Consider the following 72,089-nt stretch of genomic DNA (forward strand, 5'->3'; position numbering starts at 1 on the left):
GAGTTGTTTGCTGCATCTCTCCAAATATATTAAAATACTGGGAAGGCAGATGTAGTGGTTTGAGCCTTAACTGGGAGTTAAGAGCTCAGAGGGGGGCAAGGCTGAGAAACTCTCCCCTGCTCCCCGCTTCTCCCTCCCAACAGAGAGGGAAAAAAAATAAAAAAGGAAAGGGAAAGAGCAAATCCACCAAGCAATAATTTGTAGTCGGCCTGAAATTAGAGAGGTAAAGAGTTTTCTTTAAACAATATATATATAACAATAACAGGTAAGGTTCACAAGGGCAAGAAACAAGGATGGATGGGAGGGAAAAAAAACCCCAATAATACAAAACCAGTCTCTCTCTCTGAAGAGGCATAGAGGCAGCAGGGAGAAGGATCAGGCTCAACCATGTGGCAGAAGAGCAGGAAGGCAGCCGCAGTAGCTCTCATCCAGGAGAGGCAGGAGCCGAAAGAGGCCTAATGACTACAATGTCCTGCTTTTTATATCCTAGCTGGGCAGGGAGGGTGAAGTGGAACAGACTCAGTTTCCCAGGGAGGGGAAATGCTCTGCAGGGAGGGCAAAGCATCTGGAAGCTTCCATTCTGTTTTCTTTCTTTTCAGAATGGGTGTTAACCCACCACAGCTTTTGTGTGTCTAGCTCAAGGGTCTGCTGATTGTTTAAGTGCTTGAATGAAAGATGTGAAATGGAATGACATTTTTCAAGTTCAAGTCTTGAGGAAGAAACATCCATCTATTAAACCTCATAGTCATATGCATCACTCTGTGGTGGAGTGAGATAATACACGTTAATTTACACATGTAAACTAACCCCTTAAACTAATCTATTTGTGCTGTTATGGTGCCTGTTCTCTGAATTTCTGTCTCTAGGAGAGGAATCTTTTGTCCTAAGATAAAACTTTCTAGAACACTTCACTTTCGTTATCAGATAACTCACCGTTGCATAAGAGCCTAAATCCCAAAGGCTTAAGCTCTTGAATTGTTTGTGTGATCCTTGGAAATGGATTTGGAAGTCTATTTTTTCCTGGGATCCTTTGGTAAATGTTTTTTCTGACCTCTATCAGGATTGTTCACTTGGAATAATGCATTTTAAAAGTTATTTCTGACATTAAGAGTCTGGCCAAAAAAAAGGATGTGACAGTAGTTGTAACAGTAGTTAATGCAATTTAGCTTAGTGAAAGAGGTACTATGCTTTAAGTGTCTACACTCCATAATGCTTCAGTAACCATGAATCCATATTTAAACTGTACTGTTGATCCAGCTAATCTAAAGAAAGGGTGTTTTTGAGCAGGTTTGCATGCTGGGAAGGTTTACAGCTTGTTTCTTTGCTTGGACCTATTTTTGGTGGAAAGCTGAAGCTGATTCATCATTGCATTAGTCTAATATTATGCTGACATAAACCCATTTTCTGTAATAGAATTTCTCTGATATAAAGCAGTAGTGATACAGTAGTGAAGCAAAGGCTACATTTTTAAACTTGCAGTGTCAAACCCATCAAGCTTGATATGTTTTTCAGTAGCAATTTGTGGCTCAAGAGAAGCTATGTGCCAATATTAATGCTTATATGCTAAGTATTATGCAAGCTGTAGACCTTGTAACTCCCTCTTTCATTTTTAAAAACATATTTCCTTTTGACACAATGGATGCTTCCACCTTCCACCACACCTCTCTTCTTCCTCAGTAGTTTAACTTAGAACTTGGAAAGTGAGGTGACTAAAATTGCTGCTTCCCAGGACCATAATTTAATCCACCAGGTTAGTGCTTAGGAAGTAGGCAACACTATCATGATTTTCAAGGAACTGGTGCAAACCAGGGACACTTCAGATCTGAAATTGTAAATACTAAGAAGTTTTCCATAACCTAGACATGCCTTATGAATTTAAGTGGTTCCTGAAATCGTTGGATCACAACTTTTTATGTGGCAACCTCAAGACAGCCCAAGCTCTTATTTCAGATTCTGGTTCTGGCTATACAACTTCTGTATACTAGCTGGAGGTGGCTAACATCGTAACTGTGAGAAAGCATTTACTGCTTTTAGATGTGTATTTTGTCTATTTGCAGACTTATGGAAAAAAAGGAAAATAGTGAGTTTAACTGAGGCCAAATATTGTCTGAGTTACTTTTAGCAAGTGTAGTAACCAAGGTCTTTTTCATCATGTTTTCAGTCTCTAAAATAGTTAAATGACAAACACAAAGATACCACCTCACAGGACTCAGAGCTCAGGTTATTGATGCTAAGATAGGAACAAATAAAATTTTCATGATTACTGAAAAGTTTATAAAGCTTTGCATCTTGCATCATATGGACTAATTAGAAAATGATACATGCAGGTGCTGTTCAGATTGACTGTCATTCCCTCATTTACATGGAAAGGCAAGTAAAATCTGCTTTTAAGAAAACACAGTGTTTTCCTAGATTCACGTGGCAGCCACTCAACTTATTTCATTTCTTTGCGAAATAGGAACTTCAGCATTTCATTTTTTATCTTTTATCATTAGACTCCTACAGCTTTAAAATGATTTTCCCCCTAGAAAATGCAAATCTATTCCTTTGTAGTGAAAACTGTATTATACATGCAGCATGTAACTTTCAAAACTTTAGTTAGAAGCAGCAAAGCAAGCTGTCAGACATTTCAGTAATTGAATTTCCTTGAGAACTGCCGTGGTTTGTCAGCTCTGACTTTGCTGTCAAAAGAAAAGAAAATAGCCAGGGAATTAATCTAAGATAACACAGGGGGTATTTTGATAATGCCAAGACACAAACATTAAGTATTTTCTCTAGAGATGTTTTGAGGTAGGGTTCTCCACCCCAATCCAGGAAGGTTCATTTTAGCCTAGGGTCATTATTATCTTGTGCAGAGTTCTGAGAATTAACTAATGACCTATCAAACTGCAGTACAAAGGATCCTTTCTTCCTGTATTAAGATGCACAATATCATTGCTTAAAAGGACCAATATACCCTTTGTCAATTACTTCATAAGTGCAATTCATCTTTTACTGCTTCCGCACTTGGATTGCTTGTAAAATGTTTAGTGGTTAGTCAGCCTGGAAGGAAGTCCAGCTTATAAAAACCAAGCAGTGGGAAAAAATAACCATAAAATTAATGGCTTACTCACTGGTCCTTATTTTATAGGAAAATGTTAATCAGACTTTGTTGGAATTTATCTTTGACTAGCACTCAGCCTGCTTTATAATCAGTTTTCGAAATATTCATTTCTGGATTTTCCCCTTTGGACTGTGCTTTCCTCCAAAAGACTTGAATATATCAGGAAGAGATTGACAGCTCTCTTAACGATGGCATCCAGTCCTCTAGCTAAAGGGAAACATAGGGATAGTCATTTGTACTCTGTTTGAACCCACCCGGTATAAAACAGTTATTTAAAAGAATAAAAATTTTAAAAAACTAATAAAATATATACTTGCTTTGGTATCAATTGGAATATAGCTAATTCTCATCTTCTCAGTACCTTGCTTCTTTGTAGACAGAATAGTGCTCTGGTTTGGACTTACTATGAGATTTGGTATGAGAAGAATACTGATAATATGCTGATGCTTTTAGTTGTTGCTAGGAATCAAGGACTTTTTATCTTTCTTGCTAATAAAAGGGGCACAAGAAATTGGGAAGGACCATGGCCAGAGCAATGGATCCAAACTGTCCAATGGAACATTTCATATCATACAATATCATGCTAACTATATAAATGTGAGTTAGCTAAGAGGCTGAGTTTGTAATTTTCTCAGGTCTCTCCCAGGACTGCAGTTTCAGGCTTTTTTCTCCTGGGATCATTAGCTGGGAATGGGCTAGGTCTTGGTTGGTGGACTTTGAGCAATTGCAGTGCACATTGCTCACTTGTATAGTCTTGCTATTCTTATAATTATTATTTTAATGTCAATTTATTTCAATTATTAAATTGTTTTTATTTCAACAAACGAGTCTTCTTGCCCCTGTGTCTCCAATTCTCTAACTTGTTCCTTAGGATGGGGAAAAAATAAGCTAGTGACTGTATGGTGTTTGACTGCTAGCTGGGTTTAAACTATGACAATAGTACCGTAGATAAAAACTGAAAAATATAGAATTGTATAGGGAACAAATTATTGTATTTATAGGTATCTCTTTATACTGGCAAAGGATATTCCAAAATAATCATGCCCCAGGTACAACCTAGGCAAAGAACATATATTCCATTTTAAGTTGGTTATAAGAATGCTTAGGAGAAGCAAGCTTTCTTGCTGTTGAAATGGATAAAATCTTGTTTATGCAAATTCTTTCCATATTTTGGCAATTTGTCTGTTTGCAATTCTTAGACTGAAAGAAAAAATAGCATTTTATTATTTGTTTGGGTTTTTTTTCCCCCTTTTTAACAGGCAATTTGCCCTTCATTTCAGAGCGTATCACATGCAGAGCATCACTTTTTTGTATGTTGGAAACACTGTATGTCATGGCACTGTTGGTTAACCCTGTGCTGGGTCTGACAAAATGCTGTGATTAATTCAATCTAACGTTTTACTGTTGTACCTTCATTTAATCAAAAGATTAATAAAAAAAAAAAATCAGGAAAAAATGCCAGCTATTGTATTATACCTATATAAAGTGTTGGTTTTTTTTTTTCCCGTCCTGAAACCTGGCATGGCAATGTTTTTCCTTTCCGAAAATAAGTGTGATCATATAACTTTCCTCATATAGTTGTGTCATAATCATAATTCTGTGTGTTTTTCCTTGAGCATGTAACAGAAAAATAATTCACTCTGTGAACTGCTTCATCTCATTGGTACAAGTGCTCTTTAGGCTCATGCAACCATACTCCATATGTGTTCACAGGCTTTTCAGTTTCTCTTAGAAAAATACTGCATGTGGCTGAGAATGCCATGAGAATATATTGACTAAATATCCAGTGTTCTGGGTGTGAGTGAATGTCCTTTGAAAAAGAAGTTCCTCTTTAAGGTTTTATTCCTTGTTAGATTTCCTATATAGACATTTTACTCCACCAGCAATACCTTAGGGCATTACCTCTGGCCTCCAACTGCCATTTCAGAAGGACAAGAGTCTCATGTAAGTCCTGTATCATATCCATCACAGGGATCTTGGGTAAACCAGGGAACCTTAGGTGATGCTAGACTAAATATGTAATTGTGACAACAGATGTTATGTGTTAGAGGAGCTCAGCCCAATGATTCAATCTTGAACAGCGCATTCCCCTCCCAATACACAATATAAAAGCTCAGGCAGAATTAATATACCATGCAATTTATCCTATAAATAGTGGTCAGTTAGTTCTTGAAGGATTTCTCATTGGACCTGCAGAAATCGCTTGATGCACTGGCACTATTACCATAATATCACCATAAACATGCACTTATCCTGTTTGTTTCTGTTCCTGTTCCTGAGCCCCACTGTTTCGATGCTTGGTTCTTGCATAACATTTTTCAACTGAAGCAGCATCCCTCCCTTTGCACCCTTCTCGGTCATTTGTCTTTGATAAGTCTATATAGAATGAAAAATTCATATAAGAACTTTTGAGATGACTGCTGTATATGGCCATTGTTTCTCATCTAATGACTCCAACCTCATATTCTTTAGTGGTAGCAGCACCCATAAAATGCCTACTTTATCTATGACAGGATACTTTAGAAAGATACATCCTGACCTCAATTTCTAATACTGCCAGGATTCTTGTTTCTGTGTTTTGTTTCTGTATTTCCATTTACAAAAATGCTGGCAGATACAAAATCATATTCAGCCAATGCTCTCCTGGAATTTAACAGCAATAGAGGTGTATCAGACACATTCTATCCAGCTCTTTCTTGTGGGGACAATACTGTTTTTACATTGTTTCTTTCCAAGCTGTTGAACACAGATTATGGGAACTAGCTCCTCCGTGTCAAAACTATACTTAATTGTAAATGACTTGAAGCTCATATCCTAAGGTAGGTCCTACTGTCATATATTACTCTCTAAATTGTAATTTCTAGTAAAAATAGGATTTATACATCGTCTATATGTTCTTATCTGTTCTCATAAAAACTGCCTGCAGGAAGTGAGTCAAAAGAACTGGAATAGAATGATACTTTGGAAAAAAAAAATCTAAACTGAACTACACATTCACATAGTGCATTTTTGCTGTGATATCAGCAGGAGCCCTTCCTTGATGTGGCCTATATTTTTGAACATGTGACAAGCACTAAAATCTTTTGCTATATCACTGTTCATTCATGGCAACCTAACATGTAAATCAAGCTTACCTTATTTTTTGTACAGTCCCTAAAAGACCTTCAGATCTCTTTTTTTTCCTTCTTAGCTTATCATGCCAGAATGCATGAAGAGACATTGTTCTTTTTCTTTTTTATTTATAGCTGACTTCATACTGAATTTTCCTTGTGTAATCATTAGCAGAGGTGTCAAAGACACCTGTGCTTAATTACCAACTGCAGTGTCTCAATTTAAGCAATAGTTCTGGCAGATACAGATTAAATGTTTTTTTCCCAACTCCAAGCAGAATTATTAGGTTTATTAGGGGTTTCTTGGTTTGTGGAGGGTTTTTTGGTTTGCATATTTGTTTATTTTGTTTTGGTTTGTTTTTTCTCTGTTTGAGGGTGGAGGCTATGGTAATTTTTTAAAGTTGATAGTTATGTTTCAGGATGGACTTAAATTTGCTCTGTTATAGGTATCAGTGTTTGGAAATTTAGTCTTTCAATTTTTGTATCATATGTTTTTAGCTAAAAATTCTCACTTTGCTGTTTCCAAAGTATTTGTCAGGACCTTTTTGAAAATGGCACTAAATGGTTTGCACTCAAGTTATCTATTAGTGATTTATAAATAAAGACATGACTTTTTATTTTTCAAACCTAAAGCATTTGTGTTACATTTACACTGCTAGCATCCTACACTCAAATCCGAGGAGAAACCAATGTGAAATTGTTCTAAGCTGCCCATTGTCAAAACCTGTTTTCTTTCTATGGCCCCTTTCTTTCAGCTGTGCAATAAAATGGTCTTTGAATTTCTATTAGTCGTTTCCCACAATTATGACAGTCCATTCTCTGGGGAAGCTTTCAAATTCTTGGTGGTGGTTTTGTTTTGGTTTGGTTTTGTTTTGTGTTATTTTGTTTTGTTTTCCCTAAGGTGTTACTGTAGAATGCTTCAAGTATAGCAAAAGATTTGACAACAATTCAGGTGGCTGTCCTTAGTCAGCTGGTACTGCAAGCAGGGCAGCTGTCACAGCATGGACCTCATCATGGGCTAGGTGCCAGGATATATGGTATTCAAGCTTCTCGGAATAATCTGAGTTGTATTTAGATTTCAGAGAGCACTATATCACCCCGAGTGAAAATGTCAGCAGACAGCCTCTGTCATAGTTAACAGAAATTCAAATTCCTTAAATAATACTGTTTGACCAGAAGTAAGGAAATTACACCTTGAAGTTTGGGAGTATGCATGAATGAATTTTCAATTAATAAATAGCATTTAATTATTATGTTCATATACAAAACTTCACATGATGTCCTATTGAGTTCCTCTGTGGCTAATTGCAGTATTTTCTTTGAAATGTAAAAACTTGCATATGTACCAGCATATTAATTTTTATTTTCATGATACCCTAAGGAAATGTCTACAATATAGATGTGACAAAGTGACATCATCAACAAGAATTTTACAAGTCCATTTAACAAAAGATACATACAGAAACAATAGATAGGTAGACCTCAGAAGCTGTTTCATACACAAATTAAAGGACACAATAATAATAAAAAAAAAGGTAACACAACAAAACCAACAAACATCTACTTCCTTGCATTTCTAATTGTGATAATTCCTTACTGTATATTTTGCTTGCACCACAACATAATAGGCTATCAGTTAATAATCTCCGTACACTATGAAGCTTGCGTTATTACTGTCAGAATTTTTCTTGGTTGTAATATGCTTGTAATAAAATTCCACATTCTTTCTCAGAACAATCTCTAATAGCAAGGCTTTGTAGGTATAGCCTTTTCTTGAGAATAGTCTCTAAATGTACTGAACAATGTACAGGTATGATATAACTCTGTAATTAAGATGGGTTTCTGTTTTCACATAAAAATCCTGTGAATTTATACTGTCAAACCACTTGTCAGTATAGCTATGTGATGCAGAACACTTTTGCACTATGCTTATATGCTTTTCCTTCATGTTTTCCTGACTGAAAGAGCCTAACAGGAAAGAATGAAAGTTTAATTTACTTTGATAGAGTAACCATTGGCTTTGATGCTAGTTTTTGTTTTCTTCCATTTCTAATTGCAGATTCATAAAATATGGCAATCTGCAATGAAATTCCCAGCAGTACAAATTACAGAGACCTAGAATTGTTCAGACCTGAAAAGAAGTACAATATCTTTTTTCTGGAATTCCTAGGTTCATCCTTAGAGTCTTTCATGATGAAACTAAAAGGATTAAGCTGGTTTTTTGTTTTAATTCTTTCTCAGGATGAGTTTAAGATGTGCGTTTTACTAGGATGGCTACTCCCTACTCTGGCTTTCCCTGAGCTCTCATATGAAGACAGTCTGGCCCTTTTGATTGATTTCAACTGTAATTCTAAAGTTGTTCCATCAACTCCTTTTGATCCCTTTACCTCTGTAGTGTTTTATTCTCATTACCTGTAAAGGCTAATCTAAGGATAGTACCATCCTCTCTGGTACAGACTCATGCCAATAAATCATTTTGCTTTCCCTGCAGACTTTGATCCTGATTGCATCCTGGTGGTCTACAGGATCCACAGTCTTGCTTATGGGATTCTTTTGCTGTATTTGAAGAGTTTTTGGTATGTTTGGTCTGTTCTTAAATCTTCCTTAATTTTTTTAAACTGACATGTCAAAAATGATTGTTCAGAAACATTATAAAAGAAGGGATAAAATACATGGTTATTACTAAGTAATAAAGCAGCTCCTCTCCCCACTTTCACATTTTAGTATTTATTTCAAGTTTTCTCTACTTCTATTTTTTTTCCCTCTTTGTAGCCCTAGGAATAAATGTACATTTATGATTGTTTCAGACAACAGGAGAAATTCTTGTTTCTTTAGTATTGTGGAAAATGTTTTGAAAGAAAGACTTGCCCAAAGAAAACTCTAGAATAATTAGGTAAAACACTGAGTTTTGTGATGGGGCAGTGACTGGTACTGAAATTGCGATAGAAATGCCTGCAGATGAATATAGACTTGCTCTTTCTTAAGTGTATTTTTCTGGGAAAGATACAATATTCTGTTCCAAACCCCAAATCAGGATAAGGCGGGGGAATGAGATGAGAGGGATGGATTTCTCAAAGGATTGTGTATTGCCCTAGCAGGGTAGAGACAGGGAGCAAAAGGGAGACGCTTCATTTTAATCACAGACTACACTGAGGAGCTGAGAAGGCAGAATGCCCTGAATTATGGTTTCCAGGATGGAGTGGAAGAAATCCTGAAATGTGAGAACAGAATAAAATAGCCACTCCATGTTAAAGAAAAGTGAACCTGATGAGGAAATTTTTTGAATCACTCCCCCATTGGCAGGAAATCCACCCAGAAGGTTTGAAGCAAACCCCAGTCTAACCTATGTGTTGATTGGATGGTGTCGAATGGTGGGTCGGACTCAATGATCTTGGGGGTCTTTTCCAACCTGGTTGAGTCCTCTTCTCTTCTCTTCTCTTCTCTTCTCTTCTCTTCTCTTCTCTTCTCTTCTCTTCTCTTCTCTTCTCTTCTCTTCTCTTCTCTTCTCTTCTCTTCTCTTCTCTTCTCTTCTCTTCTCTTCTCTTCTCTTCTCTTCTCTTCTCTTCTCTTCTCTTCTCTTCTCTTCTCTTCTCTTCTCTTCTCTTCTTCTCTTCTCTTCTCTTCTCTTCTCTTCTCTTCTCTTCTCTTCTCAACATGTTAATTGGCTGTTATATAGTAGTAAATCAGGAAAATAACATTTGGTAGGATTTTTTGGTTGGTCTTTGTTTTGTTTGGCTTTTTTTGTTTGATTGTTTTGGTGTTGTTGTTTTTATGGTTGGTGGGTTAATTGGTTGGCTTTTTTTGAGAAAAGCTTAGAAATGAACGAGTATCACCTAGCATAAACATTGAAAACAAAACAGTGCAGGTCTTCATCCTGTAGAAATTTCTTTTCTATTATGACAGCTTTACCAAAGATTTAAGTTTGGAATTGATATAACAGTGTTATTCACATATCTATCAGGAACACAAAATATTCTCAATTTAGAATAGATGTAATTGTATGTGATAAATGAGTCCATGTAATTAGAGCCCAAACCCTTGGAGAATAATTATCTCTTAGTGGCACCTGCAAATGAATTTTAAGCAGCTGAAGAATTTTGAACAAAATTACAGAAAAATAATCAAACCTGAAGGTACATATTAAGAAGGTAGAAGGAACAGAATGACAAGTAGAATGAGTGGAAGAGTTTAAAAATAAAGAAACAAAACCTAAACCTGTAAGACTGTTAAGGTACAGCAAAAGAAGAAATACTGATTTTACTCTGTTGACCTATGAAACCTCAAATGAGGCAAGTTACCATAGTTCAGGTGTTTCCTGTGAAACTATGTTAATTTCTAGCACAAGAAACTTGGTCTCAAAGGCATACAAGAATATATTCTGGAAACATGTGAGTTAAATGAATACTTTAAAGAATGACATCTTTATTTCTGATGGGATTAAGTATTCTCCTCAATTGTTATTTTGTTGAATACTTCATGATAGAGATGACAAAATTTGCAAAATTTTGACAAAATTTAGAGCTGACAAAAAAAGCTTTTTTTTTTTTTTAATAATGCTACACTGCTTTTCAAAATTTAGTATTAATTGTTTTAACTCTTTCTACAGTTCTCAAATAGACAGCTTTATTGTCTCTTCTGACAGAGTAATCAAAGGAAAGCTCTTTTGATTTTGGAAATAACTTTTGGGTTTTTTTTAATCTCCAAAACCACTTTATCTAGAGTTTTCCTTTAGTAAATATTTCACTTCTCTTTTAGGGAAAAAAAGCAAAAAAAAGCCTGGTTTTAAACAAGTGTTTTAATTTGAATTTCCAATAATTTCCAATCAAATATATCTGTTTAACTTTATTTCACTAACAGAAACTACAGTATTTCAAAGAAGTATCATGGCCCTCCCATGGCAGGGGGTTTGGAACTAGATGATCCTTGTGATCCCTTCCTACCCTGACTGATACTACTATGATACTATGAAGTGCTCAAAATATATAATCACATTGAGTAAGCACTACTGTCAGTTTTAAACCTTTAGGTTTTGAGTATCTTTCATACCCTCATGCCAACACTCAGGTTATGCATGTATTGCATGTGTTTACAGAAATGGGGATGAATTATGATATGTTTCTTTTTATTGTGTACCTCATCTGACCTGAGTGACTACATAGCTGAATGTTAGGAAACAGTGGCTGAGTTTTGTAGTTTCAGAAATATGCTTCACAACAACATAAATCCTGTCTTGGGGAATGAGATTAATATATTATGCAGTGAGGTCTCAGCTCATGTGCTGGAAAAGGAATTATCTGGCCACACTGCTTGTTTCCTGTGTCACCCAAAATATGCTTTGAAGACACTGAGGTAATATTATTCTTTTTGTCCAGATTTCTTGATGCCTGCATTTTCTGGGGAGTCATTTGAAACAAAATAACATCTTGACCTCTCCCCAGTAACGTTATACTTCAATGAATTGCACAGCTGATATATGTAGTCAAAAGTCAATTGATTAATGCAGTTCTTCCCACACAAAACAACAAAGATAATCCTGTAAGTGTAAGATTGCATACTCTCTTCAAAAAATTAATCAGATGTAGATTGAAGTATAATATACATTTGCAATAATGGGAAGCAATCTACACATACCAGTAAAGCAGATAACATTACAGTCGTTTGTGTGAGAAGCATTTTGCAGACTGTACTGTTTTAATGTCTCACAGATAATATATAACATAGGAATTGTTAATTTTCCAATCACCTAATAGTAATATCTAGCAATCTTCATGAAATTTCACAGGGACAAAATGTGATACAAATGCACAAGCCCCTGTGTCTGAACCTGCTGGAATGCATTTTGATGCATAATTTCACAAAAAGTACCTGGGTTTATGAAGAGAACGGAAAAAATGGAAATCAAGTGAATGATCAATAAACATGAAAAGGGTTTAGCTGACTCTAAACATTACTTCCACAAACTCTGTACTTTTTCTTTAAAGTCAGCCTAGAATAATAATTCAATAAGTACATTTCCTTTGTCCAGTTAGTTTTTTTTATAACATAGAAATGTATTTTGAAAGCCCTATACAATGATTTCTCAGGACTAATCCCCTTCTGCACAAATTCCAGTAGAGATACTTAAATCATATAGGACCCTAATGAAGTGCAAGTATTCCCTGCTTAACATAGTCTGATATAAAAATTTTCATTTCTCACATTACTGGCAAGAAATCCTCGGCCAAAATACAGGGACTCAAGTGTTACACTCCAAAAAAATCATAATCATAGTCTGTACCTCACAGATAAGGAGAACAATTCCACACACACACAAACCCTTTAATGGAGCTGCATTGGTGCATTGCTTGTCTAGATTTTTCCTTTATATTTGACATAGGCTGGCTGAGTGGACAATGTTGACTATTTCATTCCACTTGATTTGATAATGTCTCTTTGAAAAACTATTTATAAACATGCTTCTGGAACATGTACCTTTGCTTCATTTTTATTTTTTTTTTCTCAAGAAAGCTTTTTGTCTATGGAATGTGAGAATAAGGATGTAGAGAGATATTCTAGAACTATTTATGTGATAAAACATATGTACATCTGTAACTTGCAAACCAAGTAGAAAATAAGTTACCTGGATGGAGATATTCAGGATGCTAAAGCTGAATGTGTCCCATTTGGTCTACTTATTTTTCTTGTTGTGAAGGGTACTATACAGGTTTTTTTGGGGGGCTTTTTTGTGTTGTTTTCATTTTGTTTGTTTGTTTGTTTGTTTTTCCTTCACAGGAAGATAAAGATCCCACCGAGACTAGTAGAAAACTGCATTGTCTTCTATGCATCTTGGATCAGCTCCTAAGTAGGTAGTCCTGATAGTGCCAGAAAGAGGCCTGTTTTCACATGACTTCATGCAACATTCTCAAGCAATGTACAGAAATATATCAGAACAATTCTGCCATTCTCGGCTGACTCCTGAAGAATACTTAGAAATATATTTTGTTGCAAAAGCTTACTGATTCAATGGATTTTTTTTTAAAGTAATTAAAATAATTGCTTTACAGAATAAATAAACTTTCAGGAAGCACTTAACTAGTGAGAAAAATAGGTGAACTAGTACTCTTCACATTAAAAGCATCTTTACGAGTTGCTTTGTGTGAGATTTGGGTGAATAGACTATCAAGACATCGTAAAGGAAAAAAACCTGCAAGTTCAATATAGAAAATACAAGATGATATTTTATTACTTTGGTTAACAGGAAATGAGTCTAAGTGATTTAAATAGCCATATCTACCTTTGCAGTCTATGATTTATATTTCAGCAAAAACATACCCTATTCAAAATGAGATGCTCAGTGGAGCGCATGAGTAAAAATGAGAAAGAAGTTACTAATTTCAAATTAATGGATGTAACCATGATAACCTGCAAGAATTAAATCTTTTTATTCCAGTTTTTGCTGACATAGAACTTGATCTTGTTTCTCATTAGTACTAGGGAGTCAAATGTTTGTGCATCCTTAGCGTTAGTAGGAAAGGTATGTTTTCTTTCCTCTGAATTGCAGTCACATCCTGCACTATAAGGTTCATGAGATTTTCTGTTTATGAATGGCACACTAGTGACGCATTAAGGAGCAGCTGCTGAAGCAAGAGTAGATGTAATATGCCCTTCTGACTGAGGCATGGCTGAGAAAACAGTTGAACCAGTAAATTCTACAGAATTCAAGCACAGAAAAGCGACTATATCAAATTTCCCCTTTTACTATTTTATCTTTTAAATTATATGTGAAAGCAGAGTTTGTCACAGACTGCCAGTCTTTTTCAGAGAACTCATGACTTGAGAACTCAGTGAAATATAAAACAAACAGAGGAAGAATGAATAGAGCCAAGGAAAGCTACAAACAGATAAATGGTTTACTTTTGTTTAATTGGCTATACTTCAAAACATTGCCAGGGAAAGCTGCACTAAGTGATATCCACATCTGCTAGGGCTGTGCTGGAATCAGTCATTACCTTTAAGGACTAAGTCATTTCATTCACTTAGTGACTGCCCAGTCAACCATTTTATGAAAGAACTAGAAGTTTCAAGGACTTTGTAAAAATATCACCTATGCTTTAAAACAGATATCTAATCAAAAAGGCTGAAAAGGGAATCAGGTAAAAGTAGTTTTGCTTTATGTTTTTCCCAAAGATAGCAAGTGTATATTACTTCACCCAAACTGACATGATCAGTGTCATTAGGTAAGATAATTGGAGGATAATACCCATATCAATAAGATCCTTGAAATACATTCTCTATTTGAGTTTTGCTTTGTTATGAAGACAAGGCCTCTTAAAACTAGAAACCAAAGGTGTGGCTGGGGGGGGGACAGAAATATGATTATTCTTCTTAGAGTCAATATTTCATACACTCAGTTCCATATGGATTGCTCTAGAATACTAAAAGCGATGGGTGACATATTAATCATCAAATACATCCAAAAGCTCAGTTCTTGTATTAATCTTCATGGCATAGTTCCAAAAGTGTTTCCATCACACACTCAGAGATAAAGAACCAATAAATTTGGACACATGGTGATCCTGAGTTAAAAGATCTACCAATTGCTGGTGGTTTACCTCTGGGATGAAATGAAAATTTCAGATATCAGGGACAATAGAAAATGCTCCCTGCATGGATAGAAAAATGGTTGGGTTGCAGTTAAGGAAAGGAAAAGAAAAAACAAGCCTATGCTATAGAAATGTGATATAAATGAAAAGGAGACATACAGAAGGCTTTATTTGAAGTAGGTAACAGGAGCTGAATTACTTGTGGCATTTACTATCCAACATAAGCAAAGTCTTAAGCAAAAGAAGATGACGAAAACTGCACACTTAGGCAATTCCATTAAAAGAACAACAAAATCATACTCACATACTCTTGCAGTGTTAACAAAGCTGTAGAAAAAGTACATATGGGCAAGCTTTCATAGGATTAGCATAACTGAAAATGTTATTTCTTCCATCATTTTACATTATAACATACATTCATTTTCATTTAAAAGTCTTTCATCATCTTCACCTGTATTCATGTGTTGCTAACTGTGATAGCCCAATCCTCTACTGTCGTAAAACAATGAATACGGCAGGGCAAGGCCCTTAAATATTCTGTCCTCTCAAACAAGGTGTGACAATACCTGGTCTTCAATAGACAGGGTGGTGGCCTCAACAGCTCTGGAAGAGAGCTGCTGGCTGGACAGATGGCTTGATAATGAAAAGAGATCATTTCTGCAGAATCAGGAGAGCTCTCTTTAAAACCACTGCAACAGTGTCCCTGGAAGGCCAACAGCACCCGACTGTGCAAACCCCACTCATGAATACCTCTGTGACTGGAAGAGACTGCGCCTCTTGCTGAAAGGGAATAAAAGGACCACAACTTTAGGGGCCCACATGTGGCATCTACCACAGAAGACCCTGCCAGAATATACACCCACCATCAAGAATCTGGTCTATTCCTGTGATAATCATCACTGGATCCAAGGAGTGTTGATATCTCTTTCTCTTACTTTGTAACTCTCTATCTATATATTTATTTTATCCTCTTCCCCCATCCCCTCCCCTCCCCATAGGCCTCCCCCCCCCATTTTCCTTCTACTCCAGTTTGTCACTGAGAGTTGTCACAGTTTCTAATAAAGCCAACTCTTCAACCATTTGGCATTGTTTAATTTACTCTAAGGGATTTTTTTTTAATCTGAGCACAACCTCCTTTAGTGCCCAGGGTTGGCTTGGGGTAATGGGTCATGATACTGCCTCTCCTCATAGGGCTTGTGCTCCAAACCCCTCACCAATTTTGTTGCCCTTCTCTGGACACGCTCCAGCAAGTCAACATCCTTCCTAAACTGAGTGGCCCAGAACTGGACACAGTACTCAAGGTGTGGCCTAACCAGTGCAGTGTACAGGGGGAGAATGACCTCCCTTAATTCCAGTTAGATGATTTAAGTAAAAATTCATTCTGCAATTTTAGACATATTAACATTTTTCAGAAGCTACTATACATTACTGAAGAGTGTCTGATAAAATCTATCCTTCACGGACAATATTACCACAGTTATAATAGTCTTCTATCAGTAATGAGAAGCATCTGACTCTTCTGACATTTTGCTTTGTTTTTGACATATTAGAATCATTAGGGTTGGAACAAAATTAGCATATGGAAAATATCAGCTGAAAACTTATTTTTAAATTATAACAAGCTTTTATCTGCAGTATTAAAATTGACTGCTGGACCTCAGTATGCTTTAAAAATGTTTCTTCTTCTTTGACATCTTTCAGTATGTGCACATCAAAAATGTTATACCTTTATCTTGTCTTCCATTTTTAGAAAGGCAGTATAATATGAAGACAATAGTGAAATGATGCACAGTGACTGGTTTCCTAGGGTTACCTCAGACAGATTGCCAACGTAATATAAATGTGAGACCATTTCACATCCTTGACAATGCAAACAGAAACATACCTGACAAACACACCCACTTTCTACATATGACAGAGTTTTACCTCGTCTCCATCCAAAACTCCCACAGCCAAGTTTGCATTTAATTAAGTGTGGATTGTATTTTATGTTTTTTTAACGTACAATCCACATAAGTCGACTCTGTCATTCTTCTGTTCTTGCTTTGGGTGCTATACCAAGGGATTCATTTTACCAAAAAATCTCAAGACATAATATCTTCCTCATAAAAAGGCATCACCTTTATACTTTGCTGCTACAAATTCTCATGGAATTTTGCATCTTTTGATATTAGCTAGATGTATTTAATATGGGATTAGGCTGTATGTAGGGAGTCTAATGGGTTTCTCTTTCTAATTTCCCCTCCTCTCTTTCTGTTTTCCCCTCTCTGATCTTCATTTCTACTAGCTTGGTTGTTTTTCTTTTTTTTCCCCACTCAGAAAATGGGCTTTAAGAAGCAAGGTGATGATGTAAAAATTGCTCATTCATAGCAAAAAAAAGAGACAGGATGAGGCACTTAGTACTATGGTTTAATTGATTACATGGTGTTGGGTGATAGGTTGGACTCAATGAGCTCAAGAGGGGATTGGGTGTGGCACTTGGTGCCATGGTTTAGTCATGAGGTCTCTGGTGATGGGTTGGACTTGATCTTTAAGGTCTCTTCCAACCTTGATAATTCTGTGACTCTGTGATTCTGTAATGGCAAGAGACAAGCTATGATTCAAACTGTTACATCCCTATTTATTTTTCCTTACCTTTCACTTCAAGCCAATATTTTTCATAGTCTTATTGTACATACCCACATGCCCTCTCATCCGTAACACGTATCACGTATATGGTGTGATTTTTTATTATAATTTAGTATAAATTATTAACTGTATTATAGATTCTGGAAATGTTTTGTGTATATCAAATGAATGATGTAACAGATTTCATTCAGAATTCATCAGAGCATTCTCAGTGAATGTTACATATATATAATACACTGCACATGAGTACATTTCAAAGCTTTTCTTCTGGCTGTCAATGGAAATAATGCCAACATTAGAAGTTACTTCAATGCGTTATGGAATACTTGTTTTTGTTGCCTGCAAGAACCAGAGTTGTGTAGCAGTCCTGTTACTGTTAGAAAGCAGATCATAGATCATATTGAGTGCAGCTGGCACTAATTGACAAACTTGGCAGTTTAATCAGAAAGGCTAAAAACTAAGTGGACAAAGGGATTGACCTCCTTTAAGTTAACACTGAAACACTCTGCTAAGCTAGTGCACAGAAATCTGTTGACTCTTTCCTTTGGAGAATTTTCTTTGCTAGGGCTGTCAATCGAGCATGCACTAAAAATACTAATAAATAAAAGTGTGTAGAAATGCATAGCAAAAGACACATTCCCAGAAGTTTCTAGAAGGTTCAATTCTAAATATACATTTGAAATTTATGTAATAGAATATTGTGATATAGTAATATGCTGGATCTGTCATGTATCTTTAGTAGTTTCACCCAGTATAGACTGTTCTGTGAAGACATTCGGGAAGGCAGGGATGGAAATGAGTGAAATTTTTCTTCAAAATTTCCTGTCATTTTGTGAGGGAACATCAGAGAGCATACTAAAAGTTTGAAAATAATGAGTCAATGTCTTGATATTGCTAAGCCTCCTCTAGGCTTTTTAAACATCCACAGGTAAGAAATTGCATTAATACTTTATTACTCCATCTTACTAGGAAAAAGACAGCTTCTGCCTCACAAAAGCCTTCTATCTACAGCAGCCCTTTCCTGGCTCTGGCTCAGACATGTCTCAGCAGAAAAATTTCAAAGATATGTACATGCATTAGATCTTAGTAAGTAAGTTTGCATCTTGTATCTTAGTACCTATTTTTAGGTCTGATATTTTTATTTACTAGTTAGTTTGCATATTTGGTTAGCCTTCAGTATTTCCAGATCACAGTCTTTCTAAGCTGTTATATTTATTCAATGTCTTTACAGTACCTCTGCTGAAAAGATGTAAGTACATTTGTAATACTTCACCTCTGCTTCTTTATTCTCCATAGATATTATTAGCCCTTCAATTGCTATGCTTTGCTGTTTGGGAAATCACCCTGGAAAAGCAAACACTGCTGATGAGTGACAGACTTTTACCACCTTATCCACCTCCTAACCTCTTGCTGGCTGTTTAAGAGACTCCAGAATTTCTGCTTCAATGGATGGCAGATACCTTTGCAGCACTTGAGCTCTGCCCTTGCTTGCACCATTGATTTAGGTGATATTTGAGAATATGTCTGTAATGTATTAACTGTCTTAATGTGTTAATGATGTATCTTTTCTTCCTCTGGTGAATAAAAAGAGGAAAAAAGGAAATTCTGAAAGTCTTTGTTTTGTGGAAGTCAGATCCTAAATCTAAGAAAACGTCCTATGCAAATTGGGGAGATTTAGGTCAAGTCCTTCCTGGCTCTGCAAAGAAAACCAACAAATATTCTTAAATAGCTAGGAGAGAAAAAGATGGATGCAATCCATATGTCTCTTATCAGGCAATGTGCTGTTCACAGCCTTTTGACCAGCCATGATAGGCATTTCTTTTTAAAGTTTATTGATTATTCATTTGTATTTTTCCAGGAAAATATGTTATTCTGGAAATGTAAGTGAGCAATTTTAGTTCATGATTTGCTAATATATTTATTCAGATTTATACACTGACTCTAAGCATTTCATAGGCCTTTGCTTGTGTCTGTGGTTTATGCTAATTCCTATTCTTTTTCATTTACATAATTTTTTCTACTAATGACTTGTAGAGCAAAACACCAAACTGCTTTGCCTCAGTATAAACTGGAATTCTCTTAGATAATAGTAGGTAGAGATCTGGTCCAAGAATTTAATGTCAAATAGTATAATGCATTTGGTTTTGGTGGGACTGCATGGTTTTAGAAGAAAGAGTAGGATTTTCTGCAGTAACTGTCACTATTCATGTTCTACATTCCAATATGTTATTTTGAGTTTCACTAAATGTTAACAGTCCCAGTAAACTTCCAGTCATTGACTTCAAAGACACAAGGCCTTCTATGTACCAACTACCTTTGTTGGGCTGCAAGAAGTCACAAGAATAATGAGAAGGCCATATTTCAAGATATTAGTACAACTTTTCTCTCTTTTAAAAAAATCCCTTGATTTTTCAGAAAACAGGTTGGTCACAACTTCAAGGAGCTGTGTCTGTCCATAGGAAGCATATAATATTGGAACTGTTGTTTTGCCTGTGAAGATGACATTTGGGGGTTTTATTTGCCTCAAGGCATCTGTTGGCCTTTTGCAACATTTTCTTTTTATTGAATCCAAGTGCATACTGAATAGATTGTTTTATTGCATCAACATTGCCTCCTTTATGTAGAGTAGCTAATTTATATATTTAATCTGTCACTCGTCTGTTTTGCTGCTCTGCAGAGCCTCATATTCTGACTTTCTGTATCTCTGCCTATCCATAAAAAACATCTTTGCACATCCTGATGATCATAATACTAAATTTTTTTGATAGTCAATTAATGATCAAGACTGTGATCAGAATTTTGAGGGAAGGGTGGAATTCAGAAAGAATTTGGAAGGAATTCAGGAGGAAGGAATATAGGAATTCAGGAGGAGGGAATGAAGGAATTCAGAAGGAAGGAATTTGGATGGAATGAAGTAAGAAAGAAAGGGAGGGAGGAAGAGAAGAAGGAAGGGAAGGAAGTTTACTCTGAGATACTTCAGATACTTGGAATCCCCCTTTTTTAATTTTTTTTTAAAATTTAATCTCCTGAATTATATTTGTCTGCTTACCTGCTTGCTTATCAAAATTCTTTATTAGAAAATGCAAACAGTTTCAGTTTGTCTTCCTCCATATTTCCCCAAATTCCCCTGAAGATTTTGCTGAGAAGTAATATAACTAGCAATATTTAAAATAATTCTGATGCATATTCCCGCTGATTTTTATTTCGTTACTTGTAAATGCGAAGCATACTTATTGCTGCATTTTTGGGGGTATGGAGTTAAGGAATATATTCTTTAATAGATTAATTTTTTTTAAAAAATTATTTAATTGTTTAGATTACAATTCATACTGAACAAATTAACATGGCTGTATAGGTTGAGCCTCCTGTAAGCTTTAAGTACACTGTTAACTGATGTTACTGAATTAATTACTTGAGAGGGTAGCAGTTTGGCAAGTGGAGTATGAGTAGGAATTCCATCAGGATTTGATCTACAAATCTACAAACTTTATCAGACTGTCACTATTTCTCAAATGTGGCTAGTGGCGTAGCCATGATGTTTGAGAAGTTGTGGCAGTTTGGACAGATTCCCACAGATTGGAAAATGGGAAACATAACATGCCTTTTTAAAAAGAGATGCCCAGGGATGTCATGGATACCTCCTCTCTGGGGATGTTCAAGGTCAAGATGGATGAGGCCTTGAGCATCTGAGTCTAGTTGTGAGGCAACCCTGCTGATGGTGGGAAGGTTGGAGTAAATAATCTCTAAGGTGTCCCCCCCCAACCTAAGCCCCATTCTATGATTCCATGATACATGAGTCAATAAAGTTATTTAAAAATATTTTCCATTATATAGTTATATATACTGTACCATAATACAGTCAACCTAAATTTTCACAAACCAGGTCACTTCTATCCTATAGCAGAATTTAAAATGATAAATAAATATGGTGAACCTAAAGCCTTGTAATCCATCTGTGGGCTGCCTTCATGTGTCTGTCTTGAACTCCTCTGAGTAATGTGATCTTTATGTAGAGTAGTATGGAATTCACAAAAGCAGGTAAGACGAATAAACATTATCACTTCTTTGGATACATACATCTTTTTTTTTTTTTGAGGCAACTTCAAACTAGAACTATTAAGTTTTGCTGTATAGAACATAGCAAAGCAAAACACATTATTTCAGTACTGCTATCAAAATTCTACTCATAAAATACATGAATTGTGTTAAAATAAGCTTTTCCTTGTTTGTTCTTGCTGCATATCTCTTAATGGTTTTGGCTAAATGAAACTGGCAGCAGTCAGGATGTACTTCATATACACCTAAGGAGACTAAGTATTTATTTTCAAGGTGCAGTGTTACAGTATGCCCTAGGAATATAGCAGTGCTCTTGTGGAACTTTGATGAAGGTTAGGCTATTTTCCTCTAAAATTATTTTTATATCTATTTTGAGGAAGTTTTAGGAAAGTCTTACTGAAGCTGATCCTTTGCATTTCTAACAGAATCATGATGATCATTAATAATTTTGCATTGTTTTAAAAATTATTGTCTTTGGTGAAAATGAAAATATATGAAAACAGCAAGGCTTCTAACAAAGCTGAATCTACAAAACACTGACAAGTGAGCTTTGTTAAAACTTCACAACTCCATAATACATGATCCTATAAAATTTTAATGCTCATAGATCTACTTTAGATAGTGATTTAAATGTAATCCAACAAAGAATCTTTAGAACATGCTTATCAGATGTTCAGGAGAATGCAGGAGGCTGCAAATTAGTGACGGTAACTGGATTCAAAGGCATGTGAAGGTAAGTTTTACTTGGTGAGAATGTGTCAATTGAAAAGGGTTTCTCAATGACTTTTTTTAATACTTCAGAACCTAAACATGATGAACACAGTCCAAAGAATCATTTACTCTTATTTAGAAAAATCTGAAATTGCTTGCTTTGTTGCCAGGTTTTTTAAATCAAAGAGAACTAGAAAATTGTTTACAAGTTGAACATAGCAAAATGGTGTTCTTTCATTAAATCTGGAAGTTCTGATAGAGTGTGGTCAGTGTTTTATGGACCAGAGCTGTACCCTGCCTTGTCCAAGAGGATGAACAGTTTAAAATATACATATACTTTCCTAGCCTAGCAAACACTTCCTTATACATTGGTCTAGTACTGATAACACAGGAACACAGAACTGAAAGGTATCATTTTGGCCAACTAATTTAGTCCTTGTTACTACAGTAACTATGTCTTCTCATCCCATTACAGACTAAGAAAGGTCTATCAGTTGAATTTTCCATTCAAGAAGTTCACGTGCTGCTTCAGAAATCCTGTTGTGATTTTAGCGAACTGTCCTTAATGCACTGAGGAAATGTATTCAGAATCCGTTCATAGTAATTCACCGACCATAGCACTTCATTTAAAAAATTTGGTTTCTTCTCTCTCATGTATTTCTATTATCTTCCTTTCTTTGCCTTTCTTTCTGTCTTCATCTTTATGTCTCTGTGACAGAGTTAAGAGTTACTTCTCTCTTTTATTTATATAACATTGGATCTCTTTTTCTTGGGCTAGTACCTCATGCCTCTACTCTTGCCATTAACGTCAGACCTTTTCTGTCTTTTTTTGTGGTATTGTTAATTACCTTGTTCTTTGCTCTCAAGCCCTACATGTCATCTATTTCTTTCTGTATTCTTTTATGCATCAACAAGATTTCTTAAATTTGGTCATCAGGGTTATTCTATTTTCTGTGTCAGTGTTTCCAAGGGAAATAAGATCTCCCAGATGACCTTTCAAAAAATCTGCTATTGCTCTTTCTTCAGTTTTACATTTTCCCTAAGAACAATACACATTTTCTTGAATTCCATTGTTAATTATTACCTTCCTTAACTGTAACTAATTCACTGGGGTTAGAGAAGGGCAATGAGGCTGGTGAGAGGCCTCGAGCACAAGCCCTATGAGGAGAGGCTGAGGGACATGGGATTGTTTAGCCTGGAGAAGAGGAGGTTCAGGGGAGACCTTATTGCTCTCTACAACTACCTGAAGGGAGGTTGTCGCCAGGAGGGGGCTGGTCTCTTTTCTCAGGCAATCAGCACCAGAACAAGAGGAGACAGTCTCAAGCTGCACCAGGGGAAGTTTAGGCTTGAGATGAGGAGAAAGTTCTTCACAGAGAGAGTTGTTAGCCATTGGAATGTGCTGCCCAGGGAGGTGGTGGAGTCACCATCCCTGGAAGTGTTCAAGAGGGCATTTGATCTGGCACTTGGCACCATGGTTTAGTAGTCATGAGGTGCTGGGTGACAGGTTGGACTTGATGATCTTTGAGGTCTCTTCCAACCTTATTGATTCTATGATTCTATGATTCTATATGTATGTAAAGTCCAGGCAGCCAAAGGCTTTTAATTAACCCACTGAATTCTATACATTTACTAAATAGTACTATATTTTTAAAAAAAAATCAGTAATTTGTAGTTTTCTTAATTTGATTGGTGTTTTTGTTTTGTTTTGTAAGTTTTTTTGCTGTTTTGGTTTTGGTTTTGTGGTTTTCTTTGGGAGAGTGTGTTTGTTTGGTTTGGTCAGGGTGTTTTTATTTGTTTTTGTTTTTTTTTTCTTTTACATCTGTGCTTAGATGAAGCACATCTTTAAAACAAGGTAGATAAATTCCTTCCCTGATATTAGAACCTTGTGGCTTATATTATTTTCAATTACAGGGGCTAGAGATCTGGGCTCAAATTATGAATTTATTGCAATCAATATCAACATTTCCAGTAATGTCAGTAGGTGAAGATTTTTCTTATTTTTCCTTATTTTTAATTTATTTCAGATGAAAACTGATTTTTGAAATATTTTATTAGGAACAAATGGATCAGTTGTTTTCTATACCATATTCTAGGAAGTTCCTGAGGGATTGATAGCATATAGGACATTAACATCGCTGTGGATCTGTATATTTTCCCAAGTTTAAAGTTTATTGATTCAAAATACCCAAGGCCAGAAGGCATCATTACATCATCTAATCCATTGTATTATTTACCACAGGTCATTACATTTCAGATAACCTTCACTGATCTTGATAATCTGCATTTGAGTAAGTAACATTGGCTAATGCTTGCTTTCCAGGAAATATAATCTTCACTACATGATAACCAAAGACAGACAATCTATAACTTTGTTGGGTTTTACCAAGGTTAGTAATCTCACTAATAAAATAAATTGTGCTTTAGTTTTAATTTGAATTTCTCTGACTTCAGCATTTGGGCATTGATTTTTGTAACACCTTTCTGTTCTAGGTTAAAGAGCCCTAAAATGGATGTATTTTTCCTCATGAAAATCAGGAACTCACATTTTCTTCATGATGAAGTCAAACTGAATACATCTGCCAAAATTAGATCAAAATACTGTTGTACTAAACTACTTTTCTCAGAAGAGATTTCATTTAAGTTGGATCTCTGAAAGGTCTGTAACTATTTTTTATGCTTTTTATGCTGTATGCTAGTTTCTAATAGGATGATGATAAAGCCATCTGATCTTATTCGCTCAATAATTTGGTGTGTTAACTACTCATTATGCCATCCCATTGCCGTGTTGTTGCAGAGCTGCTGTCCCAGAATCCTATAAATGTCCTTTACAAAGATTACAGCAGAATGATTGTTTGGTAGGAACATGACTTGATTTTGAAAGTGAATAGGGTATATTATAATAGAATTAACCAGGTTGGAAAAGACCTTCGAGATCATCATGTCCAACCATCTAATCAACTAAATCACGGCACTAAGTACCTCATACAGTAACCTCTTAATCACTGCCAGTGATGGTGACTCCACTGCCTCCCTGGCCAGCACATTCCAATGGCCAATCACTCCTTCTGTGAAAAACTTCCTCCTAATATCCAGCCCAAACCTCCCCTGGCACAACTTGAGACTGTGTCCTTTTGTTCTGTCACTGGTTGCCTGGGAGAAAAGACCAACTCCCACCTGGTTACAACCTCCTTTCATGTAGGTGTAGACAGCAATATGGTCTCCTCTGAGCCTCCTCTTCTCCAGGCTAAGCAACCCCAGCTCCCTCAGCCTCTCCTCATAGGGCTTGTGCTCCAAACCCCTCACCAGCTTTGTTGCTCTTCTCTGGACACATTCCAGCAAGTCAACATTTTTCCTAAACTGAGGGGCCCAGAACTGGACACAGTATTCAAAGTGTGGCCTAATCAGTGATGAGTACAGGGGCAGAATGTCTTCCCTGCTCTTGCTGGCCACACTATTCCTGATCCAGGCCAGTATGCCTTTTGCCTTCTTGGTCACCTGGGCACACTGCTGGCTCATATTCAGACTACTATCAACCAGTACCCCCAGGTCCCTTATTATTAAAGTCTCTTGAAGCCAGTAATGTTAGTGCCTTGAAATAACCAATAGAAATCTAGAATCAAAGAAGGAATGTACAGGCTTCTTCAGCAGGTACTTACACAAGAATAAATTGTTGAAAATGGTGGTCTGAAAGTCTGTTATATCAATTTTAGAGGTAGGAAGCTAAGTTCCACAACACATCTCCAATACTTCACTGTACAGACAGATGCATAAATCTGGGTGGGGGAACTATCCCTACCCATCAACTGCTATTCATATAGAACATTTGTTACAATTTTACTCAATCTGTTGCATTTTATGTGATTTTCATTTTTTGCGATATCTGCTAACATCAGAATCTTAAGAGTCAAAACAAAAATTAGAACTTCTAGGAAACTTATCTGCGCTCCAATATTTTTCTATTCTGTTGTATTTATCTGCATCTGTATTGCCATATTAATTAAGACCCACATGACAGGTCAGGTCTGAGGCCCATGCACAATACATTGTCTTCTAGACTGGCTTCTCAGCCAGAGCATTTTCTGTGCTGGAGTGAGCCAGCTGGTTGTCTGCACAGCAAACTTCATGTTCACACTCGGCATCTACAGATTGGCTAAACGAAGCTGCCCAGCTTTTACATCTTGAGGATGAACTCAAACATCTCTCTTCCCAAGGGCAGTGAAGATGTAAAAGACAAAAAAAGAAACAGAACTGCTGAGATTTTGGGACTAGTAGTTGCTCTCATGCCTGAATAAAGTATTTGAACCTAGGAGCATGGAATGTTGGATATATTTTATTTGGAAGATTTAACATTTATTTAAAATTTTACCTTAAATAACAAGCCAATGAATTCTAAAAGTCAATTGATGGCTAAAAATTTTACACACGTCTGCATGCTCAGATATTATGGGAACTTCAGATGCTGCAAGTCTGGAAATACCAGCAGAATATATTTGTCCCTTATAAATTAATTATAAGAACTTAATTATTACCAATCCAACAAAAATTATTTGAAGAAAGAAGAAATAAAACCAGAGTGAAATTCATTATCTGATAGTGACTGTTCAATTACCTTGATTCAGAATCAATGTGCTGTAATAGGTTAAGTTATCAGTACATTGTGGAACTGTTTAACAATTACAGTTCTGTATAGTCAATTTTTAAGAATCCAAATCTAATGTTGGGCCACACTGCTGATGAGGTTGTATAGAGTTTTTCTCTGTCATTGTTTTTTACAGTCTATTTGCCTACACACAGATGAAGTAGTTATTACTTCAAGTCCACGTCCTTTGGAAAGAATTTGTAAATTGCAGGATATGAAGACAAAGACACCTTGTGTGTGCTAACTTTCTCAAGATACATCCTGACATTTTCTCACCAACCTCAGCAACTTATTTTAGCAAAAATTGTCAATATTTCCCAGGCTAAATCATATGAGATAATTTTATGAGGTTAGATTTTTTTTCAGTTTCTTTTTTCATTATGAATGCATTATCTGAATGTGATGACTGAACCAATTCCTCACACTGAGAAGTCTAGCAGAAAAATATATTTAATGCTTTGAATGATAACATAGCAGTTATGTGGAAAACTAGCTTGATGTGACAGTCTGAGACACCATGACCCTTAGACAAGCATTGTTTGATTTATCATTAGCAAAAATGGTGAGATGGCAACAAAGCAATGGGGGAGAGATTTACCTTACAGATCCAACATCATATTCTGAATTTTAGAGATAGGGTAGTAGTCCCTTTGCTCTAACTTGTATTTCTGTACTGGAGGTAAGGCTTCTCATTATTTTGATATTTCTAGAGTAGAATAACAATTGTTTGTGTTCTAAGTGAGCTGATATTCTATGAAAAGCATACACATTCAATTAGAAAAGTAAATAATTCAATTAAGTAGGGCTTTAAGATGTAAAAGATAACATAAATGCCAGAAAAACATTTAAGCTATTCCTTCTGTTGTTTAGTAGTAGCACTGAACTGCTGTAAATTACTATAAATAAAATTATAGCATATAGAACAAATAAATATAATGAAGAATGTTAAAATATAAAAGAAATTCCAAACCAAAGTACTGCACAGAATACTTGAACTTTTAATGGCAAGCTTAATTTATAAAATGCTGGCATCTCAAGTTTTTCTCAGTTGACAATCTCACATTTACTAGCAGTGTACTGTAAAAACACTTCCCAATGGGAAGTATTCTGACAAATAGTTTGGGGCACCTTTTTTCCTACAATCTGTTATACTCAATTATAGATTCATGATTTAAATTGGACCGTAAACTTTTCATTGCAGAGACTGTCTACTAGTCTGTGCAAAACACTTCTGAGGTTCCCTCCTAATTGGAATCACTGGCAAGGCTGTGTCATATCGATATTGGTAACATCAACTTTACACAGCTCACATGTAGTTCATAGCTTTTTATAACTTGACTCTGTAAGATTACAATTGAAATGTTACTGTTATTTTAACAAAGACTGAAATTAAAGGATGCTACTCACTGGAAAAAAGCCCACTTGTTCCAAGTGCCAGTGTCTCTCATTTAGCATGGAATTTTCTCTCTGAGAATTTACATGATAAAAGCAAATGATGAATGGATATGGGACTGAGATGTTTGGGACAGGAGTCTGTGACAGTTTCTTTGAAGCTATAAGAGTTTATTACGTAAATATGTATTTTGGGGGATTATTAATATTCACATATTTTATTCCAAAGGCTTTCTGTAAGGTCAGCTGTTAAGCAGCTGAAGTATGTGGAAAGAATTGTAAAATGTATGTGTGAATATGTTCAAAGCCTTTAGAGCATCTGTGCTGCAGAATATTTTTATTTCTTTTTAATATTATATACTATACATCAAACTAATGTATATAGTTAGTCATTGCATCATTTAAATATAACACAGGCCTTGGGAGTTCTGGAATTTAAGGAATTCCGCACATGTATGTTAAAGTCCTTTTGTTTCCAGAATACCACAGGAAAAAAAATAAATAGGTGGGACTAAGAAAAAGATCTTTCAAATTAGCTTTAAAACCAAGCAAGGCACTATTTTGTTATGGTCACCAACAATAGTAACTTATTTCTCTAAAGTCTAGCCAAAAGGTCGGTGACTGAACTAGGATATTGACTCCAATGCAAATTGAAGTGCTAAACTAATACTGAAATAAAGACTACTTCATGAAACTCTTATTTAAAGCCTAACTGAAAATCAGTCTACTTCTTCACATGTCCAAATGCATTTTAGATCTCTTGAAGCACATATTTTTAAAGTCACAAGCTGAGGCAAATGAACAGTGGAACTCTAATTTCCACTTAAATTATTAATACTATGATATAAAAGCTTCACTACGTGTAATAGCTCTGTGAGGCTTACTGACTTTTTAATTTGTTGCATATATTATTAAATATATTGAAAAAAGCCTCTTGTTTTTTCTCAGCTAAGTACAAGTGATGTGGAAAATCTAAGCATTATATTTGAAGTAGAAATTAATTATGCCCATCATTTTTAATTTTTTTTTCCATACACCTGTGTTGACCTGAATTTTCATTTCACAGCAAGTAAGTACAGCTATTCAAAATACTTGGCAGATGTACTGGATTCCAGCTCTTCCTGCATCACTGCATTTTCATGAATGATGATGTAACCATTGCTTACATTATTATAACTTCAATCAGAATTTTCACTACCTGACAAGTATGGACGTCAACCCTAACTGATTAATTTGGTGGTATTATGTCCATTCATATATAACTGAATTACTCATACAGTATGCTGAAGCTACAGAAGCTGTCAAAAGGTGCTTGTCATCTGTAATCATAATTTGTTATTTCCCCTAGAAACCTATTCAATTACACCTGTCAAGAATAAATCAAGAATAACTTCTGAAAATGACTATTCCTTTGTTTCACTCGCTGTGCCTTGAGGAATCTTTATCTCTTTTTTTGTCTATATTTCTACAATTTACTTCATAAGGAGGAAATGACAAAGGGCATAGCAGGAAAGAAGGAAAAAAAAATGTTGGATAGCACTCCTTGAGAGAAGTCAGTTCAAAAAGCTGAATTATTCATACACCAATAAAGTCACACCTAGGGAAGTTCAAAGTTGCTTATCACAAGGAGAATGAAGGAAATAATTCGATCTGTTTACTAACATCTATAATGCAGCCATTCACTTAATTCTGCAAACATTTTCTTATCAAATTGCTTCTTGGAAAATGAGAAATAAATTGCTTGACTGTATTTATACATTGCTTATATTGCAATTTTCCTTAGTGTTTGTCAAACACTCCAAACAGCCATAAGTGCACTCTATCTGTCTCGGTTTTGAAGAAACAACAGCACCACAGTGATGCTGAATTCACATGGTTCCTCAGAGTTTTTAAACAATAAGGTTAGATATACAAGTCTTCATTTTTGTGCTAATCTGCTGTGTAGTCTCACCCAATTAAAATACAGTCTTGGAGATATGAAGAAAATTCTGAATTCAAAATGCCAATATTGTAATACAAAAACCCACCCAACCACCACCAACAAAACCAAACCAAACACCCCCCGCCCCCCCAAACCTATTGACATAGAAAAAAAAAATCAGTTTTAATTATCTAAAAACATAATCTCTCCAGGAAGCTGAAATTAGAAATTACTCTTGACCTACTATTTCTAAGACTCTTCTACCTTACTCATGAACCTCATGGTGACCACATCAGTGTTTATAAATATGTAAAGGGTGAGTCCCAAGAGGACGGAATCAGGCTTTTCTAGGTGCCCTAGAAGGGCACAAGGGGCAATGAGTGGAAGCTGAGGCATAGGAAGCTTCATGTAAATATGAGGGGAAAAAAATTTCACTGTGAGGGTGACAGAACAGGAATCAATATGGAACAGGCTGCCCGGGGTGGTTATGGAGTCTCCCTGCCTGGAAAAATTCAAAACTTGCCTGGATGCATTCCTGTGTAATCTGGTGTAGGTGATCCTGCTGTGGTGGGGGGGGTGAGGGGGTGTGGAGTAGATGATCTTTAGAGGTCCCTTCTTGCCCCTGAAATTCTGTGGTTCTGTGATTCTGTGAACTTTTATTTGAAAATACAAGGATATGAATAACTTTGTATAGTACACCTCATTTAAGCAAAAATGCTACAGTCAAGATATACAATTTTCTTCCGCTAAAGACATGGTTTTTTTCCAGATACTTAGAAAATATGCTGTTAGCAAAAGTGGAAAAAACACACCTTGAGTTCAAAGGATAGAACATCAGTCATATATGTTACTAAGAGCCGTCCATTCAAGGAGTTAATAATTGAATGTAGATTGTTATGATTGCACCATAGAAATATTTATACACAATTTTATACCAGTGCTCATTTCAACTAAGAAAAACTAGTGTTTCTTCTGTTTTTGAAAGTGCTTGAAATGATTTTAAATGAAGGAAAAAATATAACATAAAAAACCGAGGAACCCTCCTGCTTCTGGCTGAATGATTGAGTGTCATTCCAGTTGTCATTGCTTTACAGTAAAAAGCATAGATTTCCCAAAAACTCTGAGGAAGAGATAGCTTTGAGCTTCTCAGATGTCACTGGAAACCTGTCTTCAGGCAACCAAACAAAACAAGCCTCCATTTCTTATGATAGCTGAAACATCTTTGCACTGTTCTACAGGGGCTTGACTGGGTTGCCTCTACCCATGTGGATCATGATATTTGAGAAACATTATGAGATCGTGAATCTCCTGTAAATACCATGCCAGACCTGTGTGGCTGTCTTGGATACTCCGGCGTGTCTTAGGGAGCACTGACATCAGGCTGTGGGGCCATTTTGGGCAGTACACAACTATATGTTTAATATATATAGAATCTATAGATAAACTACTTACATAGATAAATATAAAAAAAGGAAGCCATAAATATAAATTAGGAGACCAGTGCCAAATGATGCTTCCCAGTGGCCGGTATTTGGATTGGTGCTGTTTAATATCTGTCAGTGACAGGATGGTGGGATCAAGTGCACCCTCAGCAAATTTGCCAATAACACCAAGTTGTGTGATGCAGTAGACACACTGAAGGGAAGGGATGCCATTCAGAGGGACTGAGATGTGGGCCTGTGAAAACTTCCTGAAGTTCAACAAAAGCCAAGTGCAAGTTCCTGCACCAGAGTTGAGGCAATCTCAAGCATGAATACATGCTAGGCAATGAGTGGATGAAGAGCAGCCCACTTGAGTGGGTCCAGAGGAGGGCCATGAAGATGATCAGGGTGCTGGAGCACCTTCCCTAGGAGGATGGGCTGAGAGAACAGGAGTTGGTCAGCCTGGAGAATGGAAAGCTTTAGGAGACCTTGTAGCAGCTGTCCAGTAGTCAAAGGGGCCATACAGTAAAGATGAGGAGGCACTATATCAGGGAGTGTAGTGATAATAAAAGGGGTAATAAAAAGGGTGAAACAGGGCAAGTTTAGATTAGATATTAGGAAGATATACTTCATTGGGAAAGTGTAGAGGCACTGGAGCAGGTTCCCCAGAGAAGTTGTGGATGCTCACTCCCTGGAACTGTTCAAGGTCAGATTGGACGTAGCTTTGAGCAGCCTGGTCTGGTAGAAGGTGTCTCTGCCCATGACAGAGGTGTTTGACCTAAATGATCTTTAAGGTGCCTTCCAATCCAAATCATTCTATGATATTTTTCTTGACATTAAATCTAGAACCCTAATTACAATCATGAAGGTTGAGGTTAATCCTTAAGTCAGCTATGTAGCACTTAGAAAGCAAAACACAAAGGACAGTATTTTTTAAAAACTATCCTATTACAACTCAGAATAACAATCTTAATTCAATCAGTTAATTTTCAAACTTAGAATTGACATAGATCACCAATTTGTTCTGGTGAAGAATTTGACTCACTCTGTCACCGCTAATTTACAGCACTTAGGGGAAAACCTTATCTTATGAAAGAGACATTTAATGCAGCTTTCAAATACTGGGCATAGCTCAGGGTTCAAACTAAATCATAAACTGAAACTGGAAAAATTATAACTGATAACTTCCTTAGAAATTGTTTGATTTGATACTGGGAAAATGTATTAGATCTCATCTTTGTATGATCATAAATCACAGAATATTTGAGGTTGGAAGGGACCTCTGAAGATCATCTTGTCTAACAACCTTGCTTAAGAAGAACTAAAACTGATTGCTCAAGTACATGTCCAGATGTTTTTTTGATATCTTCAGTGATAGAGACTCCACAAAACCTCTGAACAACCTGGTACCAGTGTTCAGTAATCCCTCAGTAAAAAAAGTATTTCCTGATGTCCACAGGGAACCTCTCATGTTTCAGTTCATGCTTGTTAACTCTTGCCCTGATAGTAGGCATGACTATCTACCTGGCTCTGACCTCTGCACCTTCCCTTCAGATATTTCTATACATTGATGAGATCCTCCCTGAGCCTTCTCCTCAGTCGCAGTCTGAACCTTTCCTCATAGGAGAAATGCTGCAGTCCCTTAACCATCTTTTTGGCCCTTCACCAGACTCTCTCTCTAGTATGACCATGTCACTCTAGCACTGGGGAACCCCAAACTAGACAGTAGAGGAGTAGGATCACCTCCCTTTACCTGCTGGCAACACACCATGCTGAATCCCACCATTTATTGTTAGCCACCTTTGCTGCAAGGACATGTTATCAGCTCATGTTAAGAATGAGTGGTGAAACTGGTCACAAACTACTAATAGTAATATTTGAAATGTAGTGGTCACTATGTAAATTATTATTTTCTTACTAAGCAGTAATGAAGTAATCTTCAATCTAACAATACCTGTATATTTGTACTTTAAAATTATTTGAAGAGCAGAAAGCAACGAGCAGAATGTAGAGGCCATGATATTTTTTTTACAGAAACAAATTAATAATACAGCAGTTGTTAAACTTGTTGAAAACATTATGGCACATGAAAACAATCATAATGTCTAAGCAAGAAATGCTCTGTTGCATTAAAAAATTTGCTCTAATTTGAGTTAAAGAGGAAATGAAATAATTAAGACAATAGTAAATTACAAATCAAAGAATACAGATCTACAATTAGGAATTTCAGAAAACTAATCAGAAAAACAGAAGTTCACATGGAGAAATTTAGCCAAGCTAAGCTTAAAAGCAGCATGTTGTGTCTATATCAGGAACAAAAGAAAGTCTAAGAGTAAATTTTATCCACTGATGATAACATTTTCATGTCTTTGTTCTATATTTCTGAAAACATTGCATGGTCTATTAAGATTATTTGAAGAACAAGAAATTCTTTCCTCCTTGAGGACTGGATTAATGTTGCCTGGCATACGTTAAAGTTTGGCATTTTTTAAACTAAGGATCTACTTAATTTGTTACAAAGTATCTGGCCAATGAGTATTCTGCAACATTAACACTGATTTTCTGTAAGTCTTGGGACACTGGGGCAGCTCTCAAGAGACTGAAAGAAAGATGATGTTGTGATAGTATTCAAGAAGGGTGAATTGGTTGACATGGGTGATGTGAGGCCTGTCAGTTGGACCTTGATCCTAGGCAAAGTAATGGAAAGAGGTTGATAGAACACTTGATTAATAAAGAAATAAAGGAGGCAAATATAATTAGTGCAAGTCAAAATTGCCTTATGGACAATAAATCTCATCACACTGACTCCATAACTTTTTCAACAACATTAACAGTTTGTTTGGAAATTAAAACAGGCTTGATGAAATACACCCTTTGCATGGGAAGATTTTGTCTTGATATTGTACCACACAATGTCTAATCAGGAAGGAAGATACAAAATCAGTGTCACACACAATAAATAGATGAAAAGTTGTCTAAGTGGAAGGTTACAAAATTTGGATTTCCTAGTTTTTGCATTTCACTGTTTGTTATCTGTGTCTGGTAAGAAAGCATTACTCGTCATTGAATATGCTGATATGAGAATGGCTGAAGTAATTGAATAAGACCATTTACTGATATTATGAAGTTTGCATTTTTAAAAATTAAATTGATTCAACTTAATAAAAAGTGTTAAATACATCTAGATATAAGGTCACAAATTTATGAATGAAAAATTGAGTTGTATTTGTAGTAGGGTGGAGAGAATCATATCTTGGAATAAATTGGATTCATTCAGAATCAACTTTTGCTATGAGGCTGTAACTCACTGGAATACTACAATCTGTGGACACATAATTGAAACAATTATTATCTGAAGTATTTGCAAAATCTCCACACTTTCTTAGCTCGGTTCTTAAACTGGTGTAATTTTAAGCCAGTATTGCCTAGTTTTGGAGTTCACATCAGATGTGGCTTAAATAGAACAGGTTAAAAGAACAGCATAAACATAGAGAAAAAACTAAAGAACTTTTCTGATACAGACAGAAATAATCTAAGAATCCTCCCAAAAGGTTAAGATATATTGTTAGTAGCTAAGTTTATAATTAAAGAGGACAGATTATTGGTAAGATGAGTTTCTTCAGTCTATCAGATAAAATACATAACAAAAGTACCTGATGGCTTGTAGATGAAGATAGATGTATTCAGATTATAAATAAGATAATGTTAAGAGGAGCATGAGATCCATTTTGAAGACATTATCAGCATCTGCTTTTCTAAAGTTCTTAAATGCTGTTCTCACTCAGGAAGAAATTAGTTTGAAGTCTTACATTATACACACACACACTGCCCCCAATGTTGGATGATTGAATGGCCTTTTCTGGCTTCAGCCCATGAGTCTTTAACAACAGGGAGAGGCAACTCCTTTGCTCTACTTGCCAATAAATGGAATTAAGTCCAATCTGTTTAGATAATGTTCACTAGCAGAATAATAATGTGATTTTTTATTAAATAATTATGCTAGTGTAAATTCAGCTGTATGCAGGGCAACTTAGTATGATTTCTAAACCAAATAAACACTGTTTTATACTTGAATTACTGGACTTTCAGTTAGACTTAAAGCGAGCTTAAAGTGAAAGAACTTTTACATTTACTCTGTGCTTTAAATTTATAAAAAATGATGCCTGACTTAAACATGATGAGTGGTTTTGATCAAATTCATGTGTTGACCAAGCTGAGAAACAATATTTTGACAAGTGTTATCAGAAAATATTCTATGCCAGGTTGTTCCTTTTACCCAAACCATCCTGTGTATCCGTGTATTAAGAGTGTAATAAAATGTAGTTTACATGGGAATGCTGTGGTAGTGGGAGGGCAACAGATGTGGACTCTGTGAGAAGTTGCAAGAATCTTCCCCTGTATCCAATAGAGCCAATGTCAGCTGGCTCTAAGAAAGCCCCATCACTGGCCAAAGGCAAGCCCATTGGTGATGGCGGTAACTTCTCTGTGATAACATATTATATTAAGAGGTAGTAAAAGACCCCAACAACCAAACACTGTGCAACAGTAGCCAGAGAATGGAGTGAGAAGGTGTGATAAAAACAACTCTGCAGACACATCAAGGTCACTGAAGAAGGAGGGGCAGGAGGTGTTCCAGGCACGAGAGCAAAGATTCCCCTGCAGACCATGAAGAAGATTGTAGTAAGGCAGGCTATGCCCCTGCAGCCTATGGAGGTCCACAGTGGAGCAGATATCCACCTATTGTCAAAAAAAGAATATATAATATTTCCTTTATTTGTAAATGATACAGCGATATTAATAAAAATATTAATAAACGTCATTAATATGAAAATTGCCAAAACATATCAAAAGGTTCAAGTACAGTTAGAATATATCTATAACGGGATGTACAATAATTGGGCAACTATAATAATTTAACTATTTTATGCAAACTGGAAGGAATATAACAGAAAGAGAATACCCTGGAAGCGAAATGGCACTCGACCACAGTGTGCGGGGGACTCAACAAGGACAGTTATGCCAAAGAGGCAGTTAGTTAATTTCTCACAGCTGTTTGTACCCAGGCAGGGAGTGCTGCTGCTGTGTATTAGAGGCTTTGGGGTGCTCTCATAAGCCAGGCACTTGGATTGCCAGCAGAGATGCCACGCGGTCTGTGATGGCTGTCTGGCTTCAGCAGATGGCAGGCTGTTAACAATGCTTCTCGCGACGGGCACTTGCTTTGTCCTGGGTGAATTGAGGCACAGCACAATCCTTGGTCACAAGAGGAGGCAGGCTTGGCTCCTAAGCTCTTGGCTCCTCTCATAATGTGCAGTATGTATGCTCGTAGCTATATCCCAGGTGCTGCACTGGGCAACTCGAACCTGTGTAACCTGAGGCAGTTTCAAGCCAGACAAAGTCCAATCAGGTTCAAGCATGCAAGGCTTGAGCAAGGCAAAGGCACAGCAAAAGCAAGGCTAAGCATGGCACAGGCAACTAGAAATCAGTCTGTATATAAATCTTGCCCAAGACTGGTAGGACCAATAGGGCATGAGTCCAGCACATAGTTACCCAATGGGAAGTAGTTCTGCCAGGCTGTAGCCAGAACGCATGCCCTTGCCATAGATACAGGGTTGTTTACCAGACATGCATGGCCCTGTCCCCTTTGTTCCTCTTCCCGCATTACCCTGGCTTTCTGCAGGAAGAATGAGGGAGAAGGGGACCATGTAGGGTGTGTGTCTTAGTGTGTGTCTGGGTTTGTGCTGGGGCCGTTTGGCCCTACCATGACACCTACAGGCCATGGAGAGCTGCATGCTAGTGGAGGTAGATGCCCAAAGGAGGCTGTGACCCAGTGGAGAACCTTCACTGGAGCACGCTTCTAGAAGGAATGGTGATCTTGTGAGATACTAACACAGGAGCAATATGTTCCTGAAGGACTGCTCCATGGAAAGGACCCATGCTGCAGCAGTTCATGAGGAACCATAGCCTGCAGGAAGGACTCACTTTGGAGAAGTTTATAGAGAACTGTCTCCCATGAGAGGGAGCAGAGGAACAGTTGTGAGGAGGAAGGAGTGGCAGAGACATGCGATAAATTGACCACAAACCCCATTCCTCCCATCCTATGGCAGGAGCCATCCAAGTGACAGAAATTGCCATCTTAAGATAAAGAACACGATAAATAAAAGGGACTGCAGGTAAGTAGAACATCCTGCCAAATATCCAGGAAGGATGACCATCAAAACCAAGATAAGAAGCATCTAAAGTAACATCTTAGATTCTGTATGGGTCAAGGCAGCAAGAGGCATAAAGTATCAATGATGAACATGAAAAAGAAGACAAGCTTACTCTAGTTCACATATTTGTCATCATAGAGCTCTCAAGCTGGTCTCCTATGGAGATCCAGGAGTGGAAGAGGCCCCACACTAAGTACCAAAACAGGACTGTCATAGTTCAATCCCAGCCAGCAACTAAACACCACACAGCTGTTCACTCATTTCCCTCCAGTAGGATCCTCCAGTGGGCTGGGGGAAGAACTGGAAAAGTGAGGAAACCTGTGACTTGAGCTAAAGACAGTTTAATAAGTCAAGCAAAACCCATACAAGCAAGCAAAATAAAACAAGCAATTGATTCACCACTTCCTATCAGTAAGCAGGTGCAGGAAAGCATGGCTGCGGCACATGTAGTGGTTACTTGGGAAGACAAATGCTATAGCTCCAAGTATAATGCCCTTTCTTCTTCTAACCCCAGCTTTATAAGCTGAATGGTGAGTTAGTGTCAGCTGTCCCAAGTGTGTCTCCTCCCAACATCTTGTGCATCCCAACATCTTGTACATCCAGATCCTACTTGCTGGTGGGGTGGTGTGAGAAGCAGAAAAGGCCTTGACTTTGTAAGCACTGCTTAGCAGTAACTGATACATTCTTGCATTATCAGCACTCTTTCCAGTACAAATCCAAAACATATCTCCATACTTGCTGCTCTGAAAAAAAAAATTATCTCTATCACAGCGAAAACCAGTGCATATATCTTACCCAGAAAGGCCCCTAGAAACATAACAGGGTAAACTGGACTAGAAAGAGCTTTGTCTTTCGTATATGAAACAAGTTGTGAAAATGTTTGTCTGAATCTGGTGACAGAAGCTGTAAGACAAGCAAGTAAGGAAATTATATAGATAATATACACCAGAGGAGTATCTGTATCATGAAATGTAGTCTGCATACACACACACACACATTTGCACATACTTAACTATGCACATATACTTATATAGAAGAGTGTGGAGTAGGAAATTCCCATTTGTATTTCTCCACTTAGGTCTGAAAAAAGATAAGAAACAATAATATAGCTTTAACATGTGAAGCAAATCTGGAGTGCATTAATGGTCTAGATGATACACACAAGCAGACATGATCTTTCCTTTCTTTCAGATTTGTTTCAAATAAAATTATGAAGCAAGCATTTTAGCACACAAACAAAGCATCAACTTTGACAAGAGACCCATAATTCAGGATATTACTCAGTAGCAAAAGTTCAGGAGACAGAAAAGATGTTAAACATGCTTCTCTGTTACATATCTCATAGTACTTATTTGAGGCATTTTATTCCACGCATACAGGGTGATGTGAATGCTATTTTGAGAATTTTACTTTTGTTCATTCATTAAAGAGGGAATTCAGACATTCATTCTAATAAGTCAAGTCTTACATGCAGACCTGATTATAATGCAAGTTAACTGCCTGTATTAGTTCAATATTATTTTTATTTGCTTGTTTGTTAATGGGCAATATGGATTTCTGTTTGTGGTTTTTTAGGGAGTTTTGGTGTTTGTTTGTTTTGTTGTTTGCTTGTTTGTTTTGGTTTGGTTTTAGTTTAGTTTAAAAACCTGATTTTGATTCAAAACTGATCCTAATATTAGAAAGAGATGCAGCAGGAAAAGAATTTCTGACTGAATCCCAGACACTAAGAACTTCTCCTAAATTCATCACTTTAGGAATCGGATATAGTACTGGTAGGTGCTATCTGCATGGAAACCTGGTAGAATAGTAGCATAATGCTCTGAAAGTCAATAGTTACTTCAGAAAAAAACCCACCACCAACAACAACAAAAAGCTGCAAACAAACTACATATATAATAAACATTTTGCATTGTAATAAAAGGTCTGGAAACTGAAGTGATTCACTGGTAGATATTTTTTTAGTCTTTTATTCTATCCAGAAGATTCAGAGGTACTAATTAATGAAAAGATTGCTGGTTCATTTTTTTCAGACTATATATAGCTACAGGTAGAGAGAGACAGAAGGGCCAGATAGAAAAGAAATGACATCCTGGAAAAAGAGCATACACTGAACAGTGTATCAACAGAGAAATGGAGCAGAGGATTCTGCCACTCCCCAGGAGACAGGCTCATAATTTTAAGGGACTGAAAACATGCAAGTTATTCTGAGATTGCTCTGCATGAATTTGCCTGGTAAAAAGTGTGGCTACCCAAATGGAATTTGGCAGACTCAGCTGAACTACTGTGTCATGCTAACTGTGATAGGTCAGTTTTGGTCATACAGGTAGATATTTGTGTTAGAAATACACTCTAACATTGGCCCTGTTGACATTATAAATTGGTTTAAGTAAGGCAGCTGTTATCAGTATTTCTTTTATAGACATTATTTTTTTCTAAGCCAAGTACAGTCCTGCAATCACTTTGAATATTTAGATCTGGAATCTAAATTGCCAAAATCTACAAAGAGCTGGGTAGGCTGTGGTGCCACACACAAGCATAGGTTAACCTTCTATTCTCCTTTCCCGTGGAATGGAATCAGAGGAAGTAGAGAGGAAAAAAACGAAGGAAAGTAAGAGATGGTTATACTACCAAAACCTCAGGAGGGAGAATGGGCAGTCAGATTTTTTTCCAGGTAAATCCAAACTTCTCAGCATGTAACTCTGATTTCTTGATATGATAAATGAAGATCTCTTTTCTATAGCTGTGCCTGCCCTTTTTATTCTGTTATTAATGAAATACTGATCCCTGTCAGAAAAATGAACCTGCAGGGGATCATAAGAAAAAAATACTAAAGGTATATAAAATCTGCTGTGAGGCAAAAATAAAATGATTGTAATGTTTAGCTAGACCCTATATAAGTAATAAAAACTGTAGGCATTCAATAAGGTCTAAGAAAGATTTTTGGTACTACTTAACCTCTCCTTATGGCTTTTCAAACAGAAAGGAAATAAAGTTTAAACAGTATACAACCCTTTTTAACAACACAACAAAAATCCTTGCAACTCATTGCTGTACATATAGCTAAGATATACTTTCTAAATCATGAAATCATTTGGAAAATGAGAACATATAATTCCTTGGCGACTGAATATCCGTATCTTATGGAAAGATGCATGCACATTTTTAATGAAACTCACAGTAATACCCAGAAGTTGGGAATGCTATTCTTTCTAATACATCAAACTGATCTGTAAGAGTGGGAGCTGGTAAGAGAAAACCTTAGCAGTGTCAGAAGTAATTTCCTAGGTGCACATGGTATGATGAATGCTTTGCATGAAACCTTAACTGTTCTTTTGTGAAACATTTACAGGGTAAAAATAAAATCCAAGGAAACAACAGTATTTAATTTGGACTGTTCATATGGCATTGCTTTCCTTTTCTTATGACAAATTAAATAAAGAAGGTTTTGGTGGCAGGTGAAATCTTAAATTAATTTTTTGCTGATTCTTTTCATTTTGAATTATTTCTCTCTAGAATATGATGCCCTCAGTTTTCTTTGAGATGCTTGTTTTTCTAAATATTAAACCTAAGCTATTTATTCACTACTGGCACCTTTAGGACTTTTAATGAAAAATGTCTGTGAAAAACACCATGTAATTGGTGCATAATTCTTTGGCAAATATATTTCTGTAGCTACAGATATATAAACCTATATTGTATATAATTATTGTCTGACTTCATATGTTTATTGGATAACATCCACAAAAGATAGTAAAGCTGCTGATAGGTAAGTTTAAAACCCAATGATAACTCAGAATACACATCTTAAAAATCAGTGAGCTTCAAAGACTGAAACTGAAATTTGGATTATCTGAGTACATTAGTTATGTATTACTGAAATTGATCCATTTTGAAAAGATAGTCAAGCAAAAAGCATACAACACAAATCTGCAGATTTTGTCATGCAAGGATGGAAATTCAGGAGCTTAACAGTACTAATTAAATATATGTTGGCTTCAATTGAAAACTATAATTTGTGTGAAATATCATTTGTGTGTGATTACATGCACAGTAGTGATAAAGGTATAAATTAGAACTCGCCCAGTTTATATCAAAATATATAAATTTCAGTTGTTTCTATTAGATGTTTCAAACTGATATAGCTTCTTCAAATCTAGCTGTTTGGTTTAATCATAGCCACATTTCCCTTTGAGATGTATTTTGAAAGTGATTATTGCATCTTGAAACACCCAAAGATCCCCATGTGTGCTGATGTTGATAAATATGCTTGACTTTAAGTTTGTGTTCTCTGAGCCAAAGTTTTTCAGTAGGAGTTCTGCTCCTCATTGCAATGTACATATGCTGACTCCACATCTTAGCAGGAAAGAGCTTGGACTTACCTAGCAGCCAAAAATCCCTTGCTTCTCACACTTACTAGTATGTGTGCTTGACCTTACTTATTAAGCCTGCCAGATATATGTGAAGCATGTTATATGGAAAGAGAAGTATTTTCTTTTGAGGATCCACACAGAAATGATGTCTGCTGTAGTTGTTGGAGAGGTGGATCAGTCCCCTTTTCAGTTAATTCAAGAAGTGGTCTCTGACTCCCTTCCCTGACCTATCTCACCCAACTACAGCCTGCAGGCAAACAGCCATGCAATGTCATAAATTCTGCAATTCAGGTTATTAACCAGTCTTCTTTGTCTGCTTCTCAAAAGAATGTTTCACACTTGAAAGAGCCTTCCCATGTGCTGTTTCTCCTCCTTGGCACAGAAGATGTCCTTCGTATCCTGGAATGCCACTTGCATTGCTTATAAAATCTCTCCATTCCTCTTCCTCTTGCAAGAAGCCACAGTAAACTGTCAGCTCTCATGAAAACATAAAGGCTCTTAGAAATGTCTAAATAGTACAAGATTTTCAAAAGGTGAGACACATCTAGTTTTTCATCAGCATTTGAATGTATGTCTGCTATTAAGCAATAAGGAAACATTCCACCAAATGCATTACATGCCAGAATGGAACTGAAAAAGCAGCAATATAAAGCTACTTTGAGGGTTACCGAAATAAGTGTTCTGGAGTCACTTTCATGCTAACATGTGGTCTTCTGTAGTCAAACAATTCAATGCTGTTTATCTAATTGAGAGGAACCATTCAACCTTTGAAAAGATTACACTTCAATAATATATAAGCAAGGATTTGAAACAGACGGCTTAAAAAATTAAGTTTCTCTTTGCCTTTCTGGATGAAGTGTTGTGACTAAAGTCTAAATAAACCGAAGAAGTAATATCCTCATCTGCATTCAGTACATTCATTAAAAAATATTGGTGTGGAGACTAGTGACATTAGTCAACCTATTTACACATCTGTCTGCAAACTCATCCCCAGCAGATGTGTTCCTTTGCCTTTTTGGCTTTCCCTACCTTCCTGAAATACTTCAGGTAAGTCAGCAGTAGAAGTTCATTTCTATATTCTGACCCTACCTTAAGGCTTGATTTTGTCTCTAGTTGCTTCTCTGGAAAAGCAGGGAAGAAATTCAGAAGAAATATGTCTACCTGAGACATCAGTAACAGGAATAAGTTTGATAAGTGATGGTTGTTGCTTATCCATTGATTTGGGCCTAGGGCTGGGAATCTCTCACAGGACTTATATGTCTGGCTTGATGTTCTCCTTCAGATGTGTCAGCAGAAAAAAAAAAAGAAAAGAAAGGAAGATGTATTAGTATCTCCTGGAATCTAAAGATATAAAATATGATTCACTTTTAGCCAGCTACAACATGCTGACACCCTAACTCATGGCCATATTTGTAATTCACGATCTGTATCCTTTGGTAGATTCATAACTCTGCAGATTTTTTTTCCCCCCTCAGGAAGACTGGTGAACAACCCTGGACTTAATGGCAAAGCACTCTAGCACAAATGCTAAGAGCATTCCTAGATATCCCTTGAAGATGCTAAAGATTAGCATTGTGTCTCTTCACAGATTTCAACATGGTCCAGATCCCTGTGTTCATAATGGGTCATAAGACAGGAACATAACCTTGCAAAACAGTGTATGATGGAAGTAATATGTTTTCATGTGAATTAAAAAATACCTTCCCACTCCGTTTTTACACAGAAATAACATTTAACTCTTAAATGTCTTGTTTGTCACTAGATTCAATTTTAGATTACACATTTGAATGTACTGTAATTGCATTTCAAGGCTATGGTCAGTCTCTGAGATCTTTCTAAGCAGAAGATTTTGAAAGAATGTCTACGTATCACCAAAATGTATGGCAGAACAAATGCATATTACCTTTAAGAACATTTTTAAGAGGTAGAACTTTCACAAAGTTTTATTTTGTTGTATAAAGCCTATTTGTTGTAGACAATTATGAATTTCCTGAGCAGTAGTTAAATAGGAAAGATCGAAATTTGTAAATGAATGTGAAATAAACACCTGAGGTATTTCTGATATTATTTTAAGAAGTCTTTTTTGTAATTACACAGTGATTAACAACTGTGTGTGTATTTTCTTATCTTGGTGTCATAAACATCCCCCTTTTCAGAGCTGGAATTAATAGGAGCTTTGAAACAGAACACTGATAGCTCTTTTGAATGTTGAACAGTATTTTCTTTGAGGATTATGCAAATTAGTTTTAAAGTCTCATTAAATGATAATTTTTAAACCAACTCTAAAACAAAACTGTACAGATTATTAGCTAAAATTCATATCGTTGGATCATGGAGTTGGTAGGTAACACCTTGCTAGATATGTTGCTCATACTGCTATATTCTGTAAATATTTTGCTTGCATTTGGTATTTTCAATGTACTAATTGTCTAATGCACCCTTAATTTCATAATATATTTGTGGACCAAATTAAATATTCCCAATACTAAATACAATTTTAACTTCTTTTAGGCAAATTAGACCATTCTCTAATAGGACCTTCAGTCTGAGAGCCAGATACTGACAGGAATATAAGTAATTGGTTTTTAAGATAGTGTAGTTGTGTTTAAAAGATAATTAACTATAAATTGGATTCTTTAATCATCTAATCACTGCTTGCAATCCTAGTCCTGCAATAACACTATGTTTTTCATACAAAGCAAAGTTTAAGCAGTTCATAAGCTTCTTTTCTTATCATGAGATGTGTTAAACACATGTGACAATTGAGTATGTTAAATTGTGTGTCAAATTAGACAGCCACTAAACAGATTTATTGTAAAACCATTTAAATTATCTTTTAAAGGAGCCAGGAGGGAACTGTGGAAATCCTTGATAAATCATAGTAATATTAAAGAATGTCAGAAGTAAGCTTCTGGGGATTGGAGCTTGGGTGTCTACTCACTTATTATCAAAACACATGAAATTTCCTGCCACATCTGAGAGGGAGAGAAATTGCACTAGTCAATGCATGTATTAAAGGAAATAAGAAAGCAGCAACCCCCGAAAGGCAAATAAAGCTGAGAAAGAAGTTGGGAGATGAAGATAACACACTATTCCCAGATGAATCTTGCAATATTTGTTTTCCATTCATTTGTATTTACTGAGAATTGGGTTCCTTCATAAATATAAAGACAAAATGACAAATAAATGAAGGAAAGAATAAAAAAAAAAGATAAATAACCTTGGACACTTTGTAGATTGTTTACAACAATCTGTTTCAACTGAGTGGTAAATCAAAAGCTGCTTTGTTTAATGTCAACAGATTTCAGGTTCTGAACTTGTGCTTCAGCCTAGAATTTATTAACTGTGTACATATAACTAATTGTAAATGTATTATTAACTAGAAACAATAAATAAAGCTTCCTATGTTCATATTGTATTCTTCTGTGAAGATCTTGATATTGTTTGTCAGGAACTACTTTTCTTCATCGCAACATTTCAATGATGAGCGACCCTTTCAAAGAGAACACCAGTGCTTTGATTTATTTTGAAGGCATTCTCATTAAACTGTGTACTTCTATACTGAAATACATGATTACTCTAAAAGTGCTGACACAACTATTTTTTCATATTACTCTTTTAAGTTGGTTGATTTTCTGTGAATGTTAAATCAAGGACATGAACATAAACTTTGTCATCTGCATAGGCATGAAGGTGCTTCGTATATTCATTATTTCTTCCTCTGTCATGAATTTTAGGCATTTTGAAGAAAATACATTAAGCAAGTGTTTAATAAAACTATCAGTTTTAAAACTCCTGCGGCAGTGTAATTTTTTTAAAAGTACAATTATAGGAATAAACATATCAGTAATAACTGTACCAATACACACTTCTATAAATATTTCAGCACAATTGAACAAACTAATATAAATATTTATTTGTTTGCATTTTTATAGCCTTGTTGTGGCTAAATTGTAGTTACAGTTGAGGAGCTGTTCTAATTTAACATCTGCTTAACACATTAATAATTTTCTATGAAATGTTTTGAACAAAGATTTTTAGTTTTTTTCTCAATACAAATGACTAACCTTTTTTTCCTACCAATGGTGTACTATTGCTTGTCAGAATTGTCTGACCTTTACAAAGGACTTTCTCTATTTTGGACATTGACTGGAAATGAGTTTAGAGCATGTTCAAAGCATGAAGATTGATTTTAACAGAGGTTTGTCTCTTACTGTTTCTGAATCCAAGTAGTTTATGTGCTTGTGGTTTGCATATCTGATTGCACTTAGATCTGATAGCATTTACTAAATAACATTTGTTTAACTGAAATACCTCATTCTGAGTATATGAATGAAATTGAACTTTATGATGAATAGTCTGTCAATGGGCTTGTTTCTAAACATTTGCCTGTTCACAAACTATAGAAAGAAAAGGGTGACTATTTCCACATATGATTATTTAACACTCTTTTTCTTTTAATATGTAACTTAAAAAAATATTGGTAAACATGGGTTTCAAAAAATTAAATATCCCATAGGAATCACATTTAGTATTATGATTTCTCCAGTATCCTGGGACTTGTTCGCATGCTGCAGAATATATAAGCTGAGAATTTGTTCAAAATATTCTTTGGTTTTGACATCTGAGTCATCCTTGGAGTCAGAGTGTCATGAAAATTTAGGTATTGTTTCAGATCCTCTAAATTTTTTTAGTCATCCATATCATAAGAGTAATTATCCAATTGCTTGTTAGCAGTTATTTAAAATAGTTTGGTGATGTTTTTTTCAAGTAAACTTACTTGCATTTCTTTCTTCAGCTGTCTTTACTGCTTGAAGCTCATCTGACATGCTGGGAGGAAAATTAGCATAGACCTCTGAATTATCAATGAAGAGAGTGTTAAAGAGCACTGAATTTGCTTTCTTATTAATTGGTATCGTGTTAATTATACATGCTCAATAACATCTTTTTTTATATTGAAAAGAAAACATTATTCTATTCATCTTCTAAGGACAACTCAGTCCTTTTCTAGCCACAACAATCCAGAAGATTTCATAGTACCACTGATGACTATTTCCAGCACATGTACCCACGTATAAGACTAATCTTCCTTCCAACTGTCTTCTACCATTGTGGCAGTTTTAGGCTATACTTTTAAAAATTAGCTGCAGATTTTGAGCAGAAAAGTAGAAAAATATAAATAATTCAGTATTGGGTGTAAAAAGGAAAACAAAATATTATTCTAAACGAATTTCATTGGTCAGAATGTCTGGCATAGAAGCAGTTCTATAAACATCTTGCCCATTTCACTTCCATTTTCTAACTGTAAATACCTGTATAATATTGTAAATACTGTATATTATAACTTGGCCGAATAATTTAGGAAATAAGTGACAATAACAGTATAAACTGCCAAGTCTGTACCTTAGAATTCTTTAAATTAATTGAAGATTTTTCTTGATTATTTTCTGTGCATCAATCTGAATCTTTACTACTTGAATAATAGAGCTTTGGAGAAAGAAATAATTTATACTTCAGCAAAGGAAGGCTCAGAAGTTCTACAGCTACAAGCACTAATAAATACTTCACTCACTATCTGCATATAATTCATCATGCCATCCACATGAACCTTTTTAGATACTATATTTGGAGGCTAGTAAAGCAGAAATTTGTAGATTACCACAAGGAAAAAAAAGTTGGGGGAACAATTAAGGAGAAAAGACAAGTGAGAACAGCTGTAAACAAACAAAGAAAAATAAAAAGGGAAAAGAAGCAGAGACAGAATTAGTGGAGAACTTGAGTTGTCACTTTGATTGGTCTATTCTCCCAGGTAGCCAGCGCCAGAACAAGAGAACACAGTCTTAAGCTGCACCAGGGGAGGTTTAGGCTGGATGCTAGGAAGAAGTTCTTCATAGAAAGAGTGATTAGCCATTGGAATGTGCTGCTCAGGGAGGTGGTGGAGTCACCATCACTGGAGGAGTTTAGGAAGAGACTTGATGGGGTGCTTGGTGCCACGGTTTGGTTGATTAGATAGTGCTGTATGATAGGTTGGACTTGATGATCTCAAAGGTCTTTTCCAACCTGGTCTATTCTATTCTATTCTATTCTATTCTATTAGAAAGAAGAAAGGTAATACCAGACACAGAAAGGGGGACATACAAGCAGTATATGCAACACAGGGTTATCTTTGAATGCAGTGTAGAACAAAAGTGTCCAATTTATCAAGTGGAATATCTTTTTTTTTAAAAACACAGAAAATACCTGGTTACTCCAAGTCTCTTTACTGATTATTGATTGAACCTTGTGGTATTGTTTCTGACCCCTAATCCTCAAGTCATATGGCTTCTATGTGAGTGAGACTCTTAGCATAACACTGCTAGAGCTTTTATGTATTTAACAACATTCAAGGCAATTAATTTCATATTGGAATGTGAACAAAACATTTATGAGTTTGAGAATCAGATTCAAGTCAGTCCTTCTGGTCAGAAGCAATCTGGCAAAATGTCAAAAATCTTGTTACAGAAATCTTCATAAAAATCAATAGATCACTGCAGAATGTCTTCACTGAGAAAAAACCTATTTTGACAGATTACATGTCATCAAAAATATTTTGACCATTTGAACCTGTCAGTCTAACATTTTCTGTGGGGTTGTGCAACTCACTCCTCCCTTTGTACTGTACTATAACATACCACACCTGTTCTTCATTATTATAGAACAAGATGGAGTTTCTGAGGGAAAGTGTTGGGGAAAAAAAAAAAGGTCTAGTTTCTGAATCCTAACTATGTTGGTACATGAGTTGGTTTAACTCTTAAAAATTTCAATGTGAGGAGATAATCAGAGCTCTAAAATCCTAAATTAAAGATTAAATGTCAAATCAAATGAACTAGTTTGATGTACACAATTTTAAAGCCTCCAGAAGGAAATCACCTGTAAGAACTTGTGACTGAAAGTGAAAATTCAGTTTTAAAAAACAAATATTTAAATTTCATTTTTTTGTAACCTGGAGAGGTCTTAGACAATAGGTTTTTGTGACTGAAACCTGAAGAAGAAATTATAGGAAAAGAATTGTGAAGTTATAGCAAAAGAAACAGAAATATTTGGGAAAAAAAATCCATTAATGAAATAGTGCTGTGAAAGATTTACAGAGTTTTCATAAAGTAATTATGTTTTAGCTTACTTCATCCAAATACAAGGGAATAAAATTTAGACCATAGGTATCTTTTAACCTAATACATAAGAATAATGAGTCTTTACCTTGCCTAAAATCTTTATGGAAAGAGAGGTAAGATGCACAGATATGCACACACATACACACACTCACATATTTTTTGTATATGCACACATATATATGTTTGTGTGTGTTCTTTTTATTATTTTCAGTGAATTTTTTTTATATCAAACTGTAGAGCTACTAATAATATATTGACGTTAGAATAGAATAGAATAGAATAGAATAGAATAGAATAGAATAGAATAGAATAGACCAGGTTGGAAAAGACCTTTGAGATCATTAAGTCTAACCTATCACCCAACACCATCTAATCAAATAAACTATGGCACTAAGTGCCTTATCCAGTCCCCTCTTAAACACTTCCAGTGATGGTGACTCCACTACCCCCCTGGGCAGCCCATATCAATGGCCAATCACTCTTTCCATGAAGAACTTCTAACATCCAGCCCATACCTCCCCTGGTGCAGCTTTAGACTGTGTCCTTTTGTTTGTCACAGGTTGCCTGGGAGAAGAGACCAACCCCACCTGGCTCCAACCTCTCTTCAGGTAGCTGTAGACAGCAATAAGGTCACCCCTGAGTGTCCTCCTCTCCAGGCTAAGCAACCCCAGCTCCCTCGACCTCTCCTCATAGGGCTTGTGCTCCAAACCCCTCACCAGCTTTGTTGCTCTTCTCTGGACACATTCCAGCAACTCAACATCTTTCTTAAACTGAGGAGCCCAGAACTGGACACAGGACTCAAGGTGTGGCCTAACCAGTGCTGAGTATAGGGGCAGAATAACTTCCCTGCTCTTGCTGGCCACACGATTCCTGATCCAGGCCAGTATGCCTTTTGCCTTCTTGGTCACCTGGGCAGACTGCTGGCTCATATTCAGACTACTATCAACCAGTACCCCCAGGTCCCTTATTATTAAAGTCTCTTGAAGCCAGTAATGTTACTTGCAGACATCATAGAAGCTTCCTTGAAGAGCATCAGTCTATCTATTTTAACTGGCAGATAATCACAGAATCACAGAATCCACTAGTTGGAGGGGACATCCAGAGGTTGTCTGGTACAACCCCCACAATATTGTGAAACTGTTTTGGAAAAGCCCTCAAATCATAAAAAACATGGGAGGAAAATATTGCAGAATCACAGAATCCCAGCATGGAAGTATCATAGTATCATAGTATCAGTCAGGGTTGGACGGGACCACAAGGGTCACCTAGTTCCAACCCCCAAGTTGGAACCCCCTCTGAAGTGACCTTCAGAGACCATCCAGCAGGGTCACCCACAGCAGGCTGCCCAGGAACACATCTGGGTAGACATGGACCCTCACCAGAGGAGCATACTCCACAGCCTTCACAATTAGCACACTCTAGAGCCTCACCACCCTTAAAGCAAAGAATTTCTTTCTCATGTTGATGAAACAAATATTATACTTTGAGACTTTTGATGGATAGTACAGTCTCTTTCAACATAACCTAACACCCAGACAAGCTAGAACTTATATTGTGGGACCAGAAATAGATTTTTGTGCTGAATGAACTTTTCATAGGAATTTCATTTACCAGTTCTTATAACTGGCATTCAGATGCTGCAAAAACCATTATAATACCCATCACAGTGAATGACTATTTATAGTACATGTACCCAAACATGATAGATGGACTGGAACAATATTTGCCAATGTAATATGTATACACATACGTTTATTTATCTACTGAATGCCAAAATCATGCCAAGAAATGTAGAAGGCATAAAATATATTGTTTCTTACTCCACAATCTTATAATTTAAATATAAAATTGAATTTATATATGCACACTTCTTAGCAGAAAAAAAACCCCCATGATTTAACATTTTATATATATATATATATATATATATATATATATATACATATCCAAGAAAAATTTCCACATTGTATTACCTCATTTTCTTTGGCTTTCAATATTACAGACATTTTTCTGATTCATTTTACTAGAAGAGAAATGAATCCTCGGGGTCAGTTACACAAAAGATTACAGAGGATTAGAAAGCAACCAATGGTGTTTGCATGAATTTAACAACAGAAATCAATTAGTGTTGCAAATATTTAGCATCAATTGTTATTTAATGGTATACAGTAATCTCATTAAAATAATTCTAGGAATGCACAAGCATTTTTATCTTGTGGATGTTTAATAAATCCAAAAAGCATATGTGAACCATCAGCTGCAATAAGATGCAAGATGATATTTTTCTTCATTTATGAAAAATTAGATTGAACTTCATTGCTATTAATACGTATCACTTGAAGTGATCACTCACAAAATCAGCCTGTTTACATCAGTACAAATGCAAACAGGTCATAATGAGACCTTAAAGGCTCTGTTGTCACTTTCTAATACATAAAATAGACACATCCATTTAAGTCTTCCATATTGCTTTGAATGTTTTATCACTTAAGAGTTATGCCTTTAGACTAAAGAACAGCCCTTTTATGTGATTGCTTACAAAAACCACTTCAGATATTAATTTTGATGTAAATGTATTAATATTTATATAAATTAAACTATGTTTTATGATGTACATAATTTACATAACTTATGAATAATGTATACACATTAGTAAATATTTTTTACAAATTGAGATTTATGTACTTTTTTTGTTTTAAGAAAAGAGACACAAGGTGTAAAGGATATCACAGAATTGCTCTTGGATTGCTTAATAAAACAGTGAAAAGTCCCAAGATGGGACTTGACAAAGAGCAAGGATTTCCTTGGACCCAGCACAGGAGTATGTTGAAGAAATGTCTATTTATCAATAGTCTTCTTCCTTACCTCAAATTTCTGTAAGATTTTTCTCCTTGACATTAACATTTTTTAACAGGCTAAGGTCCAAAGTTAGAACTCATCAAACCTTGATCTTTAGATGATGCCTTCTAACTGCAGAGTTACTCTTTGAAAGAATACAAAATATATTTTTGGTGATACTTATTTAATTCTATTTTCTTAGCGGTAAAAAGAACTCAATTCATAAATATTATTTCAAAACATAAAATTTAAGTAGCTAGTACACTGACATTATAGCTATATCTTAATCAAGAATAGAAAAGCTCTTTTTTGCTACTTTTATGGAACTCATAGTGTAAGATACAGCGAATGGCACTGGGGAATCATTTTATGCCAGGAGAAATGTGTTTCCAAGGGCATCTGATTTTAAAGGATTTCTCTAACTTCTTTTTCAAGGTCCATGTAGAAGTCTGTTGTATGAGCACATTAGTTTGTCCAACAGAAAAAAATGGCTTTGGTACGTAAATTTATCTTTTTTTGGTTTTTTTGCAGCCATCTTTGCCGTAGGAAGCCCCAAGGCCATGCAACTCAAATAATATCTGAGAGCGTCACTTGAGTTCCTTAAGTTTCAGCTGACAAGGTGCCCTTGGTGCAAAAAAAAGCTTAGGGCATCAAACTATAACGTAAAAATTCAGAAAACTGTGTCTTTGAGAAGACAGAAAGAAGGGATTTCTTCAGAAAAAAACACCAAGGCCATCAGACTTGAACTCCCATATTAAGTCAGGTAATTATATCAAACCCCTCAGCTGCAGTCAAAGAAATGTGCACTTTTGGATCTTAATCTGTGCCAAATAAAAATGCAGCTAAATGAACAAACAAACAAGGAAGCAAACTTCCCCAAAGATGCCTTAGGGCATCAGCTTTGTTCAGGTATTTTTTTTTTTCTGGAATACATCAACGGCATAAATGAATAATAAAATGCAGTAGATAGACCATATCCCAGGTAGATCACACAGACATGAAGTGGAAGATAAAGGAGTTCTGTTTTCTTTTTTTTTCTTCTTGTTTTTATTTGTGAGGTAAGAAAAATAAGAATTGAAAAAGAAATAGATGTTAATAAATAAAATACATCCTGAAATGGAAATGGGGAAGGCAGAATGCACAGCAGAAGATGAGAGTGAGAGAGACAATAGAGGAAGAAATGTTTAAAAAGAGGAAGGCAGATGGTTCAGCAGGGAGTGACATAAGGTTCTTCATGTGTTAGAATATTGCATGCTATAGTAGCTTAGTATTATTGTTAGATTCTATTTTATATGTTATAGCAACACTTTTACAGACAAACTTTTAACATAGGAAACACAGACCTGTTAAAGCAGAAAGTAAAAAGGTTTTATCTTCAAATACTTGTATTTTTGCTGAAACACAGGAAGAATATGTGACTATAGACTAACTATAACAAAAGAGTGGTAGATAGGAAAAAACAAACAGCAATAGTATCTTGCATTCGGCCTGGTCATATGTGTAAAATCAATATATAAAGTACTTTCAAAAGAGATTCCTATCTTTTATGGTTGTTGATTCTTGTAGGAGTCATGGCAAAAGTCTGTAATGAGTTATGAGATACAGGTGAAAGTAGAAGGAAGAAATAGGAAAGAGGGAAAAAAGTTACTAAGACAATAAAAGTATTAAATCATTGTTTCTAGTCTCCACCTTTAAATAGTGGTAATAAACTTTCTTCCTTTTTGTATTAAACTAAGTATTGATTCTTCAATGATTCATTTCAGCTTAAGCTAGGAGCTTTTCTAGCAAATGGTTCTAAATGTGCCAAGGATGCTGTAAAACTTTTGCTTTCTGGTGTAGTACACTTCTGCATTTCTAATATATGTGATTTAATGTAATCAATTTGTCTGAAGAAATTAATGAGGAGAATACCAGGTTTTCATGTCTAATATTCAGTCTCTGTCTTTATACAGAATACAGAATAGAGTAAGTAGGTTCCAGAACATCCAGAAGTAGTTTGTAGCAACTACAAAATTTGCTGTGTTAAACACACAACATTATCTGAGATATTTACAAGAGGGTTCTTGTGCACAAACAGTAAGAATATTTATTCCACAGATATTTACCTCCTCAGAGAAATGCCATGACAGCTTGAACTGGGAGGATGAAGGACAGCTCTGCACACTCTGCAGGGTCAAGCAAACTGTTAATGTTAAGCGCTTCTGATGCATAGGAATATACTGTAAGTCTCACTGATTTTAATCATGCTTATTGATTATGGAAATGCTCCATATAAAAATCCTTCTTCCGAAGTGAGGTACTTAAAATTTTTATGGAAAGCAGCTAGTATTACCCCAAGTGTCCCATGGCTTGCAGATTTTTCATTTAGCTATGAGTTAGTTGTTTTAAATTAGAATTTTTCATCTGTTGAGGAGAGATGAATGCAGAAAGCAAAAAAAGAAGGACGTGTGCAGTCTTAACTACTTTGATGAACACATAAGGAAATTAGCTCTTTTGAAGCGAATAGACTGCTCATATGCCGTTGCCATACAAGCTATTGACTCTTTATTTGGTGCAATGGAGGCAAGTTAAATGTTTTCTGAAGTGCTGAATTTTCCCTAGCTGCAGAAACCCTCAGAATGTTTGTTTTCTGAAAGAGTTCTGACATGTTTAGGGAAGTGATATGCTGTCATTCTTCTCAAAATCATCCATGTGATACATGATACATAATACTATTGCAGTAGAAATACTACTAATAAAAAAGGCAGTCTGAAGGAATTTGGGTGAATCTCACAGTAATTCTACCGTCCTTGTCAAATTGGTAAAGCTAAACCCATGCATTTAAAAACAGTGAATGCATGTGAAGAAATCTACTTAAAGGACATTAGAGTATTTGTAGAGCATAAAGAACATTTGTACAGTTTAAAACACATAGAGAAGATAACATTACAGTATTTACTGGTTTATAATACATGTTTAAAAACTAATCATAGAATTAAAAAAAATATATTTTTCACTAGTTCAAAGCTTTGTGTATGCATTAAATATTTAGTATCAACATAAATGGAAATATTAAAAATTGAGATTTTTATAGGTGTCTTTCACACATTTTTAAAAATATAGACTCATTCTTTTCAACTTTAAGGATATTTTTTGTCAACAAATGTTAATAGTACAAACACTTTTAAGGGCATATATTGAGTGCTAGAGGAAGAATGCACCAAGATTTTAGAGGGGAAAAAAGAAAACTTGGGGATGTTTAACTGTCATTTAACACTTCTAAAACTGCATTGACTTCAAGGAACACAGAGAACTCAGAAAAATTGAAGAGACCATTATGTTAAAAAAATGTATACATAGCATATCGATATTATTTCTGAAATTATGCATTACTTTAATTTTTAAAATACCTCTGATGCTTAAACTCTTTAACAAAATATTCTTGCCAGACGAATAATCAGTCCATCTTCTTTTGTGATCCTGTTGCTTATTTCTCTAACTCTTGGTTAGTAAGGCATCTAGAAATAGGAAGTGTCATTTTTTGTTTTAGTGTTACCAAACCCATATAAAGTATGCTGAAGGAAAAAGATGAATTTGTGAGATTATGGCAATTGGATAAAACATCTATATTCAGAGTAGCAAAGGGAATTTAAATTCTGGCACCATCTGTATAAGTGACACCTGAGTGAGACTGAGAAAGAAATTGTTGAAAAATTGTTAGATACATGAGAGATTAAAAGATTAAACCCTGGAAGACAGCACGAAAATTCAAGTATGCAGTGCAGGTCATAGAATCACAGCAACAGAGAATATCTCAAGTTTGAAGGGACCCACAAGGATTGTCAGGTTTAGCTCACTGCACCTCAGAGGAGGTTCATACAACTAAGAATGATGTCCATATGAACTCTGACGAACTTCATTCTGTGTCCATTTCTTTGGGAAGCCCGTGACTGACCACCTCTTACTATTGTCCCACCTGTACTTCCTTTTACACAGCTATGTATCATTTCCTCGTGTCCCATCTCTGGTCACTAGTGAAAAGAGATCAGCACCTCACTCTCCACTGCTGTCTTTGATGAAGCTGTAGACTGTGATGAGGTCATCCTTCAGCTCTCAGAGCACCTTGCACAGGTGTAACTTAATGGAAAAGGATTATTGGCAAAAGATAACCTCCAGTCACAAGACAGAAATTGGAAATTCTACTATTAAACTCAGAGGCAGAATACAGTTCTAAGATTTTCTTCTGGGCTTCTTCTGAGCTAGATTCATCTTTGGTAAGGAACTACAAGAGAAATCTTTTTCCAGGAAACTTGAGGCCAAGGATACACCTCATGGCTCTGTGAAGAAGGTAGACATGAAGTAGAGGAGGCACCTCACAGTGGTAATCTAACCCAGTGGACTGGCTGTGAGTGGTCAAGGCAGCAGTTATGGAGATTTAAAAGACATGCTGGGAGAGAAGTAGAGATGAAAGAGCTGGAGGGACATTCAGGCGCCTCAGACCATCTTGGGATGTCTGTACTTCCTCCCAGAGGGTGCCAGATGGAAGTTGTGAAATGCTTAAAATTGTGCATGTATGAGCAGTTGAAATGTTTTAGTATCTGATTCTATTTAGTTTCCTCCTTCTCAATTTGGTTTTGAACTGTGATACACACACTGAAACTAAAGTTTTTTATTGGTGTTATACTGAGATTTTAGGTCCACCTGTGTTTTCACACAAAATTGAGTTGAATCATGACAGAATCAGAGAACCATACAAATTAAAAAGCATGGGTGAATCTGCTGAGAACAATTGCCTAAACTGTAAAACCTCACCTTCAAAGATTTTAAGAAAACATCATGGACTCTGTTGTGCAAAAAGGACAAACACACAAAAACACTATCCAGACTAGTTTTGTGAGTGTGATTATTGCATGTCTTCAGAATACTTTTTTCCCCCCATCTTCCTGCAGCTTATTGATTTTTAGAAATAAATTATTGTAAATAGATTTAAAGGCAAAGCTCTCTTTAATCATTCTGAAGTCTGCAGATTTGATGAGACAGAAACAAAAATTAGTCTTGGATCTGGAGATCCTCAGCAACAGAATATCATACAAACTACTAAGCATACAACATTTCTTTCCTTATTTTCACTTTAAATCTGTTGGTAACCTATATCATAGAAAATGATAATTTCTATTTTTAATACACCCCAAGCAGTCAGATAAAATTTCATTATAACTTTTTCCTCCTGTTAATCTTGGTTTGGTTACATAGTACTTTCTCAAGTACTACCTATATCCACTAATTATGCTTCATAAAATCAGTCATAGAATAACTGCTTTTAGAATAACTCAGTTTTTGAATGTGGCTGTTTGCTAGTAAGCAGTTTTATCATTCCTGAAACCATAAAATAACATAATTTTTGCAGTCAGTAAATATAGACACCACTTGTTTATTTGTCTGACACAGCATATTATTTGTGGCTAAACTATTTGGGCAAGCATGTTTAGCATCATTTGAGAGTTTATTATGAAAGTATTCAAGTGTTATAAACCATGATTCTCCCTGCAGATCAAGATGATTTCCTTAGGAGAGCACAGCAGCTTTTTTGCTTTGTGTTACATAAAATGACACTTGTGTACATTAAAAAAAATAATTAAAATAATTGGAAATCTATTAGAGATGTTGAGCTTTGTAATATATTGTAGCTTTCATTTGGTAGATGTTTGACAAAGGATGACTTTAAAACATTTGTAACCGTAAAATTTTAAGGACAACAAAAACACAAAGGCAACTTTTTATATTTTTGCAATATTTCACTGACATTTAACTTGAGTACTAAAGACATACACAATCTTACTACTCACAGACAATAATATGTAAGTATACTCCTGCAAACCTTTATGTGTGTGCTTACTCAGGTCAATAAAAATTACTTATGAATTACAACCAATAGGTCTTCATTTTATAAGCACTGTTTGCAGGCATTATGCTCACTATTCACAGAATAATGGATTATTTGTTGCAACAAGCATATAACCTACTAATAAATGTTTCCAAGATAGGGCTTAAAAACATTTGGGGGATTCATATTGTCCATTTCTTAATTCTGCTTGCAAATAAAATGAAGTTTGTAACCAAAACCAAGTTGCACAGGTGTATTGTAATCAGTGGTTTTTAATAGCTTATCATTTTAACATTGCTTTAGTCTCTCTGGAAACCTTGGCTTCATTTCCAAGCAATGCCTAAGGCACTTTTGAAACCAGAAATGTGGGTGCTTTCCAAGTGCTGTCAGCAAAATAAAATTCAGCAAAAGTTGAAAGAAATGTTGAGTAAACATCATTGTCATGTTTAAATCAATTCACTTTGTGTCTTTTCAAATTTCTACATACACCATAGTGAATAAGCCTGATGTCAGAACAACTTCTCATTAGAATATCAAAAATTGAAGTAAAATCATAGGCAATGGGTGTAATTCACCAGAATACAGGTATTTTGCCTGGTAAGTATTGTTCCATGAACAAGAAAATCAGGAAAGTGAAACAAGATTTGTATTTACTTTGTTTTGGTAGTAGCAATGTTGTAGTTATAGATAGGTTTACAATTGGACTTGATGATCTTAAGTGTCTTTTCTAACCTAAATGATTGTATGGCTTTATGGTGGTCAGAATGTCTTTAAACAGGGCAAGGTTTGTAGAGAAAGGTTAAATCAATTTTTTATTTTTTTTAGACCAACTGATTGTTACATAAACTGAGAGTGCTTGAGAAAGATGAAGAGGAATTTTCAAAGACCTTCTTCAGAACTGTAATCAAAATCCTTTGATAATATTCTAGTTTGCTAGACCATCTATTAGCTTGTATTACTTAGCTTTTCAAACCACACTTCATGTATTCATTTCATTATGGCTGTACAGAGGATATGGAGTTGGTAAAACTGATTCTAGATCATTTATTTATATCTGGAAATACAAATCCATGTAGCAATGTACCATCTAGGTCCAAGCAGAATTTTGGAATCCTGACAAAGCACTGCAGTTTTTTCATCGACAATAAAAATCCATTTCTGAATAAAAAAATAAATTGTTATTTAATATAATCACAGCTAATTTCTGCAAAGAAAATAAAAAGACAGCATTCTTGTAGATTATTTGTTCAAAATTATTTTCACTATCCATGAAAAAGCAGCTCCTGTCACTGAGATCATTAGTGGAAAGAAAAGCCATGTGTCTCAGAAAAGTGTGCAGTAATGCAAGTTGCTTTCTACCATCTAAATTGATATCTTGAGTATCATCAAAAACAGAAGCCTGTGGAATGTACACAATTGAAGGTTTATCCCTTGTATTTCATTAAAATATTTTCTGGAGATACAGGCTTTCATTTTCTTTAATCAAGATTAAAAGGGTGTGTACAAAGGCCTAAAGAGCAGTCAAGAGACTCATGGCTCTGGTTCCCAAATTCAGAAATGGTTTAATCCTTTTTGAATGAAGTGAAGCACATTCCTATATTTTACCTTATCATTCTTCATGCTGAACAGAACTGACTGAAATACTGATACTGAAGAAGATAAATAGCATTACAAAGTTATGGCAGTATTCAATGGGAAAAATCGAGCATGTGAAAACACAGAAAACTATCAAAAGGATGAAGCCGTTAAGGATGTATCAAGCTGTGGGTGAGGAGACTAACCGAACTCACAAACACAAGCATCCTCTCTTACAAAGAAATTGCCAGGTGTACTGTGGCAATCAGAGAGATGCAGCCTAAAGGCATGGGGACTGTTGGTGATACCTAATCAAAGGGAGGAGCAGGTGCTGTGCTAGAATCCCCCTCGGGCTCTAAAGAGTAGTGCTAGGAATACTTGCAGCCATAGGGAGGAATTCATTGCAAATGTGTGTTTTGGGCAAGAGAGTGAGGATAATTTTCTTTATCATTCCCCTCTTTTTTTTTTTTTTCTTCCCCCTTTTTTTTCCTCTTTTTAAAATACATACACATAAGTAAATTACTAGCTATGCCAAGACATGATGCTGACAAAACTGAAGTCATAAGAGAATGTATTTGTAGGATGTAGGAGTTTACTCCATACCTTCATTTAGGGAGAGATGAATTATCCTTCCAATGTATTTTCAGACTTAGTTTTACATATTCAATTTTGAAAGTTACTCATCAAGTTCTTATGAAAATTCAATAGAAGTATATAACAGTATTCTCTGATGCATCCACAAGATAAACTGCATACATGTAAATACACATCTGGGGTTCATGAAAGCTTTAGGAATGTGTTTCACAGAATGCTGTTTGCAAAGCTATCATTATGTTTCCTCTTACTTTAAATTCAAATACCTTTTTCAATTAAAAATGGATTGGAAATTAAATGCAATGAAAGTTAGCATCAGGTGAACAAGGAAAACAGCCTCATGGTGGGTATATTCACAGAATGCCAGGTTGGAAGGGACCCCCAGAATCATCTGGTCCAACTTTTCTAGTTGATAGTGTAGTTCACAGAATCACTGAAGATATTCTCAACTTGATGTCACTGAACTCATCACCACTGAATATGATGTGGAGAAGCTCAACAGCTGCAGCAGGACCTTCCACAGAGTGGGTTTCCCTGGAAACACAGTTGAGGATAAACTCTTTGCTGGTCCACCTTAAAAGTGTAAAGCTAGTACCAGTAACAGAAATATATCGCAGCACCCACAAAACCTGCTTTAGTTTTCTAAAAATATATACAATTACACAAATGCCTTGAAAATATGTTTGAAAGCACAATGCCAGCACCATAAATGCACACAGATGCATGCTAAAAGCTACAGTGAATGCCATAAAAGCACAAATCAGGACATGCTCAGCAGCAGCATCATAAGAGTGCATTTCAGATCTTGCACAAGTCAGCATGAACATTACACATATTGATATGAGGATATGTTCAAAGCGATATCTTGGACCCTTACTGTTGTATCTAGCCCCTTTTTTTATGCCTCCTACCTTTCTTCATAATCTTTTGCAGTGTGCTAAATTTTGAGTTCCCATAAGAGAGAAATTGATCCTCATAACTGGTGTGTAAAGCCAGGCTATCCTATGGTGAAATCCGGATTGTAACAGATGTTCACATAATAATGCACACAAAATGTGTGTGAAATCCACATGAAAAATTTGTATTTGCCAGAACTCTAGCTACCCTGACAATGTGCATTTATAAAAAAACAACTTCTGCCTAAGAATTTTAGCACTCAAAAACTCATCATCAATATTTTGGTATTGAGGTTTCAAAATAAATGATGTTCTTGCTGGAAAAGCATATATACATGAAAAATGAGAAGGGAGATTTCTTTTCTGTCAGGGTTTCTAAAGTAAATATCTTAGTATACTAACATTTCTGTGACCACAAGAGGATTGCCAGCAACTTTATGCATATATGGTTTAAAACTTCAGTTTCTCAAAGCTGTTAAGCAGTTCTGGGTCGTTGGATTTTTTTCTTCTTCTTCTGTTTTATTTGTTTGTTTGTTAGGTTGTTGTTGTTGTTTCCCCCCCGCCAGTGGTTAAAGTTGTGGATCTTGCACTGTACGATTCAGATCTTGAGAAAGGATTAGATTTGGTCTAGTATATACAATTCATCATGTGAATGGCACACACATCTAGCATGTTGTTTTCATTGAAAGGAAGAAGATATATAAACTCAAATTCTTTCCTAATAATAGATTTTTTGGCATTTTGGCTAGCGAAAAGCCTCATCTAAACAGTATCTCACATAAAGAAGTGATGTTTTGCTCTTGGGATGAATGCTTCAGAATGGGGGAACAGTTCAAGAGGAAAGAATATCTTTCCAGTTTGTGCCCTTATTTCACGGACAGTTACATGTCTTAATAAATTTGCACCATCTGTGACAAAATTGTTGGTTGCAGGCAGACTCTGACAACCGTCAGCCAGGGGAATCAGTTTGTGGTCTCAGCTCCTCATAGAGACTTCTCAAAAGAACTACAGAAAACAAGAAGTATGGGTAAGGAATTGGATTTAAGAACACTTGAAATTTCAGTGTTTCTGAGGGTATTTTTGGAGACATATAACTGGATTCTGTGATCCTTGTAATGTCTGTGTAATCCAAAGTACTTTAGCATACAATATCACTGCACAGTGTTACATCACATATCTCAAGGTACAGCAAATGTTTTTAAAGACTTAAATCTGTTTTTCATGGCTATAGCTGAGTACTGGATATTAGAGACCGTAGTCTCTAGTGGATCATAGCCTCTTCAGTTCACAAGAAACTCCGCATTTTATATTATTTTTATGGCTGGTCACTCAATTTGACAGGCATACACCAAACTTTGGGGTTTTTTTTAATGGCAGAACTGGAAATGGAAAAAATAAGAAACAAACCCCCAAACAACACTGTGTACCAAGAGGATAATTGATTCCAAATAAAAAACAAAAAATCTGCCCTTAGTGCTGTATGTTGACTGATAAATCATAGATCAAAATCCCTCCTATAAAATATTGAAGCAAGCCTTATACTCCTCAGGCATAGATTGGTACTTTAATGATTTGTATATCCTAGAGACCATTTGAATCCAAAATAAATTCAGAATGTTGTACTGGTGTGTGATTTAATCTCAATTTTATAGCTATCTGCTTACAACTCCAATCATCATATTTTTGGAAAGGAGATGGTATGTATTTAAATATGCAAACCAAGGGAATATTCAATTTAACAGGATAGTTAAGTTTTTTTCTCTTATATACCTCCACATATATGCCAACATCTAATGGGCATGGTCAGCAGTTCATGTCTCACCTTTTCAGAACACCAATCATCTTTAATCTTAAGCAGAAGTGGTTTTTAAACTTTTAAGGAACAAGATACTTGTCTGTAGTTTTCTATAGAGAAAGATTTTATTTCTTCTAAAGACATGGTTTCTGTAAACAGGGTTTGTTCTTCTGTCTGTTCACAAATGACTTGCCTCATTTTTCCTAACAAAAAATGTGTGGATAGAATATATCAAGCAGATAATAGATTGCTGTCAGGATTGGCTTGCAACACTAAGAACTATAACTAAGGGTGTGAAAATTTTTCCTGGAGGCCTTAATTGTGTCCTCAGATAGAAAATCAAGACCTGTTTTTTTTTTTTTTTTTTTTTTTTTTTTTAATACAGGTGACATCTGCACAATATTTCGTTCTCTACTCTCTCAGTGAATTCTCTCCAGCCTCACAAAATACATATATTTTCTTTCTTTGTACACTTCATTATAAGAAGAATTAAACTACAATCAGGCTTTGAACTAACCACAGGTTCCTTTTTTCCCATTAAATAAAAGAAGTCGCAGACCATTAAGTACCAAATCTTTGCCCTTAAGTGTACTTTCACATTTTTAGGAGACCAACTATTCTGACATAGCTGGAACTGTGTGTGAAAATCCTGTGAAATGAAATAACACTTAACAAAACTTTGAAAAGCTTGGAGACCATATAGCAACATTTTTAAGCAATGGTACAAAGAGATTTTTCATGATTTAAATTTATAAGTTTTGTTCTACATAAGAATGTTTTGTTATTAAAAAAAAAACTAATTTTTTTTAGTACAGCAGAATAAGGCACTGATGTGTTTTCCTTTGAGCCCCAAAACATAGACATTATTAAAATTTCTACAGTGATTGTACAAAATTAGCATTGTTAAACTGTCATAGCTGCATCTCATACAACAGGATGTTTTGAGTTTAGTCTTAAATCCAGTTGCCCTGTGTTAACAATATTTGATTTCAGAATAATGGAAACATCTTCATAGCTTACTTATCTTTAGGTAAGGGATGGATAATTTCAACCATAACGTACTTCTCATGAGATTTTTGTCATGGAGGAAATTTGGGGCAGTGTTGTCTGATGGGATAAAATGTTCCACTGCAGGCTTCAGAAAAGCTGTATTCAAAAGTAGTGATAATACAGTTTGTATCTTGGTAGCTAAACTTTCCAAAGAATTTTTCAAGACTGAGCTGTACGAAGCAGTACTTGCTAGAAAGAGCCATTGTGAGCTGCCAAGACATTAAAGAATGTGCACTGGCAAAAAGAACTAGGATGTCCTGGAATTATCCACGAAGCACTGGTGCATTCCTTAGCTTCGTCTGAATCCTTCTGGAACTTAAGTCTAACAAGTTCAAAGAATTGCTTGATTCCCCACAGGCACATGTCTCTGTCTGAATCACTGTTCCTCCTGCTGTGCTCTTTGAAGAGCAATGTTATATGCCCAGTACTTGGATCATGTCCATTCTGGGTACAATCATGTGTCAGTCCTTTCTTTCACCGTTGGTTTTAATTTTCTCTCAGAAATAAACAATTCTGTCTTTAAATCTGTGGCCAGTTATATACTCTGAATATTGGACTCTTTTTTTTAGCTCCCCTAATCCCTAGCAGCACCCTCACTGTAACACAAGTCTATACCTTGTCAGCTTTGTTGTTTCAATTTCTTTTCCCAGCAGACAGATTAATTGATTTCCTCAGCTAATGTAATCATCTCTCTCTCAGAATCATCAAGTGACCTGAGGATGACCTGAGGGCGTCACACCAAGTCATTATTTCTATTCTCTCTAACAATATCAGGTATAGGCTGGCTGACAGTTTTAGATAGTGCTTGTAAATATGTGGTTCAAAGATGCTGTTTTGTCCACTAGCTCTTGTGTTTTGGAATCGGGCATTTTTCTGCATAAGACAACATCACAAAAGCTTTTCTTCTGTAAAGGTATGTCTGCATAGACAACTTTCTTCTTAAAAAAGAAAAAAAAAAATCTACTCACATCTGGCAAGTATGTGCTGTATTCAGCAGGCAAGGGAACAAAATCTTGTCATAGTTCTGCAGCTTACAATTCCCAGGGCTGTGCTAATGCTTTTCTTCCTCATATTGCTGAAAAGGTTATTTATTGCTAACACTGAGATGAGCTCTAAAGCCAGACTTTGCATCTCAGATCAGTATTTCTATTATTTATGTAGAATCAGATTCCAGATTATTCCTTTTTCCATCACAAAAAATAAGTATGGACAGACATGAAGGAAAGATACCTGTAAATTTAATGAGACTTTTTCCTCTTTTTCCACACCCACAGTATCTGATATCTGAAAGTCTATGACAGTATATGTGGGTGTGTCACCACATCTGCTAATGACATTAATACGAATTTCTAGAACTGTCATGGGTTTATTTTCTTAAACATCACATGCCTTGGAAATACTTCTGACAAGGAAAGTAGGTAAAGTAGGTAAATACTGTGAAGCCTGGAAAGTCCTAAAGGCATTTAAGATAGTTGCAGGTCTTGTTACCATTGCTTTAGTGAAAGGTAATCCTTGCTATCATGGTACTAGCAATGCTTTACAGTCTCTATCTTCACATCAAACTGCTTCAAGGCTGTAGTGTTACAGGGGTGGAGACATCACACATAAAGCTATCGGTGGATAGATTCAATGACAGGCTGAGATACCTCCTGTGATATTAGACTCTCAGTTGTAAAAGGCCTCAAAATCTTAATTCAGCTACAATCCAACTATAGGGATTTAATGCCCAAAGACAGGTCTATGTTAGACCTTCAGGTCTAACATAACCTTCAGGACCAATAATGTATTTCATTCCATATACATCATATTCAGGGTCAAGTTCTCTTCTTCAACAGCCAGCATCTAACGAGGACTCTGTTCTGCCTTCAATCTTAATTCATGTGTTCCTGAATCCATTTCCAGAATCAAACTCCTGAACCTCATTCCTGTCTGCTGCTGAGTCTAGTCTGAACTTCTTCCACAGCATCAGTATTGACAGTGACATAATTGCCATTGAGGGAGGTCAAGTTCAATATTGGTTTTGTATTTATTTGTGTATGTTTCATCTTATTGTTACTATTTTCATTAAAGTAATTTTATTTTTCTTTTCCAATCCAAAAGTGTGTTTCCTTTATTCCCTTTCTCTTCCCTTTGGGAAAGGAGAGTGTTTAATAGAGAGTATCTATCCCTTGTTTAGCGCCCTGGCCTAGCCAGAACACTTGACAGGGTGTGAAGAATCAGAATCAACTCTCTTCACCACCATTCCTTCCTACTTGAAAGAAATATAAGCCATATCACCTACCTTGTACATGAAGGTTATTCCAAGGTGTGCAGGGTGTTTGACATCTAAAAGTCTTCATACACAGAATCAAAGAATTACAGAATGTTAGGGACTGGAAGGGATCTTGGAAGATCATCTAATCCAGCCACCCTGCCAGAGCAGGATCACTTATGCCAGGTCACACAGGAATGAATCCAGGTGGATTTTGAATATCTCCACAAACTCCCTCGGCAGCCTGTTCCTGTCTTCTGTCACCCTCACAGTGAAAAACTCTTTCCTCACGTTTATGTAGAACTTCCTGAGCCTCAGCTTCCACCCATTGCCCTTTGTTCTGTCATTGGGCATCACCAAGAAGAGCCTGGCTCCATCCTTTTGGCACTCACCCTTAACATATTTATAAACATTAATGAGGTATTCCCTTAGTCTCCTTTTCTCCAAGCTCCTTTAGTCTCTCATCATAAGGGAGATGTTCCACTCCCCTAATAATTTTTTGTGGCTCTTCACTGAACTCTTTCAAGAAGTTCCCTGTCCTTTCTGAACTGAGGGACCCAGAACTGGACACAATATTCCAAATGTGGCCTCCCCAGGGCAGAATAGAGGGGGAGGAGAACATCTCTCAACCTACTAGCCACACCCCTTCTCATACGCCCCAGAAAGGCATTGATCTTCTTGGCCACAAGAGCACATTGCTGACTCATGGTCAGCCTCCCAACCACTAGGACCCCTAGGTCCTTTTCCCCTTCACTTCTCTCCAACAGGTCGGTCCCCAGCCCACACTGATACATAGGGTGCCTAATTCTACACTTGCCCTTGTTGAATTTCATTAAATACCAAAGTGTTTCTTCTTTCTATGGAATAGTTGAAGATTTCTGTGGAGTGAGAGAATGGCATAAGAATTGAAGTCTTTTATCTCTCAGGAAGGGCATCATTATTCCAATGTCAGCTCCAATAATCATTTATGTATCTCAATGTGTTTGCAGGGGATATATGAGATGCTTGGAGTACAAAATGGAATTCTGAAATTCTGTTTTCATGTGACTGTTCCGTTTACTAAATGACATTAGAAAATTATACTGAACACTGGTCTCCTCATCTTAAAAGGACTATTATACAATCAAAAGATTGAGGAAGGGATGTTGCAGCACAGATTTCCTGAAAGCAACACCTGTGTTTTAAAAAAAGAAAAGGGGCAGCTGAAGAGGAGCTAGACCTCTTTTCAGCATTTTCCTATCAACTTTCTTAGGTGAATCCCTGAGCACAGTGTCATTGCTGCTGTAATTCCTATTCTAAGAAGGCCGAGTCTCTACATTTCAGAGGGAGCTTCTATACCCACATTGGCACTGTGGCTTACACTGCACTGAAAATGAAGGAAGGAAGCATTCAGTAGAGACTAAGGTCATTGTGAATACCTTTCTTACAGTCCTTTATGCCAGCACCATTACAAAATACATTAACATCCTTTCACTACAATAATTCAAAAGAGGTTTCCATCCAGTTTTTATGCATTTTGCATGAAGTGGTCTGATAAGACAGATCCCCTGAAAAACTATGAACTAAATCTACTGTTCATGTAATAATCACAGTTTTTAACACCCTGTGCATGATTTTATTGCGTGCTATTCTAACATATTTCTCACGATAAAAACTGCAAATCAGACTTGTTATTCTAACATTTTAAACTAAGGTTTTCATGTTATTTAAAAATTGCATTCTATCACAAAAAAAGTGTTTTTTACAAAACATTACAGCTTCATCATCATCAATGTATCATTATTTCTTTTTCAGAATAAGTAGCGTTATTCCAAAAGTAGAGGTGTGAGAGCAAGACAACGTCTTTTCTATGATAGTTGTAAAAAACAAAACAAAACCAAAAACCAACAACAAAACCACCAAAACCCCCCAAACCTAAAACTTTTAAAGGAAAAAAATAACTTAACAACATAACCTATTTAAGAATTTTGCACAGAAAACCAGAGGCAAATATTCTTTGTGCTGTTGAAAGCTTTGCAAGGGGATTAACATTGCATTAGTAATTTCAAGAAGACTACAAAACTTGGTATCCAAGATCTATTATTGTTGGAGAACTGAATGTTGCCAATTTGAAGCCAATGTAATAATCAAGCATGATGTAAACCTTTCAGAATATATGCTTAGATGATTCATCTTGTTCAGTATCCTAAAGATGGATTGATAAGCAATTATATGATGAAAATTGTTGTCATCCTGCCTTAAAACTTCATAGAAAGATATGAAGCCAGGCTCGATAGCAGTTTACTTTGGCAGAGAATTTTGCTTGGTGTTTCTTAGAGATGTTTTAAAGGTGCAGTGAGACACCAGATGTACAGAAGACAGTAATTTGCACAGTTCTTAAGTGGGCATGAGCTCCAACACTACTTAAAGCTTACTGACACTAAAATGGCTGAATGAGAAATGATACTGAATGCCTCTGAGCTTTAAAGTTTGGCCTCAGAGTAATTATGCTTTCAGTTTCTGAGACAAACATCGTTGCTGTATTTCTTTTTATTTGTTCCCTGTACTGGCGCTCTCATATCTGACTATTCAGCATTCCACATGTACTTGTACCTGCTGGTAGCACGGTAGCTGCTGGATTGCAATGAAGCTGTAAGATGCTCCAGTTCAGAGCCTTGCTAATGCTGACAATTGATTTAGCATTGTAAGCTACCTCAACAGTGCTGGGCTGTTTTTGTTCAGAGATTTCAGTAGGGAGTTATTTTAAAAGATATATTTCCTTTGTTGGGGTAAAAAAGCACAGTTTGTCTTAATTATCCCTGACGTTTCAAACCTCATAACAGGCGCTTCCTCCAGGGACAGAAACAAACCAGTCTCCTCCAGAAACCAAGTGTGAAATGAATAAATAGGGCTCTGGATCCTCTAATGGCGTAGTGTGGTTACTATTTTTATTGTGGGGGGAGGATACTGTCTAGATTATCTCTTTTTATCTCTGAGGAAATTCAGGGTATTGATAGGTGAAATATTGCGGGCAATTAAGAAAGGAAAAAAGCTGGTCTAAAAAAGCAATATTTGGTAGGTACTTGGTTGCCTGGTATATTCATTCTGAGAGGTAAGTTTTTCTCAGAGGAAAGAGAAGGAACAGAGCAGCTATGAATCACGAACAGAGGCTGCTGGTTTTTTCCATCTGCATTTTGTTGAAGTCTTAATAATTAGAAGCTTCTCTGCATCATTTTATACCATTTTAAGTGCATTTTTTACATGCATTTTTTGTTTATATTTCATGTATACTTTTGATGAAATATCTACCTGGGGAACGGCTATTGCCATACCCCTGTGCAAAGATCCAAAATCTTCCACAGAATCTTAATGAGGTTATAAGCAATGATTCCAATAAAAGAGAATATTGAGGAAACTTTTTGTGTTTTGTTTTGTTTTGTTTTGTTTTTTTAAATGCTGGTAGATCAATAGGTAAGTCATAGAGATGTGTTTGTGAGATGAAAATAATTATTAGATTTGTATTAGAAAGGTCTTAGAGCTTTTCCACATGATTAAGAATTCCTGTGTTTCATGACAAATACTAAACTTCACCAAACTACAACGAGCCAGGAAAACAAAGAAAGAAAGAAATAAAAGATGCTGCTGTATTTTCAGCACGTTTTCATGAGCTTTATAAGGTGATGCTTTATCAGAAAGAATGCTGCATTGCTGCTGCTGCTTGCTGTGATTTTTAAATGAAGGCAGCTCTAAATTGAAACCTTAGCATTAAGGGCATTACTGACATGATTCTCAACAGCTCAGTGAGGAACTGGTTCCATGGCATAAAGGACAATCTGGCATCTTTCTTTTATTCAGTCTAAAATTGCTTGTGGTATCCATGTGAAAGCAATGCCTGCTTGTGGATAATCAGAGATGTTCTGTGAAATATTATTATTCATTAAATCAGTGTTATTGCACTTTATGACCACAAAAAATTTCAGAGAGTGGTCAGCTGAAGATTCAAGTGATGATCGCCAATTGCTTTTATGGAAAGACAATCTTCCAGTACAGAGAGTTGAAATGAAGAGCTCTGCCTAGACTTTATACAATTTATGACAAAATGTGGTATAATCCATTAAAGCAAATTGGTGAGAGGGGAGTGCTGCTGTGCTTCATATATCTGTAACTGTTGAAGAAGATGAGACTGTTCTCTGCTGAGAGCAAATCTTTAGATAATGCCAATTTGAGAAAATACCAAGTATGGAAAAGACGGATTTCAAGGCTTTTGGTTTGTTGTTTGCTATGATCATTAAATTCAGTTAGCTCCTTCTACATCCATAGTTTGCTGCTGTTTGTGTTTAATGAGGTTATCAAATTTGTAGTAAGGATTTACAAAGGGAAGTAGGAAAGCGTAATGCAGAAAAATCCATACCTTGCTCTGAACTTGCACATTGAAATTCACACCCTGAGGGGATTGTATGCAAACTTTATACCCAAACTCATGTACACACATCTGAATCTTAAACTTATAGGAGTATTCAAGCACTCCTAACCCCAAATAATAGAAAAGATTATGAGATGCATTTGGTGTGAAATGAACAAAATGCAAAGCAGCTTTGAAAGCTCCTTGCCTGAAGACAGAATTTGATTTGTTTGCTATCAGGATACATATAAGCCAAAAGTTCTCTAAGGATCAAATATTTTAAGGGTTGTTCAAAAATATTTATCTTGTATGCAACATTACTAACAAGGTTGCATAACTAATAATGTTGTAAAACTGGCAAAAAGACAGAAGAGGTTGTAAGAACTAGAGTCACTTCTGTTTGATGTTTTGTATGCAATATTTTATAAACCTCAGTTTACAAATAGTTGAATATAGTTATCTTATGACATCTGTTCAGAGGTATTATTCTTCTCCTCTTGGTACAGAAATCTTACATTCATAAGTGTTTTCCATACCTGTGGAAAAACTGCCTTCAGTAAGACTCAGTTGAATACACCAATTTTCATTTTGCTAATTTCATAATGATTTTGAGCTCCATATAAGATATACAGCAGAAGTGAAAATGAATTAATTTCTCACCAGCTACTCTCACTTAGAAACCAGGATAAAATTTAACCCAGAGGTCAATGCTTTAAAGTCTTGACCATCACCTCTATAAAAATACTGCCTACTAAAGTTACAATGCGATGCTTTAGACCTGAGGTGTGCTCACTTAACTGCACAAAAAAATACATTACATATCAGCCGATGTTAATATCACAGTCTATTAAAATAGCACAAAATGATAATATTACTCTGTGCTAAGAGATTATTAAAAGGTATTGTATAATTCTGTAGAATATAAAAAAATATTGATTATCTTCTCGGTGATTAAACTACTGGGAAAAATATTTTGCTTCTATTTGCAGTGATAACAATTAAGTTTTTTGTTTGTTTGTTATTTTGATCTTATCCATTATAGACAGAGGGATAAATTAAAGGAAAATTTCAAATTGCAAAATGACACCATAGCGAATTCTGGAGTCTGAAGTGGTGTGGAACAGGAAGTAAATTTTAGCCTTAAACTACATTAACTAAAATTATGCTAGAAAAAATATATATAGCCAAGTATGTTTATTTTATAGCAAAGCTTAAGATGCTTAGAAGAGATGTCTGAGACATCTACATTTCTTCACTTGCTTGTTCTTGTAAGTCACCTGTGGCACCAAACAAATTCAGCTATAATTCTTTGTTATGCATTCCAAGTTTGTTGGGGTTGTTTTGTTTTGTAATATTGTTTAGGACTTAATTTTATAATTTTTTATTAATGTTGATTAAAACCAGTGCAAAATGAATTCTAGTGTCTTCATTATTTGCATGTTTTTATGTTTGAATGCAATACATATGTATATATAAACTACATAGTGTATCGTCTTTCACACTCCAGCTTGTTCAAAATGATATAGTTGTGATTTTTTTATATGAAAAACTAC

The sequence above is a fragment of the Dryobates pubescens genome, chromosome 1 (genome assembly GCF_014839835.1).
Source record: "Dryobates pubescens isolate bDryPub1 chromosome 1, bDryPub1.pri, whole genome shotgun sequence".
NCBI classification, from domain to species: domain Eukaryota; kingdom Metazoa; phylum Chordata; class Aves; order Piciformes; family Picidae; genus Dryobates; species Dryobates pubescens.